We start from the raw sequence: 72,089 nt of genomic DNA on the forward strand, positions 1-72,089 counted from the left end.
ATATGACGACTAATTGGAAGGGCCTTGCAACCCAATTTATAAATTTATAAATCAAGATGAATAGTCAAAAGACACAGAGATTTCAACTTCATCTTGGAAGACTAATCAAAAGCAGCAAAAGAATATAGAAAATTGTCTTAATTATTAAAGTTCCACTAATAATAAATACTTCTGAGGGAGAAAGAAAGCCTCATAATATTTATTATGTAACAACTTGGTTTGTAGATTTTATTTTTTGAGAAAAAAAGTCATTCTGCAGACTTGAAGTATTTTCTTGAATTTTTCTTACTGAAAATACTTTAACTTTTAGATTAAACTTTTTAAGAACATTCTGAAACTTTAGTTTTGAAAAGATACAATTCAAAAGTTTATGAAGCACAGATGTTAGCTAAATATTGTAAAATAAATATGGTACATAATATTACCCTAAATACTAAAGTATCATTTTGGCCAAAATATGAATTATTTTTTTAAATTTATATCTACATCAAATTAATATATTAAAGTTCTTTTGAAAATATTTTCTCATAACCTATACAAAATATAAGGTCTACTGGAAAGTTCTGTCCGTTTTTGGAATAAAACAAGATACAAAGTTTTCTTGCCATCAATAAACTTTATTAAATAATATAATTGCCATTATTAATGATTTCTTGCCAGTGTGAGGGCAATTTGTATATCCCATTTTTGAAAAATGTTTTATCTTTTGATGTGAAAAATTGAGCCAGTGCTTGTTTGATATCTTCTTCATTTTTGAATTTTTTACCCTTTTGAATTTTGTAAGGACAAAAACAAGTGATAGTCAGAGGGTGCTAAGTCCGGGGATTATGGTGGATGTGACAGACATGCTTCTGTAGCATTTCTTCCTTGTTGAAATTCGTAAAAATTATAGTGGCGTAAATGAAGTTTATCAGTAGCCATGGGTACGCTATCGCTTCACACATAAGACTTACGTGAATCAACTTTGTTTTAGTTAATTTGCTACATCAGTATGTATACATTAAGTGATACAAATAGAGAGGCACACATGCGCCAAATAAACATGTGCTTACGTGTCGAAACTTGTGATAGAAACGGACAGAACTTTCCGGTAGACCTTATATTTTTTTATCAAATATATAATTTCATAAAAATATAATTCATATAATTTACATACACTCCTGAATTATTTAGTTCATGATTTAAAAATACAATGGATTTTTAAAAATGTGACCCTCATCCTAGCCAGTTTGCTCAGTGGATAGAGTGTCGGCCCAGCATGTGGATGTCCTGGGTTTGATCCCCAGTCAGGGCACACAGGAGAAGCAACTATCTGCTTCCTTCCTCCTCCCTCTCCCCTTTCTCTCTCTCTCTTCCTCTGTCAGCTATTGGCTTGACTGCTTCCAGCATTGGCCCAGGCACTGAGGATAGCTCGGTTTACTCAAGCAACAGCCCCACGCAGGGGTTTCTAGTAGGATCAGGTTGGGGCCCATGTGGGAGTTAGTCTCTATATCTCCCCTCCTCTTACTTAGAATTAAAAAATAAACAAAAATTAAAAAAATAAAAATATGAAATAAGTAAAAATATTAGACTGTATAAACAAACTCAGCATTTCTACAAAATGATGCAACTATTTATATTAATGAAAGCAGGCTATTGCTGTTTGGAGAATGACAGCCCAGGAGGTACTGTTATTAACTTAAAATATATCCTTATACTGAGTACATTTCTCTTTATGTAAACATTAGCTTTTTCTCTATATCACCCCTTCCCCACAGTAGAGTATAAAGTAGTTAGAAAAGAACTAACACCATCAATTCACAAGTCTGGAACTCAATTCGAAGAGCCACTAAAGAGGTTTCTGATAAGAAATAAAGAAATAACCTGCATCTCTGGAGACTTATAAGCTGTAACAGCAGGAAATTTCTTCAACACTAAAATTTGAGATACCCACCAAAATAACTGTCATGCAATATTCTGACTCAAACTGTGGCTTTAGCAATAAAAATCTGCATCATCATAATTTTTTCTTAATACAAATTCAACCTATATTTTTAATTCCATAAGTGCATATTGACTTTCAAGAAATAACAAATGGAAAACATGGTGGTGTCTCTAATGGTATGACTCATCTAAGATGTTTAGTTGTGTTATTATCCAATGGAGATTATTATTTTTTTTAATTTTTAAATCTATGATTTTTTTCCTGTTTTCTGCAACATTTATATACTTTCTTGACTTTTTTCTTGAAATGCAAAAAGGAGGGTGTATTTATGTAAATCTCCAAATTTCAATAACTATGCATTGCTTCTTGGCTAGAAAGTGATCTGGCAATTCTAAGAAATTATTTGGCAACACAAAACCAACTGACTTGGAATGTTAAAACAAATGTTGTTATAATTGTATAAATTTTCTGTCATCTATGTGAATTCTCACAGAGAAACCTCTCTGAAGAAATTAGCAGACATAGATTGGTTTTATTACCTAACTGTCCTTAGGATACTGCTTGCAACTTTAGGGGAAAAGATATTTCTCTTTTCTCTTTTTCTCCTGTCTTTTAGCTTACTACATATACACACATATACAACAACAAATAAAATAAGAATATTTTTTCTAAGGTTTGGCCCTGTTCATGGTCTTCCTCTAAGTTGCATCAGAATGAGCCCAGGGAGCAGCATGGAATCCAGACATTTTCTATCAAATCCTCTCTCTTAGAAAGAGGAGACTTACAGACACTTCTCCCAGGAAGAAATACAAATGGCCAACAGATATATGAAAAGATGCTCATCTTCTTTAGTTATTAGAGAAATGCAAATCAAAATTGCAATGAGATACCACCTCACACCTGTTCGATTAGCTATTATTAACAAGACAGGTAATAGCAAATGTTGGAGAGGCTGTGGAGAAAAAGGAACCCTCATACACTGTTGGTGGGAATGTAAAGTAGTACAACCATTATGGAAGAAAGTATGGTGGTTCCTCAAAAAACTCAAAATAGAACGACCTTATGACCCAGCAATCCCTCTACTGGGTATATACCCCCAAAACTCAGAAACATTGATACGTAAAGACACATGCAGCCCCATATTCATTGCAGCATTGTTCACAGTGGCCAGGACATGGAAACAACCAAAAAGCCCATCAATAGATGACTGGATAAAGAAGATGTGGCACATATACACTATGGAATACTACTCAGCCATAAGAAATGATGACATCGGATCATTTACAGCAAAATGTTGGGATCTTGATAACATTATACGAAGTGAAATAAGTAAATCAGAAAAAACCAGGAACTGCATTATTCCATACGTAGGTGGGACATAAAAGTGAAACTAAGAGACATTGATAAGAGTGTGGTGGTTACGGGGGGAGGGGGGAAAGGGAGAGGGAAAGGGGGAGGGGGAGGGGCATAAAGAAAACTAGATAGAAGGTGACAGAGGACAATCTGACTTTGGGTGATGGGTATGCAACATAATTGAACAAGATAACCTGGACTTGTTATCTTTGAACAAAAAAAAGAAAGAGGAGACTTTTAGAAGCAGGAACTCTATCATCTGAACTACAATGAGTTGACAATCTTCTACTTTGTGGGCAGAGAAGCTGAAAAAGCTGAACTTTTCAGAGAAAATGAAATAGAAGCAGCTGTTGTAGAAAAGCAGTGAGAAGCAGCAACAACAGAACACGCAACCAGAAAGGAAAGCAGAGAATATTGCCTGGTTCCTTCTCAGCGTTCCATTCTCAGGTTCTTGTTTGTCCTCCCGTCTTGGTTCTGTTCCTGCCCTCAGCTTCAAGCACTACTCCTCTAGTGTGATAAATGTTTGTTTTATTTGCAGCTTGCATTGTTTTCTATGTGCACCCCCTAAGTCCTCAACACTGCGGTGTCTTTTCATGGAGATGAAGAGAAAGAGGAGAACTGGATTGATTCTTCACTGTAAAAATTTCTAGACGGACAATAAAAGAAGTATCAGTTTCCTGAGACTTGATTTCCTCTACTGTGACAAGATACCCATAATGCAGAGTACAGGATCAGTTCTATGGCATAGGTAAAGCACTTTGTATAGTACCTACCACGGTGACCAAATGTCTCCTCGTGTTACCTGCACTCATTAAATTCTCAAAGTCCTCCAATCTGACTTTGGGTGATGGGTATGCAACATAATTGATTGACAAGATAACCTGGACACGTTTTCTTTGAACATATGTACCCTGATTTTTGATGTCACCCTAGTAAAATTAATAAAATAAAAAAATAAAAAAGTCACACAATTAAAAAAAAAAAAAGAAAAAAATTCTCAAAGTCCTCAGTAAAACAGCAGTTTTTCCCTGTTGTATACATGCACTATTCTTGGTTCCAGAATGTTCTTGGTTGAATATATGTACTAGAACAACTGATCCCATGTCATTTTTAACATCTAAAGTATGTAAAATCAACAACTTTTGGAAACATTTTTGAAGTTCCAATTAAAGAAGCTGTTTTCCCTTCTGGGATCCTATTATTTATTGTCTCCTCTTGGGAGTTCCAGAGGCTGCTCTCTGTTATTTCTTCATGTCTAGTCTAGTCGGTTGTATCAGACTTTCTGAAAACATGTCCCATAAAGAAAACAAATTATTTGTTTGTTTGTTTATTTATTTATGTATTTCATGAGAGATACAGAGAGAGGGACAGATAGGGACAAACAAAAAGGGAGAGAGATGGGAAGCATCAATTCTTTGTTGTGGCACCTTAGTTGTTCATTTATTGCTCTCTCATATATGCCTTGACCAGGGGGCTATAGCAGAGTGAGTGACCCCCTTGCTCAAGCCAGTGACCTTGGGGTCTCGAACCTGGGTCCTTCGCGTTGTGTCCCAGTTTGATGCTCTATCCACTGTGCCACTGCCTGGTCAAGCACGACTTGTTTTTTTATTACAGAAAATATAAGGATGAAATTCGATATACTTATATCATCCTATTTATTGGTTAATTTTTTCGTGAGATTTGGTTCAACAGGAACTATAGAAGGGCCTTGCAAAAATGTTTCAAAAGAAAGGCAGAATACCAATGAAAATTGTAAAGTTAGAATGGGAAAAAAACATGAATAAGAACAGGAAAAAGTATAATGAAAAGTGTATGCAATAAATATCTAACATGACATTTAGATTAGATGAGATTAGTTAAATTGAGCTGAGACCTGAATTTGATCTGAGTGTCTTAGTATAAAACAAAAGACCAGTCATTAAGTAAGTTAATTACACAATACTTAAAATAATAGAATTCATGTTGTAGTGTTGCAGAATGCCAGTCAAATTTAAATATTAATTTAGTGTTTAACTTTTTAGAATAGGTGATTTTGAATTACTGTTCAAATAATGGTTATATGTTATATTGCAAAATAAATTTCTTATTAGTGACCTTTCTAGTTTCTGGCATATTAAAATGTAATGTCAACATATTGAAAAGTACCTTTGCATATTTTATGTTATCCCTGTGTTTTATTCTCTTCCCTTTCTTATAACCTCCTAAACAGCCTCCTTTCTTTCCAGTTTCTTCTCACATTTGTTAGCAGAATTCAGTTTTTAAAGATCTGTTATTCCACTGCTTAAACTTCTCTGTAAGCTGTGTATAGTGCAATGTCTAAAATTATACAGATGCCTTCAACATTCCCCTTCAGTCTTTCTTACTGGTATAATGCATAATTTGGGGCATAACATGTATCAGTAGCTGATGTACGTAATAATATTTTGATTTTTTGCTTGCTTCTAGCCTGTCTCTAGTTTCCCTTCTTCCGATCCACATACAAAGTGATGAGTGAGCAACAACCAAGACACCATCCAGGCAGCTCTTTGAATCTACTTCCTTGCACTCAACTTGCAACCAGCTCCTCAAAAACAGCTAAAGTAGAGGGAAATATATTGCCTGATTGATGATGCACTTTGAGCAGCAAGTTTGCTACATATTTCTGTGGAATTTCTTTGAATTTTATTAATCAGTTTACATGGAGGTCTTTGTTCTTTCTTTTCCAGAAAGCATGTCGCTGTCAGCATTCCATCCTTGTGCTAATCAGAACTGCCAAGAACTGTGAAAGGTCTGAGATTTTGCTGTATCTGCAAGCTAAAGAGTTCTCCAATCACAGTTCTATGGATGTCAGTAGGAAAAAAACAATCCCTTGGTTCAAAGACAAAGGACAGTTTATTACTCATAGCATTAATAGTAGACAAAGTAACAACATTCATTCCAGTTCCTAGAGCCTTAATTTTCACAGTAAGACACATGAGGGCTAAATGAAGCCTGAATACATTAGCGGGTTACATTATAGGAGCGGAGCCCTAGGAAGGATTGGAGGAAACCCTAATATTTTATGAAGGAGCCACTAGAAAACTTCAATACTTTCTGAGAGTGAGACATTATCTGTGCTGTCTTGAACAGCAATCAAATTTATCCTCTGAACCAGAGGACATCAATATTTCTATCTCTCAGGATGTTTGAAAAGACAGCCAAATCAAAATCCATTAACGACTTTTCTCAGAAGATGTGAGAAAATAAATATCTCTTAACAATACGCATAATTATTAGGTGAAAGCCAAAAAAAAGAGTAAGGTTGGAATGGGCGTGGAGTGTCAGGCAGGATTGGCTAACAATAATAAAAGTTATCTAGAGCTTACTATATAACAGGACAACCAACACAAATTAAGATATTACTGGCATTAGCACTGTACATATGGGGAAAAAGAGGAAACAGATGAAGTTACTTGCCTGTAATTATAGTTCATTGTGTGTTTCACTGCTCATAGAAATCACAGATCATCATGGACTGTTGTCCAATGTCTAAAAATAATTATTTTGTATAATTCCCCAGTATTAATATTGATTGCATGTTTCTCCAGCATGACCAAAAAAACTAAGTCTCAGAAAACAGAGTTAAAAATGAAACTAAACATAAATTTCCAATAAAGTAGGAAATTATATAATATTATAAGAAAATAAAAGATAAAAGAATGTTGCCTAATCTGGGGTGGCACAGTGGACAGAGCATGAACGTGGAATGCTGAGGTCGCCGGTTCGAGGCCCCAGGGTTGCCAAGTCAAGACACATATGGGAAGCCACTTTGAATTGATGCTTCCCGCTTCTCCTTCTACCTTTCTCTCTCTCTCAGCCCTCTCTAAAAATCAATAATATTAAAAAAAGATAAAGGAATGTTATTTTTTTATCCCATAGATACCAAAAATGAAATACCATTTAAAGAAACATAGTTGTGGATATTGGGAGAGGTACACAAAGCAAGTATGCCAACGTGATCTTTGTCAGTGGCAGAACTTGGACTTCAGCAGAATTGCCTTTGTTTCAGCGTTCACTTTGAAATCCTCCTGCTTTAACATGTCATACCCTTTGATACTCCCCAGTTTGATTAGTCTATTATTCACTTTGAGAACCCTGGAATCGTTCCTTCTCTTTGAATTTCAGCCTTATTTCAATAATCCTTTAAAATCTAACCTCAAATTTGCATTGTTAAATTGCTTAATGACATGTTAAGTGAAAGGTAGGGAGGCAGACAGACAGACTCCTGCATGTGTTCCCATCGGGATTCACCCAGCAAGCCTTCTTCCGGGGCAATGCTCTGCCCATGTGGGGAAAGTGCTCCATTGCTCGGCAACTGAGCTATTTTAGCACCTGAGGCCAAGACTAAGCTAAATGTTGAGACTTCAAATAGTTTAAAACCACTGGGGACTTTGAGGCAACGGGCAGGAGGAAGTCTAGCTTGTAGGAAGAGACAAGATGGCTAAGGAGTACTAAGGCCATGATTAGGAACTGAGGCATAATTTCATATATAACAGGAAATCACGAATGGTTTTAAAGTGATTTTGTTTGTTTGTTTGCTTTAGAAGATTTTTCAATGTCAACCAATGATTGTTGATGCCAATTCAATGCCAACAGGACTCCTCAATTTGGGGTGCCATGAGGAAGGGAACTTTATTCAGTGCCAACAGCTCGATAGTGCTACAGCTCAGCTGTGAAAATTGCATGGCTGTGGAAACAGCTCAGCTGTGGTACAGCACAGCTGTGAGAACAGCACAGTCACAGGACAGCTCTGGGCTCAGCAGGCCAGGAGGACCCTCTCCCGCTAGACATTTCCATTCTGTTCCCTGATATTTTGGTCTGCTTCACTTTGCTCTGGTGGGACATCTTTCGTGTTTCAGGCAGGGAGAGAGGTAGTCTCCATTCTTTAGTGGAAACAGGAAGTGAGTTCTTAGGGCCAGAAGGGAGCTGGCTTATATAGACAGAAGTCCCTTCCTCTGGTCCATATGGATCCATTCTCATGCAAATGAGGGCTCTGAGTCACAATTTGATTGGTCCAAAAGGCATTGTCTTGGTCAGAATGGAGCCACTCTGATGGGTTGGAGCTGTACATCTCCTATTAGATGGGGAAAGATTCAATTCTATAGGTTGAAATGGGATTCCCGAAAACCTTTATAAGGGCTGGCTCAGATGGCAGAAATATAGTGCAGGCAGACAGTGAAGGGCAGAGGCTTTCTTCCAACGTGCAATTTGTGCAAGAGGCCTCCATGCAGAAAAGGCTGTTAGCATCTGCTTTTCATAGTTTTCCTCAGTTAACCATCAGGAGTCCCTACTAGTAGGTGTTTTCCTTTTTTTTTTTTTTTTTTTTCTTTAAGGGTTTATTTCAGTATCATGTTCATAGTTTAGAAAGATCAATCTGATGGCAAAATGGGAGACTAGGAAGGGGGTGAAACAGGAGACCAGTTGGCAAGTAATACTGTAAGCCAGGGAAGAATAACACACAAGGTGACTACAGGAGTAGAAATTCTCTCTTGTGTTTTAATTTTTCATTTAATGTGGAAAATATTTTTACTATTTTATATAATTATTGTTTAACTAGATTATGAGTTCAAAATGTCTTAGTATCAACTTGTAAATTTATTTACCATTTACATGTTTATTTATTTATATTTTATTTGGAAAAAACAACAATGTATGAGATGGCTTCCATTTAAAACCATAGGTATAGTGAGCTAAACTCCTTAACACAGAAATAAAATTTTTAAAAAGGGAAATAATACTTACATATATATATGTATAATATATATGTATATATATGGCCATATATATGTCTATATATGTGTGTGTGTGTGTATACATATATATATGCATATATATATATGGCCAACATAAAGAATGCCCTTTGAAGAAGATACTATACTTTTGTATATAAACATTATTTTATTTAACTTCAAAACAGTGCCTAAGTGAGGCACCATTATGCCATTTTATAAGTAAGGCTATTTTCAAAATGTTTTTGGCTTTTAATCTATCTTGGAGTAGACTATTAGAATGAGTTTCCTAAGAAAAGATTCATCTGTTAAAAAAGCTGACTATCCATGTTAGAACTGCAACAACAAGAAGACAGTTAATATTTTTCCTAAGACCCAGATTAAAGAAGACTCTTTTGAAACTTATACCTCTTTTTCCTCTTTTCTTTCTTTTTCTTCTATAACACAGTGTGGAAATGCATCAAAACATAATTTCTCCCTTTCAAAATCAGTATAAAATTTCTCCCATTATGATGGAAAATTTATATATTTTTACAAGAGTTGTAGACATGTTCCCTGTAAGGTCATGTCTCATATCAGACTTTGGCAAAGGATGAAGTCATAATTTTAATTAATTTTATTAAACCTCTGACCAATTCATTTCTTTAACTACCAATCTTTAAGAGCCTTTACTCAGAATTGAGAAAAGATAATGAACAAAGAGTCTCTGTCCTACAAAAAGTGAAATGTGGAACATTTTTCTATTAAAGTAAAATCTGCTATGTGCTAAGAGCAGTAAAAGCTAAGGGGACCTTGAAGAAGCAGAGGAGAATCCAGCATATAGCTGTCCATTAGTGATAACACTTAAGTTATAACTTCTTGTTACCCCCAAAAGAATAAGATTTATGTAAGCTAAGAGAAAGAAGATGCAAATTGGAGTAGGGAAATAAAAGAGATTTCTGCAAATTCAGTGAAGGACAGGAAGATCATTCCCCTTGGGAGACGTTTAAGTAGTCGGTATGCCTGGGTCTCAGTGGGCATTGATTTAGGGGTTTACTGAGACCACGCAAAAGAGAAGATCAAGTTTACAAGTATTCTCGTACGGTGTACAAGGAGTTGGGGTATAATTTAGAATGTATACGGTTTAATTGAAACATCAAATCGTTAAGTTTGGATTTTAAAAAGATTATTATAGTAACAATGGAATCTGGGATTGAAACAAAGCAGCAAGAGACACATTTGGGCAACACAGGAGAAAAATGAGGAGCTAATAAAACTGCAATAGGGTGGAAAAGACAGGACTGGAGCTTGAGGAGAGGGAAGGAAGAGCAAGTAGAGGAGGACACTGAGAAGCAGTCTTTCCCTGGGAGATGTTTAAAAGAATAGTTTTAGGTACGTACAGATCAGAATAAGACAAAAAGACATTTAAAAACTTAGTGGAAATCAGTGTTTTTGAGACTTAAGAAGGTAGTTACAGGATGAAATGTTATTAAGCTAATTCCATGAATACCCACTTGGATTCCTGCTAAAACTTGCCTGCATTTCTTTCCCTACAGTTGCTTTGATACGATCAGAATCTGGCTCTGTTTCTAAGAGATACAAAACAATTCAGTTGTGTTCTGTTACTCCCCCCAAAATGGTGCCTTCTGCTACTAAAGAAAACTAGGACGATGGGAGAAAGAAGAAAAGTTTTAATTATTGAGAAAAATATATAAGTTGGAGCAAACCTATGTATTTTACCTTTTGTGCTACCGTATTCAGTGGTTTTGTGGCACAAATTGATTTATTCTAAAGGGAAAAAAGGAATTGCAGCCCTGTTTTGCCTAGAAATTCCTATGATTTCCACTTAACAGGATGCACTCACTTTCGATATCAAATCTTGTAACATCCCCAAATTACCTTAGAATAATCATAAACACGTGAATATCAAAGTTCACAGAGTACTGGCCAGAAGAGTTGTTTTTCTAGAATATCAATGAAGACTTATAAAAAGTGCAGATATCTTTTCAAAGATACCACTCATCTTAGGTAACAATTATAAATATTTTGGGTAAAATTTAAATGTCTCTTCACTTTGATGACAATATCTACATCAGGGGTAGTCAACCTTTTTATACCTACCACCCACTTTTGTATCTGTTAGTAGTAAAATTTTCTAACCACCCACCAGTTCCACAGTAATGGTGATTTATAAAGTAGGGAAATCACTTTTATAAAGCAGAGCTACAGTCAGTTAAAGCATATACTAATAATTACTTACCAAGTACTTTATGTTGGATTTTCGCTAAGTTTGGCAGAATAAATCTTAATAAAACAACTTACTATATTTAAATCTATCTTTTTATTTATACTTTGGTTGCTCCACCACCGCCCACCATGAAAGCTGGAACGTCCACTAGTGGGCGGTAGGGACCAGGTTGACTACCACTGATCTGCATTGCCCACAACCATGATTCACAGAAAACACATTGTTGGTAATGAATATTCTGTGGAATTTTTAATACAGAGCCAAACAATTAGCGAAATAGAAAAACCAGTTTCTACTAAGGAAAAAAAAAGTAAATGTAAACATATCTTGTGTAGCAATATTTCTTTAATGAATGCCACTAGATTTTTAATGTTTCTGCACAGTATCAGCTTCTTGACCTTTGTTTGGATGTGTTATGTCATACCCAGGATTTTTTGTAGTCTTTACTCTTATACCATTTAATGAATATTAGATTAAGACCACAACCAAACTACCTAAGCAGAAACTACTACTGATTTATTCCTGTCTATTTGCTCCCAAAAAGTATTACCTGAGTGTTTCTAAGTGAATATTTGTAAGGGGGAAAAAATAAAGGGTATGAAAATCAACATAAAGATTCTCTCACCTCCACAAGCACTGGGAAACAATTTGCATTCAGCATCTCTGTCATTCGATTCTGTTATCCGTATCCTCACATCATTTAAAGTTTTTCTTTGCTGCCATAACAAATTACTATAAACATAGTGCTCAGAACATCGGTCTGTTACAGTTCTGCATGTCCAATGTCCTGTATTGTTCTAAGCAGTCTAAGATCAAGGTTGTCAACATGCTGCATTCATTTCTAGAGTCTCTAGGGCAAAAGTCAGTTCCTTGTGGTTGTAGGATTGATGTTCTCATTTTTTTTTTTTTTTTTTGCTGGCTGTGAACCGAGGGATGTATTCAGCTTCTAGAGGCCACAAGCATTCTCGAGATCATGGCCTGCTTCTTCCATCTTCAAAGCCAGTAAGGGCAGACCAAGTCCTTCTTACACTGCACCTGAAGAATTCTCCTGCTTTCCTCTTCCTTGGCTCATAAAGTGATATATTTTCAGTCATAATGTGGGTGGGCAAAGGTCATAGGAACAAAAACCCTGCCCAGCACACATCAAAAATCTCAATTCTAGCTATGGTTCTCTACTTCCTCTTCTATGAACACTTCTTACGTTTAAGGACATCCATATATATACTATTAATTTCCCTTGTGATTATATTATGTTGTCCCAATACATCTATATCTAAAAGTACTTTATATACATATTTTTCAAGGCCAATTTAGAGCCCATTCATTTTACAAAAACTTTTGACTTTTAATTGGAATCAAGGCCTGTCTTTTTAAGGCTTATTGAAGAAGAATAGGATGAATAGGACAAGTAAAAAAGGAAACTAAGATTTCTTCTGTTTCTATCATATGCCAGGTGCTTAACACACATTTGTTGTACACATCTAACCAGTGATGCTGAAATCATTAATCTCATTTAATAGATAAGACACATGTCCCAGAGAGGGTCATTCACTTTGCCAATACCACGTGGCTTCTAACTGGAGGAGGTAGGCTATCCCTGCTAATCTACAATAGTTGTCTGTAAAACATCAGTGCACTTCATACCCTGCTATAGCTCTTACCAGAGAACATGTATTTTAACATCTTAGATGGTAATAATCCCTCACATCAAAATGATTTAAATTCTCATTGCATACATTGTGAGAAGTCCTGTGCTTTGCTGGAATTTTTGGACTCGTGCTCAGCTAACTTCTCTCCATGTAGTTCCTCCTCACAGCCCTCATCCAAATGTAAAGTCTCGCTGTTTCTAGAGAGTATCTCCCATCTGCTCCTGAGTCTGTATGTGGAGGAGCTAGCTCTCTTCTCCTCTGCTGCCTGTGTCTTATCCGCTATCCTTCGACCCTGTGTAGCTGCTCTTCTGTCTTCACTACTTCACACCAGGTGCTTTTCCCAAAACTTTGCAAAAATATACAGGTGCACACCTGTTGTGTTTGACACATTTTCCCTCACGTTTGGTAGAAATATGGGCATATTCTAGAAGAGTATAGGCAATAAGAAGAATAAATATAGAATGTCATTCTAAAAGTTTTTCGAATGTCTCTGCCATCAGATATTTCTCACCTGCTGTGTATCAACTTGAGCGCAACGTGATGTCAACAAGCTAAGCATGTGATTCTCTCTCCCCAGTTTTTTCCTCCCGACGCGAATTCTCTCTCGATTCCAGATCACCTGTGAATCTAATGTCTTATATCGCTCATGGGAAAAATAAAATGTCTAGTTAATTTGTTATTCAAACAGTACAATTTGGAGATGTGTGGAGCACACTCCCATTCTATTCCCAGCAGAGAACTGGCAAGGGGAAGCTTGACTCATTAGAAAGACCGACTGAGATATTTTACAAAATAAAAGGGCCAACTACTTCTGATATGAGTTGGGCATGCTCCTCTTGCAATTAGAATAGTGTTTTTAAGTATAATCTATTCATATTCTCCTCATGAATACCATGTAGGTTGAGAGCGTTCATACATTTCACCATTGTAATGTGAGCTCTTAACTTATTCGTCTTCCTCTGCCCTAGTTACCTGGCCAGTGTTTTGCATGTATTAATTTTGTACCATTCAACACGTGAAGCGTTCTCTTAATAGCTTGCTCCCTATAAACCACCTGGGACAGAGCTGAGCACTTTGTGTTTTTTCTAAATGACTCTAGGATTTATAACTTATGTATCTAGGCCTCCTTTATCTAATTACCCACCTTAATTGCAATGATTTTTTTTTTTACAGGGACAGAGAGAAAGTCAGAGAGAGTGATAGATAGGGACAGACAGATAGGAACGGAGAGAGATGAGAAGCATCAATCATCAGTTTTTTGTTGCGACACCTTAGTTGTTCATTGATTGCTTTCTCATATGTGCCTTGACTGTGGGACTTCAGCAGACCCAGTAACCCTTTGCTAGAGGCCAGCGGCCTTGGGTCCAAGCTGCTGAGCTTTTTCTGCTCAAGCCAGATGAGCCCGTGCTCAAGCTGGCGACCTCGGGGTCTTGAACCTGGGTCCTCCGCATCGCAGTCCGACACTCTCTCCACTGCACCACCGCCTGGTCAGACAATTGCAATGATTCTTGTTTTATTTGTTACTCTTTGTTAATAATTAAGATTCTATTATATTACAAAAATTAAATGTCTTGAAAAATAAATTAGTCAAATAAGCATTCTACTTTAAAATGAATTTTGCATATTACATATAGGCTTTATTTTTCTCTCTATAATGGTAGCATGTGCTCAAATAGATATATTCTTAGAAAGATGCCAGCTTTCATTAAGAATTATTGACATATATAGTTCCAGCCCTTGAAGTGAAAAGGAAAAACAGGTTAATTATTTAATAATTGCTATTTTTTTCACTAGGTTTTCTACTGTGCTCCTAAATAGCATCAAGGATCTAAAAGAATAGAATTAAAAGCCTACACTATGCTCCCATACATTGTGACTCCCAGAATTAAGGAACACGGGAACAGTAAGCCACCTAATTTATTTATGTATTGAACAAAGGCAGTTGATATGATGCATTTGTGAAAATCATGTGTATTCTCATTTAAAATCCTTGGATTAATAAGTTTAAGGTAGACGTATTTTGGCCTCCGCATTTGCCACGATTAGGCTATCTCTTTAATGCTTACAGAGACAGTGAGTAACAACTAAATTTGGAAAGCATTGCACGCAGAAATGGTAAAGTGCAATGTACTTACTTGTCTTTGGAAAACTGCCAAAGCGGTGGGCAAGCAAACTGCCAAATGTGAGCACGGGGCATCCGTAAATGACAGACGAAAGTGCATATGAGTGTGTGAAAACAGGTGGTCTGGGACGCCCGGCCTCAGCAGAGCATCTGGGCCCTCAAGTGTGACTGCGTCATCTTCGCTGCTCCCGATGGAGAGCACTGCTAATGACGAACACAGAGGCTGGCGTTGTTCAGAATCCTTTCTGTTGTGTAACCTTTGCAAGGTATTAGAATAGAAACGGAACCATGCTTTTAATATTTGAAAATGCTAACTCTCATCGGCAACTGCTTAGGATCAGATGTCTCCTCATAGAGCTGTTGGTAATACTAGATGCACATATGTTAATATAGATGCTCAGTTTGGCTCTTTTTCACTTTCGAGGATGCACATATGCTAAATGGATGGCGCAGCTTCTGTCTCCATTGTTCAGTTACAGATTTGACCCCTAGTATGTGTTGCAAAATAATTGCTAATTATAGACAGAATGCTTCTTTTTTGAATTCTCCAGGTTTTTTTTTAATACTATTTGGATGAAGGAGGTAGGGATCCAAAGCGCTTTCTCAAACTATATTTTTTAGATTTTGTTCTTTCTAGGAACAGTAAAACATTTTATCAATATATGTTTGGAAAATATTGAAATGTAAGTTTGGACCAAACCAGAACAAAGTGTAATTATGCTCTAAATAAAGAATGAACACACATACGAGCAGCTGGAATAAACATCATTTGCTTAATATATAGGAGAAATCACTTTTCATTATACACCATTGATTCTCAGCACTGAGCAAACTCATAATCAAGGGAAGGGCTTACAAATATGGGTGTTTAATGTCCACACGTCCATGAAGAATTTGACTTCATTTTGTGAAAGTGAAGAATGCACTTCAGTATTTTTAGAAGCTCTCCTAGATGACTGTAATATCCATATCATATTAGAAAATATTGTTCTATCAGAAGTTCTAATTGAAACTACATTAATATTGAATCCCATTACCACATTGTATGTGTTTGTATATACTTCTTTTGTTATATCTCTGGACTTTGTGAAAATGTCTTTTGTTTACCGCCTTTTCAATTCAATGTTCTCTTGAATAGAAAGGAAATTTCATTTTTAGAAAGAGCACTGATTTTGAAACACCACGATCATTATTAGCTTGCTTTTATGTTCCGATTGGCGAAAAGGGGAAAGAATATCTCTTACCTTAACTCTCATGCCTACTGCTACATAGAAATTCATAGTTTTCTTTTCTTTTAGTTCTTACTGTAAGTTTATTGGAGATTTGTTGCTTTTTAGTGCAGCATGTCACCACCAGAAAATTGGTTAGAAATTCAGAAGGAGCATCTGGTGTTAGAAAATCTCTAAGTCCCTCTGTAAACAAACATGAGCAATTAATTTAAAAAATGCACTTTTTGGTGATAAAATTTTGTAAACCCCCCCCCAAATGTTTGCAACAGTTAGAATATGGAAGACACGAGTACAAGCTCAAGCAGGTGCCAGAAATTGCTTAGCCCGTACATAGCAGGATGGGATCCTCTGTTTGTAGGCACCTAAATTGGTGTTATTAGTTTATCCAGAGATGAACAAATGCACTGCAATGGTTCAGAATCACAATTTACAGGAGATGAATGTACCATATAACTAAGATATTGAATAAGGTTTTATATATAAATATAGATACTATATATATTATGTGTGCATAGTAATTTTGATATTGTGTATTATCATTAATTAGAATTTGTTATATAATAAGATCTGTCCGTTTTATTGCCTATTGAATTCTTAGTACCTAGGCCAATGTCTGACACGTGTATTTGGTATCCAATGGATATCTAGTATAAAAATAAATTTATGGCCCTGGCAGATGGCACAGTGGATAGAGTGTTGGCCAGGCGTATGGACATTCTGGGTTTGATTCCCAGTCAGGCCACAGGAGAAGCAGCCATCTTCTTCTTTCCTCTGCCTTCTCCCTCTTCTCTCCTTCTTTTCTTCCCACATTCAGTGGTTTGGTTGGTTCAAGTATGGACCCAGGCTCTGAGGATAGATCAGTTGGCCTGGGCATATCAGTGTCAGGTGCTAAAAATAGCTTGGTACTTGAATATTGGTCCCAGATGGGTTTGCTGGGTGGATCCTGGTCAGGTGGTATGTGGGAGTCTGCCTTACTATTTCTCCTCCTTTCACCTAAAAAAAGGAAGAAAAGTTAAAAAATAAAAATTTGTACTATAGTGTAACATTCTCCTTATTTACCTAAATCATTCACTGGAGTTTAAATTCTATATGGTAAGGAACATATTATTACATGCATCAATTGTTTATGAGAAATTTTAGGAAATGTATTTTGGAACAACTGTATTAATATTAACCTAAATATTCTTTATTTTTTTGAACCATACTAAAACTAAAGCATTATCAGAGACAATAAGAAAAGAGCATAACTAAATCTATTTTTGCTGTAAATGAATCTTGTCTAATGTTGAATTTCAATGTCAGAGTAAAAACAGTACTGTCATTTATTATGGGAAATTAAGAACTTAAATTTTACTAATGGTGCAATTTTCTTTCTAATTCATTCTTTACTTAATAGCACATAATTGTTTGAATGAAATTTGATGTCTCTTCAAAAATGAAAAGGCATTGTGAAAGGGCATGCTCAACTCCAACTAAATTTTTTTTTATTATAAAGACATTTGAGAATAATGTTATTGTACTTTATGCTTGTGAATTTATTTCAGTTATAAAACTATAAAATGTGTATAATGGGTAGTCAGAATATTACCAACACTTACTAATCATGAAATTAGTCATTATGGAGTGATTAATTTGACAAATACATACTAGTATAAAGAAATAAAAATATTTATCAAAATAGTTGATTATTTGTATAAATTAAAACTATTGTCTTATGATTTAATCATTTTATATATACCAAGTAGGAATCATACAAAAATAGTGAATGTGTAATATTTATATAATGCCACCACCTTCCTTCAAAAAAAGCATTGCTTAATAACTACATGAATAATACTGGGAAGAGAATGTTCACCATCAAATATACCAGTTTTAGTCTGCTATTGAATAATATTGAAACTTCTACATTTTTTTTATTTTTTCACTTACATAGGCAAGTATCAAGCAACTACTATGCATATATAACTGCAAATTATAATAAGCACTGAAATAAAAGTCAAAATTGAAATGAGAATTTATTAGAGGAAGGAGTTAATGTCAATTTGACTCCTCTAGATGACTTCTTTGAAAAAGTGATATTTACATCAAGATCTGAAGAATATCAAATAAATACCAAGAAAATACTGTGGGGAAAGGACATTCTGTATATAGAGAGAATGTGCAAAAAGTGATATTTTGATGATCTATGGGCCCAAGCTCTGAAAAGTGTCTGATTTTTTGCAAATTCAAATTTTAAAATATAAACTAAATTTTCTAATGTAAAAAAATGCTGACCAGTGGATGGCTAATTTAGGAAAAGGTAATTTTATAGCTGTCAAATGATTCTAAAACTATATTTGGCAGCTTTCAAACATTCTAAAGCTTTTGTAGCTTTCTAAATAAGACAGAACCATTTCTTCTCTATTTTAAATTTTAATTATACTTACAGAAAAATATCCCAGGCTGAAATATTAAAGATTTTTTCTTTTCACTTGTGTTGCCTACTGTCTTTTACTGTGTATACATACATGTACATATAGACACATGGTAGGTATCAATAGTTCCATAATCAGTTATCAAATAATATATACTTCAGCTTAATGCTTTCTCTTAGTCTCTCTGCTATGATTAGAGTTAGTTTTTGGTTTGTTTGTTTAAGCAGGTGCTAACAGAACACAGTAACTTGGTTTTACATTTAAAAACGTGAATCATTCTAACCCCAACTAACCACTCACAGCCTCCTCTGTTTCATTAGTGTTTTTGCCCTTGATTTCTCAGGGGGACCGACATTCCTTTTATGCATGTTTCCTCTACTCATTTTAGTCATATCAGCCGTGGACCTGTGTGGACCTGTTTCATTTATATAAATACTTTGCTGTTACTGCAAAGAACAGTCAATTTTCTAAATGGTCTTTAACAGCCTGAGAGCACTAATCTAACTTAGCCAAGTACCTAACTTAACTGTGGAACAATTCATGTAAAAAATGATTACTTATACTGAACTGTTATCATTGCACTAAGAAGTTTCTGATCCTAAATGTTTGGAGTTTAAAGTATCTCTCTCAATTAAAATATAATCATGCCTTACCTGTGGTGGAGCAATGGATATTGACCTGGAATGCTGAGGTCCCCAATTGGAAACTTTGGGCTTGCCGAGTCAAGGCACATACTAAGAAGCAACTACTATGAGTTGATGCTTCCCACTCCTGTTCCCTTTTCTCTTTCTCTCTCTCTTCGTTATAAAATCAATGAATAAAATCTTTAAAAAATTAAATCATAATACAAACATCATATTTGCTAGATAGAATCTCAAGCATTTACATTCTTATTTCTACATAAAATTACATAGACATAGCAATAATTAATTTTTATTCCACATAAAATTAGTATATATTATCCTAAATTCTATTTTATATAATCTTAATTTAATGAACATATATAACATTTTCAGTCCAAAGAATTGAATCTTCATTCTGGTAAAATGGGGCAATACAGCATTGGCCAATTGGTTCAGTGATAGAACATCTATTCAGGTTGTGGATGTCCTGGGTTCAATTCCCTGTCAGGGCACACAGGAGAAGCACCCGTCTTCTTCTCCACCCCTCCCCCTCTAACTTTTCTCTCTCCCTCCCTCTCTCTCTCCCTCTTCTTTCTCCTGCAGCCATGACTCCATTGGAGCAAGTTGACCCCAGGTGTTGAGGACGGCATCATGGCCTCTGCCTCAGGCACTGAGATTGGCTCACTTGCTGAGCAATGAAGCAATGTCCCAGATGGGCAGAGGATCAGCCCTTAGTGGGTTTTCCAGGTAGATCCCAGTCAGGGTGCATGGGGGAGTTTGTCACTCTGCCTTCTCTTCTCTCACTGAATAAAAAAAAGAAGAAGTAGAAGAAAAAAAGGGACAATGCAAAAAATATTAATAAACTAACAATTTATGTGCTAGTTATTTTTCCTCATTTAATTATATATTCCAGGATAAACTATCTAGATAATAGTTAATTTCTCTGCTTTTTCTTTTTTATGTAAATTATATTAAGATATTTTAGTCCCAAAATATAATTTCTAAAGCTTTTAAGATAATATGACTCAGTAAATCATTGTAACACTCTTAGAGCTAAAGAAATATTCCCTTTCTATTTATGGTAAGAACAGCTTTGAGAGTATAAGGTAATGAAAATTTATGTATTATTGTAATAACAAAAGACCTTCATCTCATTAAGTTTCTGACATGCTAGCCATCTTCATATAAGAGAGTTCAATGTCATAAAATATATTTTACTAATAGTCAATAAAGTGAATTAAGAGTGCATGTAATTTTTATGAGAAAAATCATTGTAAAGAGTTTGGTTTTGGTTTTGAAGGTAAAACAAAATAAAATGTCAATCTTATAAGAAGGTGAACATCAACAATACATTTGAGAGTTGAAAGTTTTATATTTCTTATTTAACTTTGATATTAGCAATACCTTCTAATATGAAATCATAAAATGTAAACAACTCTTTTGGGAATTTGGCTCTAAAGATGAGTAAATAAGACAATAAGGAGAAATGAAACTCAATCCTAATTAATGAAAGACTGCAATCAATATCTGACAGGTGTTTTGATGCAAAAAGTTTGGGTGGGTTCAAGGGTCACAGGATCATTGAATCTAGAGCACAGCAGGAGCGAATGTCTGTAAGTGGTGATTGTAAAAGAAATTGAGATCTAAGATTTTTGGTGTTGAGATACATGTTAGGGAGAACAAATGCAGCTCTACTTTACCCCTCCTAACTCCCATTTTCATCAGAACTTTGCAGATCACAGTGACTACAGTCTAATCCAAGAGGAACAGACATGGTTGAGATGAGAGACCTAATGACAGTAAGTACCTTTCTGGTGTACCTGGAACCAACAAATTGCAGACTAAACCACTTGAATTCCAAGGAGCAGATGAAATTTCAGCAAGAATTTTCCAACCCTATCAATCCCCCAGACCCCCTCCTATTAGGGCTGATGCCTTTTATGCCTCAGTCCATCTGCACCCAGATGTGCTCATAAAGTCCATTATTTTATGTTCCTTGGCTTCATGCAATTCCTCTCAGCATTATAGTGACCGGAATCTGTGTGTATTTGTGGTTTCAATTTCCTTTATAGTCTTTGAAAGGGTCTACTGAGACTGAGCCTATGTAACATGAAAATCCTTTAAAACAAAAACTACAATCACCATAAAAAAGAGAATAAAACTAACAAACTCAATTTCATGAGAAACTAGGAAGCAGATGTAATTCAAAGACTCCAAATTATATGTAAATGCTACCAGAATATCTAAAGTTGATAGCAGCTATGTGAGAGATTAGAGAGAGCAATGTGAATAACAGTAGTTAAGAACCAGGGAACATTTTTTTTTCCAGTAAATTCTAGAAAAATACATTTTGTAAGTGTTTCTCTCCTGATTTCAACAAGAAATGTGAGAAACGGGGTTAGTGGGAAAGTAGACAAAGCTCTTCTGCGGGTAAATTGTCTCAGGATTTGGAGCTGCACAATGAACCACAAAGAATGCAGCCTGTGTCTCTGGCAGCAGAAGTAGCATGAGACTTGAGAGTACTGACACTCTCCTGCCCGCTAGACAACCTGGACCACTCCTTATAGATCAGAAACTAAGAAAAATGGCCCGACCACATATATTTACCATATCTAATGATGAATGATATAATAAAGGAAATGACATGTTATAGTTTAAAAAAAACACATAGGTAAAACAAGAAAATAAAGTCCATAGAAATCTACCAACAGACAGCAACCAGAAAAAAGTACTGCCTTTGATAAAATACCAATTCACTCATATATTTCCACATATAATAATAATAATAATAATAATAATAATAAAACACCTTAAAAGGGCAAAAAAGAAAAAGCCAGCATAAGGAAATGGAAATAAAACAAGCTTTAAGTGGGGATACAAGAATAAATAATAGATTTAGAAAACAATGTATAGAAACTATGTATAATGTGCTTTAAAAGAAATATACCAAAATAATGAAACATACTATAATTTAAAGTATAGTAATAAATTCATACAAACAGAAAGAATTAAAATCTACATAACAAAAGAGGATACTATTTAGCTGACCAAAGAAATAACACCTCTTTGAGGGAGGGGAAATTAATTGAATTGAGACTCTGATATTTTCCCCCCCACAATATCTTGTCAGAAGAATGTGTGGAATAACACCTAGAAAAGAAAACCCCAATGACTTTATATTCAGTCAAAACTTCTAAAAGTTCCAAAAAATGAAAAGAAAAAAATCTCTAAATATGACAACACATTATCTTGATGAGACATGGAGAAACAGGTCCTCAAATTGATACTGAAATTAGTAACAAGGACAAACTTTATAAAGTGTACAATTGTTAATATTAATCAAATAAAAAAGTTACATACTTTGACAAGGCAATCTCACTTCTAAAAATTTATGATATACTTACTCATAGGTGAAATGACATATTTCCAATTTATTTAGTTCATTGCAATACATTAAAATTGGAAACTAACTAAATATATAAATTATCTATATCTACATAATAACACAAACATATGAGAAAATATTTTTATGAGCTTGATATAGAAGTTCTTCAAAATGTATTGTTAAGTGGAAAAGTACAGAACAGTATCGATATTATTTATATAGAAAAAATGAAATGATAAAAATGTAATCTATTTGGCCTGACCAGGTGGTGGCGCAGTGGATAGAGCATCAGACTGGGATGCAGAGGACCCAGGTTCGAGACCCCAAGGTCACCAGCTTGAGCGTGGGCTCATCTGGTTTGAGCAAAGCTCACCAGCTGGGACCCAAGGTTGCTGGCTTGAGCAAGGGGTTACTTGGTCTGCTGTAGCCCCATGGTCAAGGCACATATGAGAAAGCAATCGATGAACAACTAAGGTGTTGCAACAAAAAACTAATGATTGATGCTTCTCATCTCTCTCCGTTCCTGTCTGTCTGTCCCTATCTGTCCTTCTCTCTGACTCTCTCTCTCTGTCTCTGTAAAAAATAAAAAGTAAGATATTTGTTTTTGCTTCTAAATATATGAGTTTTAAAAAGAAACCACTAGCAACAATTATTTTGAATGCAAGGTGTATAGAAAAATGAATGACAAGAAAAACACTAGGACAGGGGTCGGGAACCTATGGCTCACGAGCCAGATGTGGCTTTTTTGATGGCTGCATCTGGCTTGCAGACAAATCCTTAATAAAAATAATAATAACGTTAAAAATATAAAACATTCTCATGTATTACAATTCATTCATTTCTTACCACTCATGTTCATGGTTGAGGGTGGCTGGAGCCAATCACAGCTGTCCTCTGGGACAATACCAAATTTTTATTGGATAATGCGTAATGTAGAGGGTCCTTGTATGGCTCTCATGGAATTACATTTTAAAATATGTGGCTTTCATGGTTCTCTCAGCCAAAAAGGTTCCGGACCCCTGCACTAGGAGAGAGATTTTCACTATGTACTTTTACTGATATTTTTGGAGTTTTTGAATCACTGTGGTGCAATATATATTTTTAAATGAACATAAATACAATAGTTAAATATTTCTAAGCTCACCAGCTAATTCTTAAGTTTCTGACAAGTTGACTTTAAAAATACTTCGACTAAAATTGCAATATGCGACGATCTTATAGAATTATTGAAACAAAGAAAACAAACACCAACAGCAACAACAACAAAAATTTCTAGTATCAATCATTATTTAAGATTTAAATTTTTTAAGATCCTATTGAAGTCATTCATTGATGTTTATGTGGTAGTGTCGTTCCTTATCTGTCACAATTATTGTAATCTTGGTGACATCTTAGATGAACAATATCATCTAAAAACTACTAAATTTATTTTAGAGTAGAATTGTTGGAGTTATACAAAAATTATACAAAGCTCCTCATGGAAGAAATGAGTTCTTTATGTTAGTTTCATATGAAAATGACTATAGAGTGCATTCAAAATCTCTAAATAATATTTATACGCAGAAAAAAATTGTTTTCTTTTAAATTTTATTAACAAAGAACTATATCTAAAATATAATCCCTAGACAACTCTAAAAGTAACATTTCTAGTGATTCTGTCTTCATCCAGCCACTGTAGGCAGAAATATAGCATTTAACTTTTGAATAATACAATACCATACTCTTTCCTGACCAGTAGTGGCGCAGTGGATCAAGTGTCAACCTGAATGCTGAGGTCACTAGTTCGAAACCTTGGGCTTCCTTGTTCAACACACGTATGGGAGTTGATGCTTCTTGTTCCTCTCTGCCCCCTTTCTCTCTCTTCTCTCTAAAATAAATAAATTAAAATTTTTTTTTGAAAAGAATAAGTGTTAGTTCTTTGTATGTTTGGTAAAGTTCACCTGTGAAGCCCTCTGGTCAGTACTTTAATTTGTTGAGAATTTTTTGATTACTGCTTCAATTTCACTAGTTGTAATATGTTTATTCAGATTCTCTTAATTTTTTCTGATTTAGTTTTCGAAGATTATATATTTCTAGGAATTTATCCATTTTATACTAATAGTCTAATTTGTTGGCATATAGTTGTTTGTAATATTTCTTACAACCTTTTGTATTTTTTTTTGTTATCATTTGTTACTTCTCCTCTTTCATTTCTGATTTTATTTATTTGGGTCCTTTTTCTTTTTCTTGATGAGTCTGGATAAATGTTTCTTAATCTTATTTATCTTCAAAGAACCAGCTTTTGGTTTCATTGATCTTTTGTATTATTTTGTAGACTCTATTTTGTTTATTTGTGCTCTGAGTTTTATTATTTCTTTCCTTCTACTCACTTTGGTCTTTGTTTTTTGTTCCTTTTCAAGGTCCTGTAAGTATAAAGTTAGATTGTTCATTTGAGATTTTTCTTGTTTATTTTTATTTTTAATTTTAATGGGATGACATTGATAAATCAGGGTACATATGTTCAGAGAGAACATCTCCAGGTTATTTTGACATTTGATTATGCTGCATTTCCAAAATTTTTTTTTAAATACCATATTCTTCTTGGGTTCTGAATTTTACTTTCAAATAAAAAAATAAAGTGTAGGAAAAACCTAATGAAAAGTGAAATTAATATTACTAAATGGATACATAATAATAATTATATATCTTAAAATAAGAATAGTCTTGCCTGCTTATTAAAAGCATTCATTTTAATAAGTTACAGTATTTGTTCATAAATAAGCTATTTTAAATCCATTTTGTGCTTATTTTTAAAAATTATTATTTTTAGAATCATTTTTCTGATTCTTCTACCAAACAATTACCAGGTATTTAAAAATGTTCTTTTGAAAGATTTCTGCAAAGTCAAATCACCAGTTTTCTTTTTTTCTGGTTTTTATCTCAACTCGTCTTTTAATTATCATCCATAGTGAGTCTACATTCACCATTCAAATATACAATAATTATCTGGGCTGAAAAATATGTGTAATGTAAGTTGTTGTCAGAACCCAAAATTGCATTACGTGTTATAAACCAAAGTGAATTGTCCTTTTCAAATTAATGTTCCTTCAGGTCACACTGACAATAACATAAAATGAAAGCAACCATTTAGACCAAAGAAAGCTACACGGCATTTTATTGATTATGAGATTTAATGAAGGCTGAAAAAATAGATGAATGAACTTGCAATTTTTTATGTGACTACTCAATGCTTCTGCTTTTCAATTAATGCTCTAATTATCCTGTTTATAAATCTGCTATATGATATATATGTTTTCTAGTATATTCAATATCTAATTACAGTGCTTGTTAATAGAAATGTATTTTATATATTAAAATATATCTCTTTTAAATTTCTAATTGTAGAAGCTGAAGTAAGTAGTGCTTATCCTATTAGAATTGAGAATCTAATATTCTCCTAAAAGAGAAAAAAAGAAAAGGTATTTTAGAACAGAGACATACAAAAATGGGTCATGAAAATAAATAACTCAAATACATAATTGTAATGTAAGCATTTAACAGTTTTATCAAATATTTTTCACTCATCTGTACCACCTGAGACTCTCTTCACTGTGTTTGATACCCACAATGTTGATTGAAAAAGGGCACCAGTGGTCACCAGCAAAGTTGAACCTTGGTTCTTGAGTTCAACAAAGAAAGAACTCAGAGCCAAAAACTCACATTATAAGAGAAAGTTTATAGTACATTACAGAGGTAGTGAAAGTGAGCTGTAGAAGAAATGAGGCAAGGAAACAAGTGTCGGAGGCAGAAGAAAGTGTTGTAAAGTACTGTATCTTATTTCTGCGGGTTTACGTAGAGACATCATGTCCAAATAAAGTTTTGAGGAGTTTTATTGATTAAGCCAGCTGCATATGACAAACACGGGGTAGAGCTGACCCAAATCATGCACGCCGCAAAATAGCCTTGCAGCTCATTATATAGACTTGATCGCATACAGGTGTTGGGGGGGGGAGCAAGGGGAACATGACACAATAATCAATCATTAGCAAGCCTACAACATCTGTCTAGAGAATCTATAAAAGCATTAAAACTTACAAGGTAACACAATAGTGATGTCGCTCTACATACCAAAGACATTCACAAATCTTTCAGTGTCTATCTCTCCTCCCTTTGTCTAGAGGTATATGTTACTCTCAGGATACCAGGAAGAGAGGAAGAGTTACAATCAGTGCAAATATTTTCTCTTCTTGAAAGGGAAAGGAAGTTCTTCAGATAACCTTTATTCTTTCAGAGAACTATAGTTAAACTAAATGGCCCAGTGGTCCTTGTAAGTCGAGAAACTCCCACATCCTTCTCCCTCCATTCTCTAAAGAAAGGACAGAGCAAGAAACCTGACTTTTTCTCCTAAAATATTAATATTAATATTTTCAATTCTTTGGCACCTTACCACAAAAGGCCATTGGGACCTTAGGACAGAGAAAAGCAGAAGTGACCTGCGTGAGGGAAGAAGAGGAGAGAGGGGAAGGCAGGTGCAGTGGGCCCTTCATCTCAGGGCTCTAAAGGCTGCGAGTTTAGGGGAAGTCCTAGGGGAGGATCTCAATAGAAATCTCATCAGCTTGATGCTGCCACTCCAAAATGAGATGTATATCTCCCTGACTTCGTCGTCTATGGGTGTGGTTGGCACAAATGGTGCTATTTGCAATTTTGTAATCTCTCTCTCATGGTAGGGTGATTTAAGTTATTTACCTTCTGGTTTGGGAGGTGTAAGGCCGGGGGCTGCTACCGTCATGATGGCCATTCACATGCAGGTTTTCATTAAATTTGGGCAGACAGTAAAGAAAGGGCAGAGTCGGAGGATGGTGGGCCATTCTGTTTATTGGTGTCTCACCACGACGGCAAGCCACGAGAAAAGCCAAGGTAAAAGCAGAAAACCTGCATTTCCCATGGAGGGCAAGGGATCAGGGAGGAGAGAAACACGAAATCCTCCTGCACCTCTCGGTGGTAGGAGCAGAATCTCTCTTCCAGTAAACACGAGCAAGACAATGGCCCCTCCCAATCAGGAAGGCGACCTGCAACCTCACAGACCACTGTATCTGGTGTCACCCAGCCCCCAATGCAAACTACAAGCGAGCGAACATATACATTATATTTACAAACTTATTGGACCAACAGGAGGAGCGGTGTAAACCATTTATTCTTAAGTATCTTCTCTTAGGGAAGATAGAATTTTGAGATTTACTAGAAGGCTGCAAACTGCTTGGCTCTTTAACTGTCTGTCTCAGTTTTCTTTTTTTTTCTTTTTTATTTTTTTATTTATTCATTTTAGAGAGGAGAGACAGAGAGAGAGAGAGAGAGAGAGAGGAGAGACAGAGAGAGATAAGGGGGAGGAGCTGGAGGCATCAACTCCCATATGTGCCTTGACCAGGCGAGCCCAGGGTTTCGAACCGGCGACCTCAGCATTTCCAGGTCGATGCTTTATCCACTGCGCCACCACAGGTCAGGCATGTCTCAGTTTTCTTATTCCACTTGTCCTGGCTTACCAGCTTGTCTCATATCCACCAGAGAAATAGAAAATGCATAAATATAATGCCTCTTTGGAAAAGAAGTAGTTTTCAATCAATGTAATTTATAAATGGTTATTACTTTCTTTACCCCTTTAAAAATCACTTTAAGTTTTTGCTGTTCCCGAAAGAAATCTCAAGTAAAAAAAAAAAAAACTCATCAAAAACAGTCCATGACCGAATATTCAATGACATTACTGCTAATAGAAAAATCACATAAAACAAAAAGAAAAGCCTATTCCTACAAAGCTTTCTGTGAAATGGTGAAAAGGACAAGTAAAACAGGTAGTAATTGTTGGGTTGCACCAAGGTGGAAGCCAGGCCAAACATAAGAATAAAACAATTTATCAGGGCATCTGCCTATGATGGACTGAGACCCTAAGCACTGTCAGCCCTGGAGGAACAGAAGCCTTAGCCTGGACAGGATGAGGTCTGGCGGGACTTCCTGCTGCAGGGCAAAAACTTCCGTTACACGATGTGGAGGTTAAAGGATGGGGCAGGGTGATGGTAGCCCGAGGCTGGAGGCCATGGAAACAGGTATTGAAGCCAGTAGCCAGATCCCAACACTGCAGGGGGCCTGTTTTCTCCTGGCCTGACTAGCCTTACAGTAATCATTCCCTCTTGTTTGGCATTTGATTACTTTGAGAGTTTATTGTCATGATTGACAAAAAGTAAAAGGGAAAAAAAAGATCTTAGCTCTCTAACTCTAAGATTGTGAAGTTATAGGGCACAACCTTGTCAAAAGTGATTCTCTAGAAAGTTTTCAAAGGAAAGTGATTTTGTCCCCCACAGGGGACTGAGGAGCCGCTGCGCCACCTCACCCACCGGTGTTGTAACGTACCCAAAGCTACAGAATCAATATTAATATTTTAAGAGGCTTAAAGAACATTTTATTAATTTGGGTTAAGGTGTGCAGAGAAATTTTGAGAATAATCTCTGTACTGTGTGATTGGCATAAAACCAGGATGGCCCTTGGCATTGTATTGTAAATGCAAAGGGAAGGAAAACATGGATCCCCAGACATTCCACCACACCTGTGGGGAAAGGGGTGAATGGCTAGCCAGGTGCAGGAAGAGAAAAGCCAAAATAAACGTTTTCTTATATAATGAGCCATTTTTAGGCATTTGTCCCCACAAAACTACCTCTCTATATAAATGCATGTGGTTAATACATGTGACTCTAGACAAAGAGATGGCGGATAAACACTAGAAAATATAGGAGTGCCTTTAATATGTAAAGAGACATCTTTCTATCATTGTGTTGACTTGTAAATTTTGTTTTCTCCAAAATGATGTATTGCTTACAAATTGAACATGGTCCTATCATGTTAAAGGACATATGACTATAACCAATAGTGGTAAAGGGCACCTAATTGCAATTTTTACTTCTGTACTTCCCACTTACAAAACTATAAAAACTAAGTAGAACAAAGGGCCGGCGCGCTCTTCCTCAGATTTCTGTCGGAGTTGCTGCCGCTTGGCCAAGCTAGACAATAAAGCTTGATGTGTAATCGACAGATTTTGTTCCTGTCTTCAACGTTTCGAGTCCCTCCGGATTAGGCTTAACAGGGACATTTGGCCATTGTATGGCCGGAGGCCGCCACCAGCATGGCCATGCACATGCAGGTTCACATTGGCTTTGGGCAGATAGATGGTAAAGAAACAGCGAAGCCAAAAAATGGTGGGCCATTCCTTTATTAAAGTCTTGCACTGGCCGATGAGCAAACACAGGGGAAAAAACACTTCCCTCCTGTTCTACAACCAGGAGAATCTTCTCAGATTTCTCCCAGAATCAAAGGCCTCATCAGTCTCAGAGGAGCTTGCAAAGCCCCTCACCTCTGGCTCCCCATCTGCACACCTTCTCTGTCCCTGCCAACATGGCTTCTTTCTCTGCAAAACTGGCTTCTTCTTCAGCATTCTGCATTCTCTCTCTCTCATTCTGCAAACAGGGCTTCTTTCTTTTTCTTCATCTGCTCTCTTCTCAAAACTTTCCAGTGTAAAAACCTCTCCAATAAACATTAGCAAAACAGTGGCCCTTCCCAATGCAGGAAGGGAATTTGCAATGTCACAGATTATGTATACCTGGTGCTGCCCAGCCCCCAATGCAAACTACAAGCAAGCAAAAATAAAAATCATTATTTTACAGACTTATTTGACCAACAGCCGTATCTAGAAATGTTTTTATTGGTGCCATATGGAGTGGGTCAGGTTGATAAGACTTTGTCTTTGATCACAATTTATCACACTCAAGTCTGGCTTCGCCAAGCCCTCTTCTCAACAAAGCCTCTACCTTGGCTTTCTGAGCCAAATATTAGCAAAGTACCTTTGTAATTTGGTTTTAGAGAACACCACAGCTCAACACTTGGTGTGTGATCAAATTCCTCATCCCCACCCGCCTTTAATACCTAAATCCCTGGCCTTTCTTTATCCACAATCCTGCTAAGACATTTCAGCTAGAATCCCTTCCCTTGATATCTAAGTACTCCTTTTAGTAATTTTTTTATTCCTTAACCCTCTCACACGACCAGATGGCTGTACATCCCCAGCTATCTTTCCTGTATTGGGAATAATATATCTCCCTCTGGCAATAGTTTTTACATCCACTGTAATTTTAAATAAAGTATTCCTTGCTGTTTTCAACAAATTTCTTTCTTTTTAAAGCAAGTGTTAAAATAACTTTTCTTTAACTGAATACTATTAGCATCTAGTACATAGAGACCAGGAATACTGATAAGCATCTTATAATGCACAAGACAGCTCCCAAGAGTGGATGGAAACAGGGCCACCTGTTGAACCTGACAAGCTCAGGGAAAGCCTGCACGGTGGCCCTGCAGACTCGGAGACCTGAAGTAACCACACAGGATGGACTGTAACTAAACTTTCTAACTAAAAGCAGTCCATGGTGGGCAGTCGTGTCCTAGGGAGGTGTTCATCTCTAACAACTGTCAATGCTTACCTTAAAGGAGCCTGTCTGCTGTCTTTTGCAGCTATAATAACATACCTATACCAAGTCTTTGCAATGTAAGGGTAAGCTTTTCCTGCCCCCACCCCACCAGGGCAGGAAGCAACCAACCCTCTCATTGTTATTGTTATCATGTTAACTATCAACCACCTTATTCCCGTTTATGTAAAAGAAGTTCCAGTGCATAAATTTTTACTATTTACCCAATCCCAGAGATTTTCCTGCTTTCCCTCTTCCCACCTCCCTAATCTATCACCAATCAACCTCATGTAACCCCCTTACATCTCTCCCTTTGATTCTTTTGTAGTAAAACCACCATTTTCTGGAGCACTTTCTCAACCTATTGAGACTTTGCTTTCTGGCAATTTTTGACAGTTTGGCTCAGATAAACTCATACAAATTCTTACAGGTTTGGAAGTTTCTTATGTTGACACAAACAAATAATTATCCAGCTCTTAATGTCAGTCATTGCTTGGTTGAAAAAATCCTACTCTCAGGAGCCTTCAGAATGGATGACGTATGTGTCTCTAAAGTCATTTTTTCTACCCTAATTTGCCATAAAAGAATTAAGCTGATGTGGATTGGATTGCGCTTTCATTTTTACTGCTTGTTTATAAAATTGGTAAGTCCTATGCAGTGCTGAAATTTGGAAAATTTGTGGGAAGAAAAGCTACTGAAGCTATTAATCCCAACATGGTGGTTATACTTTGGGTATGAATGGATATGCATCTTACCATATGCCAGGAGAAGTCTGAAACATGACTGTTGGGGTCCTCTGCTGGCAGCCACCCAGAACATCTCTGCAGCTCTTGGCAGGGGGTTTCCATGGTCAGGCTTGAAAGAGTGATGATTTTGGCAACATAAGCAGGAAGAGTGGACTGATCAGACTGAGTTCTCCTTAAGACAAAGATCAAAATAACCATCTTAGTATTAAAAAAAACCCAAAAAAACCAAGAATGCTAATGTAATTTAATCAAGGATTTCAAAAGAGAGCTAACTCTTAAATTGAATTTCCTTCTCACAATTATGGACACACAGAAATAACAAACTTTAATCTGAGAGAAATGACAGGGTGAAAAACTAAATATACTTTTACATTGTGTGTCAATTTTTTAAAAAATTGCGTCATATATGCATTAATGCTACAATAACAGAAATGGGGAGATTAATAGTCACAGTAGGTTGAAGAGAAGAGGATAGATGTGAATTACTTTATATAAAATCTTACTTAGCTGAATTCTAGAACAATGAAAGTTCTTTAAAAGAGGAGCTATCACTATTATTCTCCTTTTTCTTTGAAAGATTTTCCAGTGCAAGTTAGCAAGAAGATATTAGGAGAGGAAAGACCAAGTGTAAAAGATTGAGTTAAGAAAAATAAAATAGAGAGAATACATATAAAAGTCAACATGATGCTTATCTAGATGAAATCTAAGTTTAGGTTGGAAATTATTTTAAGTCTCAGGCTGCCAGTCAGAGTAGGGAAGATTATAAAATCAATGAGTACCATGTGCCTCAATTATCACTTTTTTTTTTTCTGAAGTTGGAAATGGGAAGGCAGTCAGACAGACTCCCGCATGCGCCCGACCGGGATCCACCCGGCCTGCCCACCAGGGGGCGATGCTCTGCCCATCTGGGGTGTTGCTCTATTGCAACCAGGGCCATTCTAGCACCTGAGGCAGAGGCCATAGAGCCATCCTCATACCCGGGCCAACTTTGCTCCAAAGGAGCCTTGGCTGCGGGAGGGGAAGAGAGAGACAGACAGAAAGGAGAGGGGGAGGGGTGGAGAAGCAGATGGGCACTTCTCCTGTGTGCCCTGGCCGGGAATCGAACCCGGGACTCCCGCATGCCAGGTAATTATCACTATTTTAATGTCCAACTCTGTTTCAGTCAAGTTGAAATGCTCCAAGCTCCCTTATACATAATGGTCCTTAATCCCTTTCTCTCTCTCTTATTAAGACTTTATTTTTTTAGACCCTTTTAAGTTTCCAAGCCAAATGGAAGAAAAAGTACAGAGATTTCCCATATCTCCCTGCCCTATACCTGCATAGCCTCCTTCATCATAAACATTCCCCAACAATGTGTGACATTGGTTTCAACTGAGGAATCTACATTGACACATAGTCACCTGAAGTCCATGGTTCACATTATGGTTCATTCTTGGCATTGTACATTCTATACGTTTTGACAAATGTGCAATGGCATGTATTCGTTAGTATGCCCTAAAAATCCTCTGAGCTCTGCCTCTACATGCATCCCCCCTCTCTGCACTTCTGGCAAACAGTGATCTTATTACTGTCTCTAAAGTTTTGCCTTTTCCAGAATGTCATACACAGTAGTTGGGATTGTATAGTATGTGACCTTTTCAGATTTTTTTGTTCACTTAGTGATATACATTTAAGTTTTCTCCTTGTCTTTTTATGGAATGGTAGCTCTTTTTTTCTTTCTCTATTTTTTTTTTTAGTGGGGAATAATGCTCCTCAGTCTGGATATATAATAATGTATTGATTCATCCTCTTCTCTTTTAACAATATGCTCTCCCTTTCTAGAATACTGCTTTCTAGAGCTTTGTGTTTACCAATTTTTCTTGATGTAGTTGTCAGAACCCCAATGCTATCACCACCATCTTCCACATATCTACCCTGACTACCCCATGCTTTCATGTGAGTAAAACATTCTTTTACTTTCTATACGTCCCTGAGCTCATTATGCTTATGCACGCTCTGCTCTGAAATTGTTTGTTTATTTATCTGTGAGGATTTTTCTCTTTCATTAATCTCAGTTTCTGGTATAGTGTTTTACACCCAGGGAAAGTCAATAAGAATTCCTGACTGGCTCTGCTAAGAGCTTTAGGTAACATAATTACCTTCAGTAATTACAAACACACCCACACAAAGCAAATGCTAAACAACAAGAGAGAAACCTTAAACTGTCAAAGCAAAGAATGAAGGCTAAAAAAACCCTTTTCTCTAATATTTACTATAGGTCTTTGGGAAAGATTGTTCATTTTCTTTTTTCTTTCTATTTTGAAACATGGAACACATACTAATTGACGAATATTTATTTAATGTAGGGCATTAAAGCAGTGTTTTAGCCTAAAGCACAATCATGCAACAAGCAAGCATTTCTGAACCAGAAGACTCCATGGATTAAAGTCTTGAGTTTACTGCTTATTAAGTAACTTGACCATTTGCTTGAGTTTTCTCCTCTAAAACGAAATAGCAAAAAGCAGCATGGTAACTAAAAGATCATCACTCCCTCAAGAGTTAACCATTAAGTGAATTTCAATAAATATAAAAGACTTTCAAATATGTGCGGCAAGCATAAGTGCCCAGTGTTAAATAGTATATTCTTAGAACAATATATTTTATATTAATGCATTTGCTTACCAATTTTTAAGATGAAAAAATATTTAATGTAATGCTGACAACAGTTCTGTTCTATTTTATGAGATCACATTAAAAATAATAGTGAAGAAAACAATTGCAAATGGGTGTATCAGATATTTCCCATTTGTGTTTCTATATTTGTACAGTAAGTTCCTGAGTTACAATCATCCAATTTACATGTAACTTGTACATATGAATGAAGTACCATTAGGGTAATCAGCTGCAGCTGGATAACAGTGAAAATGATATCCTAGACTAGTTATTCAACTCCCATGGCAAGGAACTAACCCAGTGGTAGTCAACCTGGTCCCTACCACACACTAGTGGGCATTCCAGCTTTCATGGTGGGCGGTAGCAGAGCAACCAAAGTATAAATAAAAAGATAGATTTAACTATAATATGTTGTTTTACAAAGATTTATTCTGTCAAACTTAGCGAAAATCCGACATAAAGTACTTGGTAAGTAGTTATTATTATATGCTTTAACTTGCTGTAACTCTGCTTTGTAAATTTTATAAAGTAAAGTTACTTCCCTACTTTATAAATCACCATTACTGTGGAACCGGTGGGCAGTTAGAAAATTTTACTACTAACGGAGATACAAAAGTGGGCAGTAGGTATAAAAAGATTGACTACCCCTGAGCTAACCAATGAAGACCTTATGGAACTAGAGCAGCAGATGATAGCATTTAGGGAAGAAATCAGGGACTCAGAAACTTCAGAACTAAAAAGTTTCCTACAAAAGAGTTAGCTGGTGCTTTTCATCTCATTGAAGCAGGAGTGGCAAAGTTAGAGGAGCAAGATCCTGACACAGAGAGGTTCACCAAAGCTTCCTATACAGTTACCGAAGGTCTGAGATGCTACTGGGCCATTTATGATGAGAGAAAGAAATGCTCTGTACAAACCTCCCTTGATGCTGGCTTCAGGAAACTGACTCCAGCAGCAGAATCAAACCCTGACTCTCTAACACCAGTCCATCAAGTCCTTAATTTCTGCATCATCCAAGATTGTTTAAGGCTGTATTTGAAAATGTTTCCAGTGTTTATATTCACAGAAAGGTAAAAATAAATACTCTGTTAAGACAAACAACCGTCTATGTTGCATTTAATCGGTAAATGTACCTGTTCCAATTTACATACAAATTCAACTTAAAAACAAATCTGTAGAACCTATCTCGTTTGTAACCTGGGGACTGCCTGTACACCTTTTCCTTTATACCATTTATAAAATGCATCTTTGCTTTTTGATCTGTATTTTTCTCCTGTCATTGTAAGGGACTTAAAAAGTTAGAAAGGAGTTAGAAAGGGGCCATGGCCGTTTGGCTCAGTGGTAGAGCATCGGCCTGGCGTGCGGAAGTCCCGGGTTCGATTCCTGGCCAGGGCACACAGGAGAAGTGCCCATCTGCTTCTCCACCCCTCCCCCTCTCCTTCCACTCTGTCTCTCTCTTCCCCTCCCGCAGCCAAGGCTCCATTGGAGCAAAGATGGCCCGGGCACTGAGGATGGCTCTGTGGCCTCTGCCTCAGGCGCTAGAATGGCTCTGGATGCAACAGAGCAATGCCCCAGATGGGCGGAGCATCGCCCCCTGGTGGGCATGCTGGGTGGATCCCGGTAGGGCGCATGCAGAAGTCTGTCTGACTGCCTCCCCGTTTCCAGCTTCCGAAAAATGAAAAAAAATAAAAAGTTAGAAAGGAAAAGAGTGAGGTTGGGTGTCAGCTCCCTCACTCCATTTCAGCCAAGGTCAACGAGGTCCACAGCTCTTGCTGGGGAGCCCTCACCGAGGACACAGCAGCGTTCCCTGGGTTTGGCCATTTCTTTCCTTCTGCCCGTTCTGCCCCTCAATTCGTTTTCTTTTGCTTCAATAACATTACTGAAGAATTAGTAGTTTTGAGTGACAGAAATGTGTTATCTTATTGTCTTTCAGATGAATCACAAGCCTGGGCTGTGGCCCTGCAGGATCTCCAGGAGGCTCCGTTTCCTTGTCTTTCCTGTGTTCAGAGCGGCAGTGTTCACCCTTTCTCATCCCAGGACACACAAACCGATTGATAAAATTCTGTGGCACACCCAAAATATATATTTTATGTCCTTCTGATAAAAATGAAATAGGTAAAATTTTGATTCATTCACAACAGATGGCTATTGTTATGTTGACTGTTGTCATTTTTTTAATAATTTCACAATCTAAGGGAAAAGAGGTCAGTACCCCTGACTAATCAATCAGGTATTACGTGTTTTTTTTTTAATTTTTTTTAAATTTTTTTAATTTATTCATTTTAGAGAGGAGAGGGAGAGACAGAGAGAGATAGAAAGAGAGGAGAGACAGAGCGAGAGAAGGGGGTAGGAGCTGGAAGCATCAACTCCCATATGTGCCTTGACCAGGCAAGCCCAGCGTTTCCAACCGGTGACCTCATTATTTCCAGGTCGACGCTTTATCCACTGTGCCACCACAGGTCAACTAGGTATTACGTGTTTTAAAAATTCTTGTGGTGGCCCTGGCCGGTTGGCTCAGCGGTAGAGCGTCGGCCTGGCATGCGGGGGACCGGGGTTCGATTCCCGGCCAGCGCACATAGGAGAAGCGCCCATTTGCTTCTCCACCCCCCCCTCCTTCCTCTCTGTCTCTCTCTTCCCCTCCCGCAGCCAAGGCTCCATTGGAGCAAAGATGGCCCGGGCGCTGGGGATGGCTCCATGGCCTCTGCCCCAGGCGCTAGAGTGGCTCTGGTCTCGGCAGAGCGACGCCCCCTGGTGGGCAGAGCATCGCCCCTGGTAGGCGTGCCGGGTGGATCCTGGTCGGGCGCATACGGGAGTCTGTCTGACTGTCTCTCCCCGTTTCCAGCTTCAGAAAAAAACAAAAAAAAAAAAATTTTTTTGTGGCAAAAAAAGGAAAAGTAAGAAATTCTTGGGTGTGCCTGTCCTGGCCCAGCAGTTTGCTGTCCTAGAGGCTCATAGTCACCTTCCTCTAACCCAAAACGGAAACCTGTTATCACTATGAATATCCTTCCATAGTCACTTTTCTCTGTGGTCCTCTGCTGTGAAAGGCTTATATGATTAGATTGGCCCCACCTGGAAAAGCCAAAGTAATCTCCTCATTTTAAAGTCCTTAAATTAATCACATCTGCAAAGTCCTCTTTGCCATGTAGGGAACTGTTGTTCTTTTTGTTTAGGGATTAAATGCTCATTCTTTCAAAAACATCTCTGTTCTAACTACCATTTCTTTGTGTCTCATCTGCTGAGATAACATGCCTCCCCTTTGTCAGTGGTAAAGTGATTTGTTTTTCCTAGAATTCTTTGTATAAAAAATAATAAACCCCTGTGCTCTGGGCAGGCAAAAGGCAGGAAGAAAATGCTTCAAGTGTTTATAGTTAAGTAATGTCTCTCAATTTCCCTCTCAATACACATACACACACACATTTTTACCATTTCTTGGCAATCCATTCTTATTGCTGTATAATGCAGACTTTAATATTGACCATTGATCTACCAGGGGTCTCCAAACTTTTTACACAGGGGGCCAGTTCACTGTCCCTCAGACCATTGGAGGGCTGCCAAATACAGTGGTCCTCTCACTGACCACCAATGAAAGAAGTGCCCCTTCCAGAAGTGCAGTGGGGGCTGGATAAATGGCCTCAGGGGGCCGCATTTCGGCCCGTGGGCCGTAGTTTGGGGACACCTGCCTAGACTGTCATACATACGTTTTTAAAAAAGTGTGTGGACATTTAAAATCCTAGTTTTCTAATGTTCATATTTATAGCTAAAGTAAACATTTGTTCTACTTTTATATGCACGCAATATTTGTAGAATATTGTGTGTGTGTGTGTGTGTGAGCTAAAACCTATTTTACAATGTATTAATTACTGGGACAAATACATGAAAAAATCAGATATATGTGTTATTCAAATTATACTAGAAATGCCATATTTTTGTGAAGTTCTAAGCAAAAGCTGCATAGCATTTTTAGTTCTCTGTGATTAAAACAAACATCTGAGCTATGTACAGCATTTTATGAAGGCCTATTATAATCAATCTAATCCTATTACACTGGGTAAACAAATTAGCCCTAAAATTGCTGAAATTCATCATAGATTCCAATAAATGTTCATGCATTATCTGTTCTGCTCTCCTTAAACATGTGTTGCTAAGCCTATTTTAGGCTTCCACACAAGGATTAGCCTTTCCAATTATATTGAAGACCAGATTGCTTAACTACAGCACATGGTGTCATGCTACAGATAATCCATGCCCTTGATTAATGCTCTTATAATCAATTGCTGTCTGGAAGTGACTCCCTCCCATCACACTCTTCACAAAAAGAGCAGATGGTATTTAAAAGGTTATGGCAGGAGGGCATTACAGAGGTCAAATGGAACATCGATCAAGTAGGCAGAAAAATTGCCTTTTTTCTTCTCCTTTCTTCTTATCCTAAGAATCCATAAGGGAATTTGGTATATGAATTATAGTTTGATCTATAGCCCATGCACTAAAATATTTTCTTGTTTCAAATTTCTGTTGTTTTGGGTAATGAACCTGGAAATTGGATTCTTTGGGTGCCAATAAAAAATTGCACCAGTATGAACATCTCAAGCAAATAATTCTTAGACTCAAGAAGATTTTTTTTCAAAAAATTTTAATATAGCCGGAGGGTTTCAACTAAATAAAAACTTCAATATATAGTGTCTCTTGGCTCAATTTTTACAGAGGCAATGGCATTGTTTATAGAAAATCACAACAAATTCTCTAATTTTTATATGAAATTAAACAATTCTGTTTGTATAGATTTTTTTCTCTCTTTTCTGTCCTAGTGGGAGTCTCACATATTTCAAAGTAATCAATTTCTTTTAAAATTGATATAATTAGTTATAATGAGGTAGAAACATGGTAGGGAGGCTTCATACAAAGATTGAAATTAAATAAGAAAATGCCATTAGAAGGTATATTAGAAAATGAAATGTATTATTTGCATAAATTAATGGCTTCAAATACATGAATCAGATGCCCTGATTATGAATAGGCCACTTTTGCATAATACAATAATTGTAAAGTTATTCATTTTATAAATAAGGAGAATATGCACCCTTAAATTTATGGAGAAAAAGAATAGACGTTCATAGAATATTTATGATACAAGACTTTTGTGTAGCTTTTGTTCAAGGAGTTGTTCCATGTATTTACCTAGGTAGCCAATAATCATGTAGTAAGTATGTTAACCATTTGGAAATACAAAGACATTATTGTCAGGTAGTTTAAATATATCTTGGAAAAAAACAAACTGGTTACAACATCTAAAATTATATGATTTGACTGTTTTCTCAAAAATTTTCTGAAACTATAATTAGTTAAATGTCAAATGAGTGGTCCTCACAATAATGGTGTCATGATGTCACCAGACAAAGAGTTGCCTATGGTGCAGACTGACCAAAATGATTTGAGATTGCTGAAGAAAAGGCTGTAAGAATGAGTAGCATTAAGCAAGTCACTGGGATCCAGGAAGTCACTGCAGAGAACAGGTATAAAGTTGAAGACCCAGAGCTGAAATATCCCTGGCTTGTTTTCTACAACAGCACTATAAAAAGAAATGTTCCAACAAACACCTAGTCCTTACGGAATTACTTTGTGTGATTTTACACAAATGAGTATTTTTATGCATTACTGGATAAAAATATAAATCTTTACATCATTAGGTAACATCACCTCTGAAAATGGAAGTGATGTTTGTGCACATTTCAGATAATTACATTTAATTCTTTCACTTTGTTAAATAGACACTATTAAGTGTCAATATTATTAAAACTATTTCAAGGAGGAAAATTCTTGCAAGACCATTTATCTGCAGCATCCAACATATTATTTTAAAACTTTTTATTAACACAAATCAGGCATCTATCTTAAGGCATAAAAATGTAGAACAAGACTTTTTTTTTTTTTCTCTTGTAGCTGTAATAAGGGTGAAACATTTATCAGTAAGCATGTATTGTCACCACAATTTACACATGGAAGTTTTCATGATAAAAATGATAAACCAAAGCATATAAATTATAAATAACTTTAAAATGTAAGCACTGCAATTTTATCTATTTATTTCTGATTTTTTTATAGAATTAAGTACATATAATTTTGTGATCTGGATGGTGAGTTTATTTTTTTTGACCCTTACAAAAATATGTATAGATCTTGGAAACTCAATGAACTAGAAAGCTAGAGAACACAATCAAACTCTTACATAGTCAGGATTATCTCAGTTGTAGAAGGTTGCCAACTCCTGTGATCCCATGGTGTGAGCTGTGACATTCCCACACATCTCTCCTTTAATTAGAGTAAACAAAATAGACATAAACTGCTTGTGATGTGCACTGCAAGAACAAAGAGCCCTAAGTACATCAGTGTGCTTGCTCCATAAAAGAATTAGAACAATAATGCTTAAGGGACAGTCTGTTATCAAACCAATCGTAATTTTTATTCAAGAATGTGCTTAAAGACAAATGAGTTCTTTAAAAAATAAAAAATATTTTTGTGCAATTTCCCTTAATAACTGTTTTGCATATTATTGACTTTTTATTGACTCAGAAATGTACAAAGGATAAGTAAAATAACCACTTTGCTAGATGACCTGACTTCCTTTTTTTTTTTTTTTTTTTTTCCTATCAAGGTTTGTGCATAATCTTGTGGAGGAAAAAACAACAACTAAGTTTAGAAATTTGTGCTCATCTTTCATAGTTGTCAGTAGAGGAAAAAGAATAGATGTGTATTATAGACTTATTTAGATTTGTGATTTTATAAACATAGTCCATATATATATGGCTACTAATCATATAGTAAGGACTACTGGAGAAAGCAGTAGTATAAAACCACAATCCTACTTACTTTTTGTTACTTTTTACATTATAATTATATAAATATACTTATGCTTCTATTTTTAATACACTTTCTGAAGACTTTCTATGCTTATAAGAAATGAGAATGTAGCTTATTTATGCAAACTTTCCTTCCTCCAAATTTCTCCAGATCTTAGATACTTATGTTACTAATTATATTATTCTATGGTAGCATCTGTAACTTCAATAATACACCTAAAACTCCATTTCCCATTCCATCAACTATAAGCAATAAGTACTTATTATCTTTCCACTTTTTTAACAAGAGAGGTGCTACATTTATTTCTATGTATTCCCATATATTTTACATGATCTCTTATGTTTTTAATAGTTATATTCCATCTTATAACCACAGTTATATATTCTATGTATGTCTTCTATGTTTGTTTATAAGGATAGGGGACAATAAATGTGCTTATCCTTTATGGTATGGTCATCTAACCTATTGGAATGAAGCACCCACCAGTAAGATCAGATGTGATCTGTGAACAACTGTTATAACGCTACCACTGTATTACAACTGAATTTCATCTATATCTATTGTTAATTTTAAAAGTTGAAACTAATAATTAATATTTATAGTATTATGATTATTGAAATGCTTTTTAATGTGAGACCATATAGCATTTAATGTCCTAACCAATCAGGTTGCCTTTAATTTCAATCTAGAGTGTTCAATGTTTTGGTATTAACCCTTGTTGCTGTGCTCTCACAATTTTGCCCATTAAACAATTGTTAATAATGATGAGGTAATGTACTTTGCTTATAATTAATGTCGGCATAAGTAATTATCATGCAAACTCTGTTTTAGTGAATAAGTACTAAAGAATGGAAACAATATCAGAGGATTGCCTCAAATTAGGTATAATTTTAATGAAAAAAAGAGAAGAGGAACAAAAGTACTTCCAGAAAAATACATGTGTAGTTATAAAATATGCAGCTATACCAGCTACACTGAGCCACGTAAAACTTCCCCACCAATCTTTCAGGATAAGACACTCAGCATGAGGAAGACACATTCTAACTTGTAGTTGAAATGGGCGCTTGCTGTTGTTTCTAATGGTATCATTTTTCATGCACTATTATTCTTTCATCCTGGAAAGAGCTGCCAACAAATGATAATGTGGGTAGTTTTTTAGAGAAAGCGGGTAGTTTTCTTTCTATCCACTGTGCCACCCCCTGGTCAGGCGGTTGGTGTGCTATTTGAGGATTCCCGTTTATGCCTCAGATGTGTGACTTTGTATCAGAGACTTCCTTATTTACATATGGCTCTGCACTATATAAGAAAGCAGACCAGAGGCTTTGCTTTGGCTCTTGCAAGCTATAGGTGTTGCAGAGACTTCCCAATCCCGTCCTTTTTCTCTCTGAATTTATTTCTTCATTCTGCACCATTCTCATTCAGGACCTGGAAAATTATGACTTGCGCTGGTATAAAAAAATTCATTAGACTGTTGTAGAGAATAATATGGTATAAACATAACCGTGGATATTTGAATGGTTTCCAGTTTTTGGTTTTTATAAATAATACTGCTATGTTTATTTGTGTAAAAATCTTCATTTCAACTATGTGTGTGATTCTTTGTGGTAGATGCCTAGAAATCAAAGTGCTGAGTATTGTGTATGTTAAATTTTCTAAAGAAATTGATAAACTTCCAAAAATGGCTGTACCATTTTTCATTCCTACCAGTATTAAATAAGGATTTCAACTTCTCCACATTTTTGCCAATGTTTGTTCTTGTCAGTCATTTGAATTTTAACCATTTGATTGTGTATATGGTAGCATCTTGTTGCAGTTTTAATTTGCATTTCCCTAATAGCTACTTATGTTTTTTATGATTAATAATCACATGTTAATCTTCCTTGGTGAAATATCATCTTTTACTTATGTTCATTCAATAGTAAAAGATCTTTGTATATTATGAATATGACTCTTTCATTAGAAATATATTTTGGAACTAATTTCTCCCACTTAGCAATTTTTGGTTTTAAAATGGTATATTTTGAAGAGCCAAAGTATTTATTTTTGTTCAAATACAATTTATTATTATTATTATTATTATTATTATTATTATTATTTATCATGGGAGAGAGACAGGAAGGGAGAGAAGTGAGAAGCATCAACTCATAGTTGTGGCACTTCAATTGTTCATTGATTGCTTTCTCATATATGCCTTGGCCAGGGGGCTGCAGCTGAACCAGTGACCCATTGCTCAAGCCTGTGATCTTTGCACTTCAAGCCAGTGACCTTTGGGCTCAAGCCAGCGACCATAGGGTCAATTTTATGATCCTACACTAAAACCAGTGATCCTGACTGAAGTTGGTGAGCCCACACTCAAGCCAGATGAGGCTACACTCAAGCCAGCGATCTCGAGGTTTTGAACCTGGGTCCTCAGCATCCCAGGTCATTGTCTATCCACCATGCCACCACAGGTCAGACACTGTTTTTTTACTTTATGTATTGTGCATGTATCTCCATGTATACTACTTCAGAGTGTTAAATAATGCCCATTAATAAACTAATACAGAAAAATAGCTTCATCAGGTTATTTAGAGAGGAAATTCTAAAGCTAAATTTCACTTCTTACACGTAAGATCTTTTACATATTTACATAATTTTTGCCTCAGTTTATTCATGTAATCAAGAAATAATAGTTTATTCTTAAAAGTTTTTACAACAAATAAAATAACACATGCAAAATGCTTGGGAATATTGACTTTCATTTAGTCAGTGTACAATAAACACATGTTAGTATATTATTTTCTCAGGGCTGCTGTTAATAAAGTACCACAAACCAGGTGGCTTGAAACAGTAGGAATATTTTCCTCTCACAGCTCTGGAGGCTAGACATCTGAAATCAAGTTCTTGGCAGAGCCTTCCTCTCTCTGGAGGCTGCGCTAGGGAATCTGTTCCATGTCCTTCCTTTAGTTTTTGGTGTTGAAAACAATTCCTTTTCCTTAATTTTTTTTATTTTTTCATTATTTATTTTGCCAGTAATTCTTTTATTTATTTATTTATTTATTTATTTATTTATTTATTTATTTATTTATTTTTTACAGAGACAGAGAGTGAGTCAGAGAGAGGGATAGACAGGGACAGACAGACAGGAAGGGAGAGAGATGAGAAGCATCAATCATTAGTTTCTCATTACACATCGCAACACCTTAGTTGTGCATTGATTGCCTTCTCAAACGTGCCTTGACTGCGGGCCTTCAGCAGACCAAGTAGCCCCTTGCTCGAGCCAGTGACCTTGGGTTCAAGCTGGTGAGCTTTTGCTCAAACCAGATGAGCCCGCACTCAAACTGGCGACCTCGGGGTCTCGAACCTGGGTCCTCCGCATCCCAGTTCGACACTCTATCCACTGCACCACCGCCTGGTCAGGCTGCCAGTAATTCTTGACTTTCCTTGTTATGTAGATGAATCACAGCAGTATTTACCTCTGTTGTCACATGGCTTTACCTTCTTTTCCTGTGAGAACCCACTTAATGATATTATCGTAACTTGAATACTTATGCAAAGACCTTATTTGCAAATAAAGTCACATTCACATGGACTGAGGATTAGGACATAACTTTGTGTCTGTGTGTGTGTGGAGGGGAAATTCAACCCACAATGCCTAGCATTATTATTGATATTTTTGACATTAAATTGAGATCTTTGTTCTAAAGGTGGAATAATTTTCTTCTTAGGACAACTAAGGCTGTCTGAAATCAGCACAATGTAATCCTGTTGCCCAGGCTTTCCATAGTAAAATCTATATCAGGGGTCCCCAAACTTTTTTCACAGGGGCCAGTTCACTGTCCCTCAGACTGTTGGAGGGCCGGACTATAAAAAAAACTATGAACAAATCCCTATGCACACTGCACATATCTTATTTTAAAGTAAAAAAACAAAACGGAAACAAATACAATATTTAAAATAAAGAACAAGTAAATTTAAATCAACAAACTGACCAGTATTTCAATGGGAACTATGCTCCTCTCACTGACCACCAATGAAAGAGATGCCCCTTCCGGAAGTGTGGCGGGGGCCGGATAAATGGCCTCAGGGGGCCGCATGCGGCCAGCGGGCTGTAGTTTGGGGACCCCTGATCTATATAGACGTATCTTCAGATGTGGGGCCATTGACTTCTGCTCAGGGTATAATAAGAAACTGTTGTTGGCAATTGAAACGCTAAAAAAAAATATTTAATTCTGTGTACACATTACAGATATATTTTTTGATTTTCACAGAAAGAAATTTTCTTATCTTCATATCTTTGTAATGCTGTTTTTACTTTAAACTATGATATTTGAATTTTAGATCCCATCAATAAAAGCATTTTTATTACTTTTTGCTATTTTCTTTGACCAAAAATTTAAATTTCTTCTAAGGAGATCTGGGTGATGACATGATTATTTGTGTATTTGTTTTAGCATCTGTCCACGGTTTGCTTTCTTTCATATCCTTAAATATTTATTTTGCTTTTTTGTACCATATACATTTCCTATAACAACTTGAAAAACTTTGTGAAAGTGAGATTGGTATGTATCAATAAATCACTTAAAATCAATCACTTCCAAACTATAACAAATTACTCATTTTCTATAGAGTCAGTCCATTCAACCTCATGAGGGAGTTGGTTTTTGATTAGGATGGTGTGTACTCTTCAGGGGGAATAGAAAAAGCAAAATGACCACATTGGAGAAAGGCAACTAACTGAGATGGACTAATAAAACTGGAGAATTGCCTGTAGGTGAAGCTGCAAAAGATCAAAAATTAGTTCAGATCACAGACAAATTTTAAGTGACAAGATATATATTTATATATATATTTCTTAGCTCGTGGGAAAGCAGTGAATTTTAATAGAGTATGTCCATTGCTATCTTTGAAGTTGACGTTAAACAAGCAGGTGCAAAAAGTAAAGATATCAGTTAAGAAATTATTGCAACAACCTGACCAGACTGGGACGTGGAGGACCCAGGTTCGGAACTCCGAGGTCTCCCAGCTTGAGCGTGGGCTCATCTGGCTTGAGCAAGGCTCACCAGCTTGAACTCAAGGTCGCTGGCTTGAGCAAGGGGTCATTCGGTCTTCTGTAGCCCCCAGGCAAGGCACATATGACAAAGCAATCAACAAACAACTAAGGAGCCACAACAAAGCATTGATGCTTCTCATCTCCCTTCCTGTTCATCTGTCCCTGCCTGTCCCTCTCTCTCTGTCTTTCTCTGTCCTTGTCACACACACAAAAAAAGGGAAGAAATTATTGCAACAATTTAAAGGTGAAAATCTTAATTAGGTAACTGACAGTGAGAATAGTGAGAATTTATGAGAAGCAAGTGGCTATATTCTTACTTGGGCTTAACAACTACAATAGTTGAGTGTAAGGTTTTAAAAGTGAGATTCAGAACACAGAATACAGTGTACAGAGATGTGTTGTAGAATTGGCTATCTGAAACTTATATAATTTTGTTAACCAGTGTCACCCTAATAAAATTCAGTTAAAAATAAAAATGAATAAAAGTGATAGTAAAAATAAAAATGTATCTGGTATTACTCTAAAGTATCCATCTTGAGTTTTGGCTTTAAATCAGAGATAATATATAGAAGCTTGAATAAGAGAGGGTGTGATTAATTAAAAAAATTTGGAGTTTCTTGGTCCTTAGACAAATTTCCTTAGCTCATACAAAGCTTTTTGTTCTAAGGGGTTATAGAGGAGGGTGCTGGGACATGGGAGTTTGAACTCTCCTTCCTCTTGTAGTATATTCTGAATTCCAATCTATTTACTCCTCCCAGATCAGGAAGCTGCTGGGCTGAAGGATGATGGAGAAAAGGGAATAATTAAGAATTCAGGCTTTGTGAAAAAAAATACCCTGATATTGGATGGAAAATTCTTCACCCTCTGGGCTAAATAGAAATCCAGGAATCGGTACTGGAAAGACTTAGGGCAAGGATCAAAACATGGACGACTTCAGGGGGAAGCTGGAATGCAAGTGAATCTTTTTCTCTGGAAAGAGACGATGCCACTTTGTTTGAACTTATTTGGTCCCCTGGTCTTTAAGAAGTAGAGGAAAAGGAGACTGGCTGCATATAATTCTCTGTCCATGATGTTGCTTCTTCCTAGTGTCTCAATAGAGAATTGACATCTTTGATTAAGATACATTGAAAATGCACAAAACAGACTGCAGTACCTGAGGGACCTGTTACCCACCAAACAAAGAAAAGAATAAAACGTATGAACAGACATCACTAAAAAGAAAACAAAGGTACATGTGAAATATTTGGAATAGTTTCTAATGAAACTGAGCTGCTACAGTAGACAGAAGAGAAGATTCAAAAATCACCAAAAGTTGGACTTTTTTTGTTTGTTTGTTTTTTTGTATTTTCTGAAGCTGGAAACGGGGAGAAACAGTCAGACAGACTCCCGCATGCGCCCGACCGGGATCCACCCGGCACGCCCACCAGGGGGCAACGCTCTGCCCACCAGGGGGCGATGCTCTGCCCCTCCGGGGCGTCGCTCTGCCGCGACCAGAGCCACTCTAGCGCCTGGGGCAGAGGCCAAGGAGCCATCCCCAGCGCCCAGGCCATCTTTGCTCCAATGGAGCCTCGGCTGCGGGAGGGGAAGAGAGTGACAGAGAGGAAGGAGGGGTGGGGGTGGAGAAGCAAATGGGCGCTTCTCCTATGTGCCCTGGCTGGGAATCAAACCAGGGTCCCCCGCACGCCAGGCCGATGCTCTACCGCTGAGCCAACCGGCCAGGGCCAAAAGTTGGACTTTTGATATGACAATAAATTTGGTTGTGGGGAAAATAAAAGAGGTAGTGAAAAATACAGAAGATTTGGGAATAAGAAAGAAAAAGCAACTGTAGATACAGAAGAGAATAAAAGGATTATGAAAGCCTGACCAGGCTGTTTCACAGTGGATAGAGCATTGGACTGCGACACGGAGGACCCAGATTTGAGACCTCGAGGTTGCCAGCTTGAGCAAAGGATCATCTGGTTTGAGCAAGGCTCACCAGCTTGAGCCCAAGGTCGCTGGCTCGAACAAGAGGTCACTTGCTCTGCTGTAGCCCCCTGGTCAAGGCATATATGAGAAAGTAATCAATGAACAACTAAGGTGCCACGACGAATAATTGATGTTTCTCATCTCTCTCCCTTCCTGTCTGTCTGTCCCTATCTGTTCCTCTCTCTGACTCTCTCTGTCTCTGTCACATAAACAAAAAGAATTAAGAGAAGTATTGGTAAATTTATGACTAAAGAGATAGGATAAGAATGAGTTTCCTATCTAATTTTAATCACTGTAATTCTTCAGCCCACCAAAAAATGTTTTTTTTTTGCCATTCAGACAAAAATATAGGTATAATTTTGATTCATTTACACTAGATGGCTATTGTTGGACTGGCTGTTGTCATTTTTTTTTATAAATTTTTATTAATGTTAATGGGATGACATTAATAAATCAGGGTACATATATTCAAAGAAAACATGTCTAGGTTATCTTGTCATTAAATTATGTTGCATACCCCTCCCCCAGAGTCAGATTGTCCTCCGTCACCCTCTATCTAGTTTTCTCTGTGCCCCTCCCCCTCCCCCTAACTCTCTCCCTCCCTCCCTCCTGAGTCCTCCCTCCCCCCACCCCTGGTAACCACCACACTCTTGTCCATGTCTCTTAGTCTCGTTTTTATGTTCCACCAATGTATGGAATCATGTAGTTCTTGTTTTTTTCTGATTTACTTATTTCACTCCGTATAATGTTATCAAGATCCCACCAGTTGTCATTTTTTTATTTGACATTTTAAGGGAAGAGAGGTCAGTGCCCCTTACAAAATAGTCAGATACTGCATGTTTTAAACATTCTTGTGGCATATCACTGCTCTATGAGGAACATATTAATCATTTAATTAATTAATATTAATTAAAATCACTGCTCTTTGAGGAACATATCATATTAATGTAAGGAGAAAAAAAGTAAATCAATTAAAATAATGAACTATTTCAAATAAGTAACTTTTTAAAAGCTTGCATGTTTCCCAATTACATGCTAGTAGTTCTACTAAGCCTGTCTAAATGGTTGTTTTTCCTAAAAATAATCCCTCATATTTGACCTAACAGTCCCAAATAAATAGTTGTTGCATCAATGCACAAAGACTCACCTTCTTTGTTACTTATAAAGTAGTCCTAACCTAAAAAAACAAACAAACAAACAAAACCACACACAAAGTAAACTTAAAAAATTTAAAAAGTTAAAGCCAAGTTTAAATTGAGTTATAAATATGTCATTTTTTATAACAGGGTAGGGTCATGAGTCTTCAATGTGTGCTGGTTAAAAATTTGTATCACTGCTTGTTATTTCTTCATGGAGGATATCTTTTAATCCCATGATCTAAATTTTATTGTTATCTGTTCTCCAGTTTTATTTGCAGACAATGAATTAGAAGTGCCTGGAATGCCTTCAGAATAGATTTCAGAAAATAATTACATTTGGAAATGTAATTCTGGTATTATAAACATTTAGGAGATGCTAAAATCTAAGGGAGCAAACACATTCCCCAGGTATAACATAAAGAATAGAGGTAATGTTACTGATGAGTTTGGGTTTTGTCTCCTAATAGAATTTAGACCTGGAATACCAATAAAAACACAGGCAGATTTCTTGAGGCTCTGTGGAAGGTAAGAATACTGATATAAGGTTCCAGGTTCTGTGTGCTGAATGTGAGGGCCTAAAGGTTTTTATTGCTTGGGGACCTAAAATTGCTGGCGTTAACGAGTCAGGTAGTAGGTGAGCAAGCTTATCCTTTTTTGGAACACAGATGTCCAGGTGTATGAGCACTGATTTCAGGTATGCATCAATGTTGGTGAAGCAAAACCTTCTAGGATTTTGTAGCACTTATGGGATACAAGAAGGGACTTTCTCAGTCAGGTATTGAGTTTGTCTCTTGATTAATAGCTTAGCTTTAGATATATAAAAAAACAGACTTAACATGAGTCAGGTTAGTTCCTAGATCATTTTTTTGTAGCTGTCTAGTGATAACTGCCATAGTCCTACAGTGCTTTTCTCCATGGAGCAATTTTGGGAAGACTTTGTTCTACTTGTTTTAGTAACATTACAGGCAAAGTAAAAACAATTCTTGGTAACAGAAGCAGTAAGATATTTTGTTCCATTTCTGGTCCCATGGTTGCCTTGGTAGCTTCTCACCTCCCAGAGCTCCATAGAAACTCTAGTCTCAGAAGTGGTGGTAGGAGATGTATTCTTGTCCCTCATAGAATCTGAAGGAATCCTGCACTAGTTCCTGGTTTTCAGTGCTGTGTCAGCTTCAACTCCATGATTCTATTTATTGGACAGATTCTATTAACTCATTATTTTGCCAGAGATATGACCTGGCCACTGCTTGCTGTGCGTTCTGACTATGCAAGCCAAAGTTGCAGTCCTCCTTACCCACTTGATATTTTATTGTTTTTGTTATATTTGTGGTCCCCAAATTTTTAATGTTGTTTTAAAAACTGCATTTATTTTTCCCATTTTATATAACAACCATCGTTAATTTCTGGAGCAGTAGCATAGTCAAAAGCATAACAATCTAAAACAAGCCATTTTAATTGAAATCATAGCATTTAAAAAAATGTTAGGATCTCTGAACTGTTACAGCAGATGGAAATATGGTATTTTGATATCAAAGAATACTGAAACATAGATTGGGTAACATATCCAACTTTTTTTTTTTTTGTATTTTTTCTGAAGTTGGAAACGAGAAGGCAGTCAGACAGACTCCCGCATGCGCCTGACCGGGATCCACCCAGCACTCCCACCAGGGGGCGATGCTCCGCCCATCTGGGGCGTCGCTCTGTTGCAACCAGAGCCATTCTAGCACCTGAGGCAGAGGCCACAGAGCCATCCTCAGCGCCTGGGCCAACTTTGCTCCAATGGAGCCTTGGCTGCGGGAGGGGAAGAGAGAGACAAAGAGGAAGGAGAGGGGGAGGGGTGGAGAAGCAGTGGGCGCCTCTCCTATGTGCTCTGGCCGGGAATAGAACCCAGGACTCCTGTACGCCAGGCCGACGCTCTACCACTGAGCCAACCAGCCAGGGTCCAAAATTTTTTTAAAAAGACACATTAGTCATATATCTCAGGTTCAAATCAGATATTTTGGTTTCGATTTCTGTTCATTTTAACCCACCACACCGACTTCAACATTTAATTACAAAACAAACACAAAAGTATAAGTTGGACAGTAAAGTAGGTGAATTTTTTTCTTCTGAACTCAAGAACCTTGAAGATAATTAATTGCCTTTTAGCCAAATACAAGTTCCACTATTCTCAATAGCAACTGTAATTGCGTTACCACTTCCCTATTTCTGTGTGGTGTGATTAATGGAATCCCCGGGAGTGATGAAATGATATGTGGATTAGTGTGCATTCCATGTGTGGGGAGGAAGAACAAGAAGAGAAGTTCCCTTTTATTACTCACAAAATTTCTGTTTTTGCTCTGTACAAGAACGCTAGTGACAGCCATGTGTAACTCATGGAAAAAGCAAACAATTGTCTCATTCTAAGATCACAGGCAAGGGTTACGAGCTTCTGGGGCCACTTATTACTGATTTGCTGTGTGACCCTGGGCAAAGCACTTACATCCTCTTCTTAAGTGCTTCCACAGGTCAATTTCTTGAAAAGAAAATTGACTCAGTTTAGTTCCTCTATTCCCTTTACTTATTTTATATTCTTTGTTCTTGCTTCTCATTGTGGGGAAGAGCAGGTTAGAAGTTTTCAACCATTTCATTCTTCATGCTCTGCTGAAGCTCTTCATGGTGCAACCGATAGCCAGGCAGAACAAACTTCTCCTTGGGAAATGAGTAACTTTTCATGCTCACTGGGATTAACATTTGGAGAGTAGAAAGAAACCAGGCATAAAGGATAGGATCCTAAAATCTTAGCCTGTCTATATAATAATGAGTTCCTTGCTATAAACCAAATTACTTAATTGCAGCCATAGGAACAATTTCACTTAATTTAATTGGAATGTGAACAGAGACATGTCTGAAGGCATCAAGTCACACCCGGAAAGTGAAAAGTTGTATTCTTTCTCATTAAGTTAGATGAGTAAAAGTACCATTCTAAGAACAACTTATGATGCCTTCAACAATATGACCTGAATTTTTTTTTTTTTTATTCAGTGAGAGAAGGGGAGGCAGAGATCATTGCATGTGCCAGAACTGGGATCCACCCAACAAGCCCACTAAGAGGAGATGCTCTGCTCATCTGAGGCGTTGCTCTGTTGCTCAGCAACTGAGCTCTTCTTACCGCCTGAAGCAGAGCCCATGGAGCCATCCTCTGTGCCTGGGGCCAACTTGCTCCAATCAAGCCATGGCTGCAGAAGGGGAAGAGAGAGAAAGAGCAGTGAGAGGGGGAGGACTGGAGAAGCAGATCGTTGCTTCTCCTGTGTGCCCTGGCCAGGAATAGTCCCTGGGACATCCAAACACCGGGCTGATAGTCTACCACTGAGCCAACCAGCCAGGGCCTAAATTTTCTTCTTAAAATAACCTGTGATGTAAAATCACTTATTTGTTTTCAAAGTTGTGTATAAAGTTGAAAATCTAAATTATATTAATTATGTATATTAAGATTAATATTTTAAAAATATTTTATTTATTGATTTTAATGAGAAGAGAGAGCAAAAGACGGGGGGTTGACAGTAGGAAGCATCAACCCTCAGCAGCTGTTTCTCATATGTGATTAGGCAAGGCTGGGGTTTTGAACCGCCAATCTCAGCATTCCAAGTCCATGCTCTATCTACTGCATCATCACAGGTCAGGCAAAATTTTTAAAAATGTATGTTAATCTCCTAAATTCTTGGCCTTTGATATATAAAAAAAGTTGGATAAAAATATGCATTATCTGCTACCAATGCTCATTTTAAAGTGCTCACACAAAGATCTTTCATATTTCTTATATATTTTTACCCTTAATAAAGTAAATGTTATTGCATCATTTTTACCAATAAGAAAACATAAAGCAAAAAGAACTTAGGTAGTTTTCCTTAAATCAATAAAGAATAAATGCGATCTTAATGATGAAAATTTATATTTCTCAAGTTCTGTTTCTAATTTTTAAAATTATATTAGTTAGTTAGAAAACATATTTAACAGCCATCTCTGTTATTTGTCATTATGGATCCATTTATCATGAACTATATTATAAATATTTGTATTTTTCCTTTAGCTCCTTGTTTGTTTTTTCTCTGAGATGCTATTTCTCTGATTTATATATGATGCGTGTCTTAAATTTATGAAAAGGGAAGCAATTAAGTTACTCTCAAATACCTATCAAGTAAGTTTTAATTCAAGTAATGATTTTTGTTTAAGGTTGTGATTTTTATTAGGAGACCATCACTGGATAATCTGCCTCTTCCAAGTTTAATTTGTCTCTGGAGTAGACAAAGTGGATACTTTGTGTAAATTCAGTATGTCATCTCCTCACTCTGTTGAGAACATTAAATTTGTGTGATTTCATCCAAAGGAACTAAAATTTTCTAACATTCTATTTTAACTTCTTTTAATGTATTACATTCAATTTGACTTTTTATAATTCTAGGGATTGATATTAATGTTCTTGTATACTTCACAGTGTAACAGATATTCACTAGATAAACAGTAACTGAATGCATACCACAGCCACACCTGGAGCCAGATATTGGAAGGCAATCATTTTCCAGATTTTTCCCAAACCTAAAGATATGTGTTCCATCCTACTTCATTTAAAACCAGTCCTGTGTCACCTGACCAGGCAGTGGCACAATGTATAGAGCATCGGACTGGGATTTGGAGGACCCAGGTTCAAGACCCTGAGGTTGCCAGCTTGAGTGCGGGCTCATCTGGTTTGAGCAACGCTCACCAGCTTGAGCCCAAGGTCACTGGCTCAAGCAAGGGGTCACTTGGTCTGCTGTAGCCCCCGATCAAGGCACATATGAGAAATCAATCAATGAACAGCTAAGGAGCCGCAATGAAGAATTGATGTTTCTCATCTCTCTCCCTTCCTGTCTGTCTGTCCCTATCTGTCCCTCTCTCTGATTCTGTCTCTGCAAAAAAAAAAAAAAAAAAAAAAAAAAAAAAAACCCAAAAAACAAAAAACCAGTCCTGTGCATAATCAGTTTTAGGAGCTAAAATGAACACTTGTCAGAAATTTTACAAGGTATCAGACATAGAAGTTAAATAAAAATGTGCTCTAGAACAAAAGAACTTAGTTTAGGATTCCAGCTTTACCACTTCTAACTGTGGAACTTTAGGCATGGCATATCACACCTGGTGTCTTTAGTATCATTATAATAAAATGCAGATTGACTTCATAGGATGTGTGATTGGACAGACTCAGAGGTGATCCTCTATGGTCCCTGACTCCTGAAGTTCACATCATTGAAATTCCTAGTTAAAATTCTCTCCCCTGAAGTGTGAGCAGAACTTATTACTTGGATCCTACCAATTAAATGTGGCAAAAATGATGGCATGTCACTCAAGTGATTACATTATATTATATAAAGACAATGACTCACTAGAAGACTGTCCAGGGACTCATTCTCTTACAGATTGTGAAGAAGCACATAACCAACCATGTTAGGAGGTTTACAAGGCAAGGGTACTTTAGGAGTTGTGTCCTGAAGAATCTGAGAACAGACTCCACCTGCAGCAGGGATCTTCAGTCTTACAACTGCATAGAGATGAATTCTGCCAACAAACTGATGTGGGCTTGGGAGCAGACTGTTCTCCAGTCAAGTCCCCAGAGGAGAACGTCGCCTATTAACACCTTAATTGTAATCTTGTGATATCCCAGACAGAGGATTCAGATAGGCCAAACCAATAAGTTGATAACTATTACTGTGAGATTATAAATGTACATAATATAAAGGTACAGATGAGTGATTATGTGTTATAGAGAAAGAGACAATCAGTGGTGTTGTGTGTGTGTGTGTGTGTGTGTGTATATATATAATCTCTTGTATTTTATTTTTAAAATATTTATTTTTTAATTACAGTGATTTACTATATATTAGTTTCAGGTATACAACATGGTGATTAGACATATAAAGTACAGAGTAATTACCCTGATAAATTTAGTACCCATTGAATACCATTCAGTTATTGCAATATTATTGACTATCTACATTTTCATGAATATTCTGTAACTATTACTTGGTACTTCATAATCCCTTCATTTTTTTCACCCATTTCCTGACATTTCAACCATGTGGCAATGGTCATAATGTTCTCTGAATCTGTGAGTCTGTTTTAGGTCTGATTCCATGTGTAAGTGAAGTCATAAAGCATTTGTCTTTCTCTGTCTGACTTTAGTCAACACAGTATCTTCTAGTATCATTTATATTGTTGCAACTGGAAAGATTTCATTCTTTTACTTTATTATATTGGAGTCATATTTCATTATATATATGTACCTCCTTACACTTTATTTATTCTTCTGTCTAAAGATACTTAAGTTGCATTCATATCTTGAGTATTATAAGTAATGTTGCAATGAGCATATTGATGTAGTTGTCTTTTCCATTTAGTTTAGTTTTTTTCTTTTAACTCTTCAGATAAATACACAAAATGGAATTACTGAGTTCTTTATTGTGTAGTATTATATAACTTTTGTTTTCAAGTTCGTTTTGTCTGGTGTAACTATTGCTATCTCATCTTCTCTTTTTATTTCAATTTACATAAAATGTCTTTTTATGTCCCTTTACTTTCAATCTGTTTTGTTTCAATCTGTGTACGTTTTTTGATCTGAAGAGAATATTTTGTAGACAGCATTATGTAAGGATTTTGTTTTGTTATCCATTAATCCACCACGTGTCTTTTGATTGGAACATTTAATTCATTTACCTTTAAAGTAACTTGATAGATCTGTATTTATTGCCATTTTATTATAAATATTTTTATTGTTTTTTCTTCTTCCTCAAGAAGACCTGTTTACATTTCTTATAATACTAGTTTGGTGGTGATGAATTCTGTCAACTATTTCTTGTCTAGAAAGCTCTTTACCTCACCTTCCATTATAAATAGCTTCAATGGGTAGAGTAATCTTGGTTGGAAGTCCTTGCTTTTTATCACCTGAATATTACTTGCCAATCCATCTGGCTTGCAAAGTTTCTGTGGCAAAATAAACTGTCAGCCTTATGGGTGCTTTCTTGTAGGTAACTGCTTTTCTCATGGTGCTTTAAAGATTCTCTTTTTGTCTTTAACTCTTGGCAACAATGTGACATGACATGGGCTTATTTGGATTCATCTTTTTGGGGGTTTCAACACACTTCATGTGTTTGTGTATAAATTTCTTGTACCAGGTTACAGAAGTTTTTCATCATAGTTTTTATTTTTTTTCCAAAATAGATTTTCAATTTCTTCCTATGTCTCTTCTGCTTCTCTATGATGTGAATGTTGGTATGTGTGAAGAGATCCTAGAGGCTCCTTTTAATACCCTGATTTTGGAAGGAGAAGTTCTTATTTTTCTTTTTGTTGTTTCTGTTGCAGAGTGTTTTCTGCTTCCTTATCTTCCAAATCACTGATTTGATCTTCTGCTTTATCTACTTCTCTGTTGATTCCCTGTAATGTAGTCTTCATTTAAGTTCATGTATTTTTTATTTCTCTTTTTTTTTGTTTTGTTTCCATTTTTATCTCTTCTGTCTCTTTGTTCAAGTTTTCATTAAGTTCATCTACCCTTTTTTTCAGTTTATTGTGCATCTTTATTTTTTTTTTTTAAATTTTATTTATTCATTTTAGAGAGGAGAGAGAGAGGGGGAGAGAGAGAGGGGGGGGGAGGAGCTGGAAGCATCAACTCCCATATGTGCCTTGACCAGGCAAGCCCAGGGTTTCGAACCGGCGACCTCAGCATTTCCAGGTCAACGCTTTATCCACTGCGCCACCACAGGTCAGGCTATTGTGCATCTTTATAACCAGTGTTTTGAACATTATATCTGATAGATTGTTTTTTTTTCCCCCTAATTTTATTTAATTATTTTCTAGAGTTTTGTTTTGGTTTTCATGTGGAACATGTTTCTTTGTTCCCTCATTTTGGCAACCTCTCTGTGTTTGTTTCTATGTATTAACAGAGTTATAACATCACCCAATCTTGGTAGAGTGGCCTATGTAGTAGGTCTCCTGTGAAGCCCAGTAGTACAGCCTCCCAGGTCACCCTAGCTGGGCACTCCGTATGCACCCCTGTGTGCATTGTGTGCTTTCTGTTGTAGTTGATTCCTGAGTGTTTTCTGCATGTCAATGGAAGGAATTTACCTTCAGGTCAATCAGCGGTGAGGACTGGATACAACCACCACCCCGTCACTGTGGAGGAGCTGCTGTGTAAAGGCTGACCTCATAGAGCAAGACTAGTTTCAGCAGAGCTCTGGTGATGTATGGGTCTGACTTTTGAGTGTGTTGCTCATGGAGGTGATAGGGTGGTCCTCTGATGTGGTCTAAAACTGTCCACCAGATGCACTGGCTTTGGGGCTTCCCAGGTAGTGGAGGCCAAGATCAGCTTCCACCTAAGACTTGCCCAGGGCCACCCAGTATGAGCGACAAAGAGATTTTCAGATGCCTGCTACTTGTGCTGGGCTTGGAGGTTCCTGAGAGAGGCCAAACCACAAACTGAGGCTAGCTGCCACTACTGCCAGGCCTAGGGCCCCTTAGCAAGAGGTATAGGACACGTCAAGGGCAGATGCTGATTGTTTAAGGGTTTTGAACCTTCAGAAATTTTAGGGAAGTCCCCAGCATAAGCACGGCAGCTATTTGTATAGAAGGGCCACTAGAAATGTCTTTGGTGAGCCTGCCAGTTGGGTGGGGAAGGGTCTAAGGGAATCAACAGGGAAGGCAAACAGAAGTATCTAGTGTGATGGCGACTCAGATATGGTGCACACCTGCCAGCTCTGCAGAGGACAGGCTCAACAAGGCAGCAATAACCTCTGTCAGCACTTGCCTCTGTGAGAAAGCCCAGCCCTCAATGGACAATGCAGTTCCTCTGCAAATGTCCCTGGGACCTTTCAAGTTGCTGCCTCCATGCTGAGCAAGTTTACCTGTGTTCCATGCATGGCCCTTTAAGGGGAATACCTGGGACCCCAGCAGCCCTCCATCTCACTCTGCCACAGCCCCTGCTGGTTTTTACAGCCAGAAGTTCTGCCAACTTCTCTTCCTGGCACTGGAGCCCTAAGCTGGGGTGGGGTGGGGGTCTCTGGGACCCCTCTCTATATAGGGGATCACTGTGTTTGATATATCTCTCTCAATTTTTATCCACCACACGTAGGTGTGTGGGACTAGGCCTCTGTGTCTCTACCACTCTGACTACTCTCGATGCGGCTTCTTCTTTATATCTTTAGTTGTAGGACTTCTGTTAAGTTAGATTTCAGGTGATTCTAAATGATGGTTGTTCTGTAGCTCAGATGTAATTCTGATGTGGCTGTGGGAGATGGAAGTTCTCCACTGACCTACGTCACCATCTTAATCTGCAGCCCTACTCTATACATTCTCTTGTCTGATGCAAAGCATATAGTGAATACTCCTTAAATATCTGCAAGTGTTATAAATAAATAGTAATTTTTTATCATCAGACATCATGCACAAATAAAAAAGTAATTTTTAATATAATTTAAGTGCTAATATTTCATTGAATACTTATTATAAAAGGGATGTTACTTAACAAAACTAGTTGAAATATTTTTAGAATGATTTTATTACCAAAGTAGATTTCAAATATTAAGAAGTCAATTTATACATATCAACCATGCACATATATATTTATATAATTTTATTTAATTATTATATGTAATATTATATCTGCAATGCTATCATAACATCAATCCACCTATGTATGTGTAGAATATGTTTTTCTTACATATATTGAACACATATGTATATATACACATACACACACACACTCACACATGTATATACACACATATAACATATATTTGCATTATTTTTTTTCCTTTTTTGCTTCTAGACCTAATTCTACCTGAGTGAGTGGTTCTAACCTGTGATTATAACAGTAGCTCCTAGCACATTATGTAGTGGGTACACAACTACGTAATAGATACAAGAAAAGCTTTGTAAAAATAAAGGATTAGATGACTAAGAGGAGTCCATGGGCTGAAAAGTTTGGGAGTAAAGATTCTTTATCTCTTCTCTTCTTAAAAAGATAAAAGTCAGAGGCCCACTGGCCATGGAATGACAAATCCACTGATAAGCCATCGTTGCTGGTTCTGGTCGCTCCTGATACTTTTCTTATAAATGAAAGGAACGAAAAGCTGAGGAATTCCACCAACAGCTTCATGCCAATGTTTTGACCTGGGGATACGTGGCTATCCATTTTGCTAAACACCTGCTCTAATTTTTTTTTTTTTTTCATTTTTCTGAAGCTGGAAACAGGGAGAGACAGTCAGACAGACTCCCGCATGCGCCCGACCGGGATCCACCCGGCACGCCCACTATGGGGCGACGCTCTGCCCACCAGGGGGCAATGCTCTGCCCATCCTGGGCGTCGCCATGTTGCGACCAGAGCCACTCTAGCGCCTGAGGCAGAGGCCACAGAGCCATCACCAGCGCCCGGGCCATCTTTGCTCCAATGGAGCCTTGGCTGCGGGAGGGGAAGAGAGAGACAGAGAGGAAAGCGCGGCGGAGGGGTGGAGAAGCAAATGGGCGCTTCTCCTGTGTGCCCTGGCCGGGAATCGAACCCGGGTCCTCCACACGCTAGGCCGACCTGCTCTAATATTTTTATAGCGAAATCAATAATTAAACAATATCTTCTGCTTTCTAATCATTATGTTACTATGTACAAAATCATTTTAAGGCAATAAATGGGTGTCTTCAGAACCCATCGCCTCTGTGTTCTGTCACTGTTCCTCTTGAGGACGAGAAGCCTTTACTTTAAATTGTCCTAGTCCTTTTCCTCTATTACCTCAACTCAAGTCCTGCTGAACATTATAAAATATTGCAGGTGAATTTTAGTAGTTACGATAATGAACCTCTTTGTGTTTTAACCTAATTACAGAACATGAACTTTTAAATGAGCAACCTGAATGAAGGATTTGGATGCACCAGCAGCAAAAGATACGTGAGCTGCAGAGGTATGTGCTGTTCTGTGGTCAGACCTAAGTGCTTCCGACGAGACATGTCCTCTATTAATTTCTTTTTGCTTATGCTGAAAATTGTTGAAATGAAAATATAAATGAATTATATGTATGTATGTAGTTTATATTTATCCAAGATGTTCATGTCCTTTCTCTCTCTCTCCTTCACAAACACACACACACACACACACACACACACACACACACACACACACACTAGGCTTTCACAGCATTGCACTGCTCACTGTCTGACAGGATAGATGGGTAACTTATAACCATAATCACTGGTGTAATGAAGAGAATGAGAAAATGTGTACACAATAGCAGCGCCAGAGAGACGAGTCATAATTGGCAACTATTAATCTAATAGAGAAAAAGAGACGGCTGGAATAATTAACACATGCCACACAGAGTGACCGTTTATAATAAGGATGACTAAAAAGACAGCAGTATATAATAAGGATGACTAAAAAGACAGCAGTACTTAGCTTTCCCTACTGGCAAAGAAAGCCAGGGAGAAAACAAAATGAATCCTGGCCCAGACAGTAGCCATCATGTTTTCTGAGCTGTGGTGAAAGTTGCCTCTTTATGAATTCATTTGATCATTTCCTTTAATTCTTGACATTTCTAGTAAAAAAAAAAAAAATCATAGAATTTTGTTTGTATTTTTTTTCATAAATTTTGGTCAGAAGAACACTTAAAATACTCACATTCTATTTTAAAACAATCTTTAGTTATAAAAATATTTATTCCCTGGGTATAATTTGAAGGAAAGAAGTAGTTGTACATTTGAGATAAAAGCTCGCGTTTCCATGCTCTCTTATGAGTTTGGTCTACTTCTAAAATATATATCTTACTCAAAATATTACTATGAATTATTTTTTTTCTTCTTTTCCAAGTGAGAAGAAAGGAGATAGAGAGACAGACTCCTGCATACACCCTACCAGGATTCACTTGGCAACCCCCATCTGGGGTTGATGCTCTGCTTATATGGAGCCATGATCACAACCCAGCTATTTTTAGCACCTGAGGCAGAGGTTCCAGTGTGCTCAAATGAATTGAGCCAGGGCTGTGAGAGGGGAAGAGAAAGAAAGAGAGAGAGAGAGAAGAGGAGAGGGGAGGAGTGGAGTAGCAGATGGTCGCTTCTCCCTGTTTGACTGGGAATCAAACCTGAGACAACATCCATACTCTCAGCAGTCACTCTACCACTGAGCCAACTGGCCAGGACCCACTACAGATTGTTTTAAATGATCAAAACATGCATGAAGCTCTCATCATTAAGGAAGAGATTATATCTGTTCACATAGCATACATGCAGGGGAATAGGACAGACATTGCTAACGAAACCCTCATGTAGCTGAAATAGTGATGACTTGCTTATTCTTTTGACTTCCCCTTCACATATAGGTTGAATGTAATAGTTACAGTCAACATCACTAATAATCAGAGAAATGTAAATTAAAACTATAATGAGCTATCACTTCACACCTGTCAGAATGACTATCATCAATAAATCAACAAACAGCAAGTATTGGTGAGGATAAGGAGAAAGGGAACTCTAGTGCACTGTAGGTGGAATGCAGATAGGTGCAGCCACTGGGGAAAGCAGTATGGTGTGAACTCAGAAAACTAAAAATGAGACTACCTTATGACCCAGGTACATCTAGGAAAATACCCAAAGACATCCAAAACACTAATTTGAAAGATTATATGCACCCTTATATTCATTGCATGTTTATTTACAATAGACAAGATTTGGAAGCAGCACAATTTTTCTTCAGTAGATGAATGAATTAAAAAGCTGTGGTGCCTGACCAGGCGGTGGCGCAGTGGATAGAGCGTTGGACTGGGATGCAGAGGACCCAGGTTTGAGACCCCGAGGTCGCCAGATTGAGCACGGGCTCATCTGGTTTGAGCAAAAAGCCCACTAGCTTTAACCCAAGGTTGCTGGCTCCAGCAAGGGGTTACTCCGTCTGCTGAAGGCCCGCAGTCAAGGCACATATGATAAAGCAATCAATGAACAACTAAGGTGTTGCAATGAAAAACTAATGATTGATGCTTCTCATCTCTCTCCGTTCCTGTCTGTCTGTCCCTATGTATCCCCCCCTCTCTCTCTGGAAAAACAACAACAACAACAAAAACCCACAAAAAAACCAAGTTTGTTAAAAAGCTGTAGTATATTTACACAATAAAATACTACTCGGCTATGAATAGAAAGGAAATCTTACCCTTTGCAGCAGCATGGATAGGCCTGGAAAGCATGACGCTAAGTGAACTAAACCAGTCAGAGAAAGACAAGTTCCATATGATTTCACTTATATGTGGAATCAAATGAACACAATAAACTTATCAGCAAAATAGAGACAGACTCATAGACAGAGAAAATAGATTGACCGCTGTCAGAGGGGATGGGGGTTGGGGTGCTTGGTGAAAAAGTGCAAGGATTAAGCAAAAAACAAAACCAGTATGGTGACTGTCAGAGGGGGAGGTAGGTGTCAGGGTCAAAGAGGATAAAGTGGGTAAACAGAGATGGACAGAGACCTGACCTGGAATGGTGAACACATAATATAATATACAAATGACATAAAATCATATAGCTGAAACCTGTATATTGTCATTAACCAATGTCACCGCAATAAACTCAATAAGAAATAATTATAGTCTAATAAAATTCATGTCACTTTTGCTATGTATTTATTTCCAGTTTGTTATTTTGAGTGAGAATTGAATGTATCATGAAACATACGAGACAGGCTTTAGACAAGCATTATAAGAATGCCTTTAAATTGAACTCACCATGAGAAATAGATATGTCTTCAAAGATGCACTGCTTTTTGAATTTTTCTTGAATTTTATTGAAATTCCTGATGGCTATCTTGGATATTTCCCATTAATTATGCTGTCCCTTGTATTTATGCTTGAAATAGCCCATACATTTATTTAGACAAATTATCAAATGCACTTTATATGTATGTAATTAAACATAGGCAATAAATAACCTTTTACAAAGTTGCACTAGAGTGATGGGCCCATCAAGGAAAGGCGGTCACAGGGCAAGCTGCTGAATCCAAGTCTGAAGAGTCAGGTCTATCTTGAACATCGCAGCCAGGATCAGCTCCACGGAAGCAGAATGCACTTGAGCCATACACAGCTAAAAATCCACTAAAGTAATTTTGACCACACGCTAGAATCTGAGTGTGGATTTGCTTGAGAGTAAGAAACCCTTAGGGGCTGTCATCTTATCATCACCCCAGCCCTACTTACACACGCATTCATGAGCTTTCTCTACAGGACCGCATTGCACTCTCTCAGTAAAGATAAAATGTTTGATGTTGGGAATTTATCCCAGCTGGAAAAACGGATTTCTTCCTCATTTGAATCCTTTCTAACTTCCCTGAGTCACTTGAAGCATGGGGCAGAGAAAACAATGAAATAGCAGGTGACAAGGCTTCAAGAGAACAGGTTGTATCCAGAGAAGTTAGTAAGGGAAAGAGGAAAAATAGCTAGAAGAAAGTCAGAAACATTTAGGAAAGATCACAGCCCTGACATACAAGCTCTCAGAGAGAGAGAGACTTAATGTGAAGATCATACAGTGTTCCATTTCCTCATATGTTACCACCACCTCACAGGGCTTCAATGTATTTTTTTTACAGAGATGGAGAGAGGGATAGATAGGGACAGACAGACAGGTATGGAGAGAGATGAGAAGCATCAATCATCAGTTTTTCGTTGCAACACCTTAGTTGTTCATTGATTGCTTTCTCGTAAGTGCCTTGACCATGGGGCTACAGCAGACCGAGTAACCCCTTGGCTCGCAGCGACCTTGGGTCCAAGCTGGTGAGCTTTTGCTCAAACCAGATAAACCCAGGCTCAAGCTGTCGACTTCAGGGTCTCGAACCTGGGTCCTTCCACATCACAGTCTGATGCTCTATCCCAGGGGTCCCCAAACTACGGCCCGCGGATCACATGCGGCCCCCTGAGGCCATTTATCCGGCCCTCGCAGCACTTCTGGAAGGGGCTCCTCTTTCATTGGTGGTCAGTGAGAGGAGCATAGTTCCCATTGAAATACTGGTCAGTTTGTTGGTTTTAATTTACTTGTTCTTTATTTTAAATATTGTATTTGTTCCCGTTTTGTTTTTTACTTTAAAATAAGATATGTACAGTGTGCATAGGGATTTGTTCATAGTTTTTTTTTTTATAGTCCGACCCTCCAATGGTCTGAGGGACAGTGAACTGGCCCCCTGTGTAAAAAGTTTGGGGACCCCTGCTCTATCCACTGCATCACCATCTGGTCAGGCGGCTTCAATGTATTAACAGTAGACCACAACTGAAAGGGATGCAGGACATAGACTATCTCTGAGGAGCAATACCCAGGGAGCTCATAAGCCAAGAGGAGAGGATGAAACAAGCAAATGAATAAACAAGCAAAAATCTAAACTAAAACTCTAGAGGAATTAGTAACATCTGGCACATATGAATACAAGAAATATTAAACACAGTTATGTTGCTAACTACATTAACATAAAGCTTCATCCTAAAAGCCTTCTTACTTCAATTCCTATTATAAATTAACAACTCATAAAGTATTCCATCCAATAATAGCAAAATAGGCATCCAACAAAATAGAATATATTTGGGCCAAAAAACACATCTTAACAAATTTAACAAATCTCATACAAAGTTTGTGTTGAGGCTGCAAGGAAATTAAGTGAGAAATCAATAACATGAATAGCTGGAAAACCCCAAACACATGGAAATGAAACTACACATTTTTAAATAAGCCATTGCTTAAAGAAGTTAATTATAACTCTAAAGAAATTAAAGATTTACAAAATTAAACATATTAGAATGAATTAAAAGCTTTGTTAGTATATGTGAGATACAATAGAATGGTGGTTAGATAAGAAACTTATACAATAGATAGATATATTAGAAAGGAAGACTATATAAAATAAATAATATAGATTTCCATCACAGAAAATTACAGAAAGAAGGTCCTGGCTGTTTGACTCCATGGATAGAGTGTCAGCCTGGCATGTGGAACTCCCAGGTTCGATTCCCGGTGAGGGCACACAGGAGATGAGACATGACTACAATGTAAAAATATTCAATTATAAAAGCAATAAAATATCAAACCATGAAAAAGCATACCTGAATCTTAAATACATATTGTAAGTGGAAGAACCATGCTGAAAAGGTTGCATTCTATATAATTACATGTATATAAAATTCTGAAAAATGCAAACCTATAGATTGGGTAAAGACATCAATGTAGACAGGAGTTTGGAGAAAAGTCTTAAATAGATAAAGTCTGGCAAATGTTTTAGAGAAGTTAAACTATTTTTTTGTATGGATTTGCATTGGTGGGTATATGTTGACACTATCCATTGTCAAAAGTCAGAGAGTTTTAACATCAACAGTAACCCTTAATGTAGGAATTCAGACTCTGAAGAAAGATTAAACTGTATTTCGATTATATGAAATAGCCTCATAAAAGTTTAAGGGAAGGGTAATCGCTGACTCAAGTAACTTTGAAAATAAGTGGAGACTGTAAGACTATAAGTAAGAAACACTACATAACCACTCTAATTGATAAAATAGTTTCCACAGTGGGTATGGATTGTCAGTTCTAAAACCACTACATGTGTGTGTGGACAAACACACACACACACACACACACATACACACACACACACATACATTGGGTTTGAACATTTAAAGAAATGGAACCCGGTTGCTTACTATTGAAGAAGAAAATTGCAAACAAATAAAGGGAGGCTAGAATAATTCATGTGGTATTGGATTAGGATTGGAGATATCAATATGATCTCATGCTAGTTCAATATAGATGAAGAAGACACGTGAGAAAACTAAGTAGATATATAGACACACAGCTTAGTAAACACAATCATGTGTATGTCCTTATTCTGTCAGCTAAAAGAACCTAGAAGCCATGATAGCCAAGAAGCAATGAATATATCTCTTATCTGGGTATTATGTTCTACCATTCTCTAATAAAAACAGCTAGGACTTCTTGAAGAAACAGCTCATTGGGGGGTTGGGACAGGAAGTATACAAGACAGACCTGAGACATTTTATAGTGTCAGAATCTAAAAAAAATGTACTAAAATACACACACACACACACACACACACACACACACATATACACACACACACACCACAAAAGATGGAAACAGGAAAAGTTGAAAAAGCCCCCAATGGCCAATATTGGAACAATTTTGAACAAGAAAGTAAAAGTAATATTGAATTAGGAAACCAATAGAATAACATAAATATCCTTGAGTGCATACTGATATAAATAGTTGAAGATCTAAATGAGGGAGAAAACACAAATCTCTCTTGCAGAAAAATTCCAAGTAATTTATGTAAATTCTCTGCTCTGAAAGAAAAGAAACATAATTTTTCACCTTTGAACTGTGGACTATAGAGTGTGACTTACTTCCAATGAGTATAGTATGTAAGAGAGGAAAAATTATACATTGACAGTGGAGAAATCTTTTGAAATACTACCTTTGCCAAGTAATTCTGGTTAGCATCCACAGTGTTAAGCCATGAGAGTCTGTACCCTTGAAGTAATGTGATGAAAATGACACTTTATTTTGGTGGTCTTCCTCTTAAAAAATAATTCTAGTCTATCTAGGAGACAACGCAAACTATATTGAGGTACAATATATATATATAATACATGACAATTTTGTTTCAAGATGTCAAGAATAAGACAAGTCTTGAAAATAAGACAAGTCTAAGAAATTGTCACAGGAAGAGGAGGCCATAGAGATACGACAACTAAATGTAATTTGAAATGATGGATGAGATTCTGGAACAGTAAAAGGACATTAGATAAAACTGAGGACATATGAATAAAGATTGAAGTTTATTCAATGATAATGTTGGCTCAGTAATGTGACAACTTTATTTTATTAATATACCTGCTAACAATAAGAGAAACTGCATACAAGATCTAAGGGCATTCTCTGTATTGTATTTAAATTTTATATAAATCTAAAATTATTTCTAAAATCAAAAGTAAGTGTTAAAAGATGGGAAAATGATTTAAATAGGCACTTCACAGAAAAAGATGTTTGGATGGCATAGATGTAGATGCAACATTGATCAATTGTATTGGTCATTAAGAAAGTCTAAAACCACAATGATGAACTACTACACAACTATTGAAAAGGCTGCAATGAAAAAAATAAGCATATTATATGATGGTGAGGATGTGAACGGGTAAAATCTGTCATATACTGCTGGTGGGAGGTATGATGGCACAACTGTGGAAAGTAATTTTAATGTCTCTTAGAAGTTAATCATTCACTGACTAAATAATCCACACTTCACACTCTTCGGTATTCACTTCATCTCCACTTTAGTTGTTACAACCAGTAAAAATTAACTAGTGTTCTCTTTTCGTCTCTTACTCCACTGTTACATAAAAAAATATATTATTCAAATTATTGTTAGTTTGTATAAAATTATATTTTAATGCAACTGATTTTATTTGTTTAAGAGAAAATTACATTAATTCTTCTTTCAATGTTAAACTCTCAGGAAAATTTAGATATTAACTATAAAGCTAGAAGATATCTTAGAGACTACCCAGTAAATTACTCTCACTTTATAAGTAGGGATGCTTACAGAAAAAGATATTTAAGAAGCCTCTTGTATGCCTGACCTGTGGTGGCGCAGTGGGATAAAGTGTTGATCTGGAACACTGAGGTTGCCGGTTCGAAACCCTGGGCTTGCCTGGTCAAGGCATATATAGGAAGTTGATGCTTCCTTTTCCTCCTCCATCTCTCTCTCTCTCTTTCTCTCTCCTCTCTGAAAATTGAATAAATAAAGTCTTTAAAAAAAAAAAAGAAGCCTCTTGTATGTAGTGACAGTCAAAAAATGATTAGCATGCAAGCCTGCCTCGTTATCCGTTATCTTCTTCTTTGTTTTTTTTTTGTTTGTTTGTTTGTTTGTTTGTTTTTATAGGGACAGAGAGACGGATAGATATGAACAGACAGACAGGAACAGAGAGATAGATGAGAAGCATCAATCATCAGTTTTTCATTGTGACACCTTAGTTGTACATTGATTGCTTTCTCATATGTGCCTTGACCATGGGCCTTCAGCAGATCGAGTAACCCCTTGCTCAAGCCAGCGACCTTGGGTCCAAGCTGGTGAGCTTTTTGCTCAAGCCAGATGATCCTGCGTTCAAGCTGGCAATCTCGGGGTCTCGAACCTGGGTCCTCCACATCCCAGTCAGATGCTCTACCTACTACGTCACCGCCTGGTCAGGCACATTATCCTCTTATACCTTATAGAATTACTGTTGGAATACTGGAGTTTAGCTACATATGGATTCCTAAATATTGCTTTAATTTCCATGTTTTCCTAATAACTGCAGAACATTTACCACAAGTAGCCTTCTTCCAGCTTCCAACTTATGAATAAAGATAATATGTTGCTAATTTTATTTCAGAAAACTTTTGCAAGTTATTTCATTTACAGTGCCAACCTTTAAAAAGCTCATTAGACTAAAGTTAACTGGTCAATAATCTAGACAAAACTCACTTTCCAAAAAAAAGAAAGGAAATCCTAAAATGCTACTTTCTATAGAAAAACCACATTTCAGTTTTATACAGAACAAGAAAAAAGAAACTTTTGACCATGCTTGAAAACACTGAGCCATAAACTTTGAATCTGTACCCAAATTACACATGCAATGAAGACATTATTCTGCTAATACAACTGATTTGCTGCTGCATTTGTTTACTGTTTCTCTTGGGTTAACAATGATAAACACAGCAGTGAAGCTAGTATTTGGAACCATCCTTACAGTGTTATAATCTCAGGCACATTTCACTTCTCTTCACACTGCTGGTTGTCTGCTTATCTGGGCTTCCTCTTCTTTGTTAAAATCAGTTTTGATATTGAGGGTCTTGTGAATTATTTCAGAGTTCTCCCCTTGATCACGTTGGCAACAGTCTTTCATATGACATCAAGCAAACCTTTGATTTCCAAATAATTTACAGCCAGAATAAGTTCAAAAAGGGTTCTTTGGTCAACTCTCAGTAATTCTTGGTCCCATACAGGGATATCCCCTGTTCACTTCGTTTTGGTCTCATCATCCTCTGGAGGAGGATCGTCCTTGTGTTGGGTGCTCTGCTGAGTGGTCATTTATCATATTGCTGCATTAACATTTGGTAAAGGAACTGGGTCATCGTCACCTTCATCATTCATTCCCAAATCTTCTGACATAGTCTTGTTTGGCATTTTGAACATCAGCATCAACTATCAGAACTCTGTACCTTAATTGAAGGCAGCTGCTCTTACAGCAGATGTTTCACCAATTCCAGGTGTGGCAAAATAACAGAAATATTCAAAAGGACCAGGCAGGTATCTACAAAGATTCAGCCCCAGCTCAGCTGATGGGAGAACGGGTGAGGTGTTCGGTGGTCAAGGAGAGAGCAGGCCAGAGGCTGCTGACAGTGGGGTAGTGTCAGCAGACACAGGAGAGAAAGGCAGAGAACAAGGCCACTTGAGAAAGTAATTATATTTCATCGTCAATAAAGCACAGAATCACTGAAGATTAAATAAAGACATTCATTCGCTGTGTGAACATATAAAAGCATAAATGTATGCAAAGATATTTCACAAATTGATAGAAAAATGATAGATACATAGATTGGAGGAGTCAAGGAGCTCCTTAGAAGGAAAAATTACAGTTACAATCTCATGCATGTTAATAGCCAACATTTATAGAAATGTATCAAGTTACATACAGCATAGAATGCTAAGGTTTTACATAAAATAATTTACTTAAGTATCATAACAGTTCTATGAGAAAAATACTATTGGTTTTTCTTCCTTTGAGATGAGTAAACTGAGGTACAAAGAAATTACCTACCCAAAGCCATAAGTAGGAGACTAGAACCGTGATCACAAATCTGTTCTTTCAGTCTCCAGTGCTCATGGTCTTAATTTTATTTCTTAGCTGTACTAACAGGAATGGCTAAATCAACTGAAACATTTTCCGTACAATATTAAAGCTTAAGTTTGTCAATTCCTAAACATGCAAGAATTTCTCCTAATATTTAGATAACGTGGGAGGTTAGTCCTTATTCTTTAATAACTCAAAGATCAAAAATATCAAATTGGAAGGGCCAGATGATAGAGTTCAATCTTTAAACAATTTTGGTTTTCAAATGAAGAAAGGAAGGAAGGAAGGAAAGAAGGGAGGAAGGAAGGAAGGAAGGAAGGAAGGAAGGAAGGAAGGAAGGAAGGAAGGAAGGAAGGAAGAAGGAGGGAGGAAGGAGGGAGGGAGGGAGGGAGGGAGGGAGGGAAGGAAGGAAGGAAGGAAGGAAGGAAGGAAGGAAGGAAGGAAGGAAGGAAGGAAGGAAGAAGGAGGGAGGAAGGAGGGAGGGAGGGAGGGAAGGAAGGAAGGAAAGAAGGAAGGAAGGAAGGAAAGAAGGAAGGAAGGAAGGAAGGAAGGAAGGAAGGAAGGAAGGAAGGAAGGAAGGAAGGAAGAAGGAGGGAGGAAGGAGGGAGGGAGGGAGGGAAGGAAGGAAGGAAAGAAGGAAGGAAGGAAGGAAAGAAGGAAGGAAGGAAGGAAGGAAGGAAGGAAGGAAGGAAGGAGGAAGGAAGGAGGAAGAAGGAAGGAGGGAGGGAAGGAAGGGAGGAAGGAAGGAAGGGAGGGAGGGAGGAAGGAAGGAAGGAAGGAAGGAAGGAAGGAAGGAAGGAAGGAAGAGAAGGAGGGAGGGAGGGTGGAAGGAAGAGAGGGAGGGAGGAAGGAAGAGAGGGAGGGAGGAAGGAAGAGAGGGAGGGAGGAAGGAAGGAAAAAAGGAAGGAAGGAAGGAAGGAAGGAAGGAAGGAAGGAAGGAAGGAAGGAAGGAAGGAAGGAAAAAAAGGGAGGGAGGGGTGAAGGGAAGGAGGAAGAAAGGAAGGAAGAAAAAGAAGGAGAGGAAAATTTAAATCTCAATGCCTATCTGAACTACCTATAAATATTCCACATTTTTTTTTGTCAAATTAGCTAATATCAAATAGAAAATAAATCAAGGATAATTTATTCATATTAACAACCTTAAAATGAAATCAGGATTCATTTAGTTAGAATTCAATTGATGACTTTGATGTGTGAAAGTGCAGAATATGTAATGATCAGTTTCCCTGAACATTGATATTGTACTATGTAAAAAAGGAAGATTGACTTACATTATTTTTCCAGCTCTAATATTTTATGATTTTTTCAACATATCATGTTGGAAGTGGAGTGAAGTAGAAGTAAGAGATTGACATAAAGAACGTTGAGAAAATAAATAGTGAATCCATAATTATTTTCATGACTACCACAGGGCAAAATGAAGAATTACTGTGATTTACTCTATAGAAATTTCAGAGCTTTCTGCTGTGCTGAAAGCATTGCTGAGCATTAGGGGGAAAAATTATACAAGTGCCAGTTCCTGCATTTACAAATCTATACAGACTAATTAGCAATTAAATGGAAATTTTAATAAATGCTATGAATCAAGCCTAATTGTATATTCTGTCAGCTAGTAGTGATATGAGAAATGCCATTCCACGCTTTTTCTCT

Source organism: Saccopteryx leptura, chromosome 8 (assembly GCF_036850995.1).
Source record: "Saccopteryx leptura isolate mSacLep1 chromosome 8, mSacLep1_pri_phased_curated, whole genome shotgun sequence".
Lineage (NCBI taxonomy): Eukaryota > Metazoa > Chordata > Mammalia > Chiroptera > Emballonuridae > Saccopteryx > Saccopteryx leptura.